A 72,089-nucleotide genomic window follows, 5' to 3' on the forward strand; every position below is an offset into this window, starting at 1 on the left:
TTTCTGTATAAATATAATAATCTAATCTAATCTAATGTACATAAATGGGGACTCTAATCAAGAAGCTCAACAATGTAAGTGTCTTGAAAGAGATTGAAAAAATAAGTGAGGTAGAGACAAATGTTTTATATGTTACTGGGTGTGAATATTTAAATACTAGATATGGAGAAAAAATGTGTATGGAGCTTAACGATGATTTTAAAGTTACTTTACCAAATAGATATTCCAAATTAATTGTTGTTTGGAATTTTGAATTAATTGGAAAAGGACAAATGAAACTAAATTATAAAGGAATGAAGAAACCTAAAAATAAAAATAGTGAATTCGAATAATTTACCTTCGTTAACCAATTCATTTTATTTATCTTCTTATGATCACCTTTTATATGAAATAAAGAGCCCAGAAATTGGTTGGTGAACGAAAAAGTTAGGTAAATAGCTAAAATCGGTGGAGTTAGTCAGAAAATTAGGTAGTCAGGTAAAGCTCAGGAATCGGTGGGAAGAGGTAAATAGACGGAATCTAAAAAATCTGTGTCCATCTCATACTTCACCTCTCTCTGCCCACCTCCTGCCACCCATCAATTTTCCAACCATCACACCACCTCTCAGTCCGTCCCCTCACCCTCTTTCTCTCCATCTCGACCCCGTATCTCTGTCTATCTCTTCTTCCTCTGACACTCTGTCTGTTCATCTCTTCCTCACCCTTGATCAGTCTACCACCTCCTCGCTCCTCGCTCCTCGCTCCTCTCTCCTTTCTCTCTATCCCCTCTTCCCCTTCACTCAATCTCCTTCTCCAACTTTGTCCATCTCCTCATCCCATCTCCATCTACTCATCTCCATCTTCTCTCTGCCTTTGTCCATAACATCCTCACCCTCTGTTCATATACTATTCCTCTGTCTCGCCACTCAGCAAAGCCTGTCCACATATATACCCCCTGAAACGCATTCCAATATTATCTGCACAACATTCAAACCATACAGTGCAGTGTAGATATCAGGTGCAACATCGGTTTTCACCCCTATCCCCACTCATAAGGAACAGCTTTCAAGAGAACGAGTTAATTCAGAATATAATTCTCAACTGTGTTTAAAATATTAAGTCTCTAGCCGATCCGGAAGTTGGCTTAAAGTCAATAGCAAAACTTTTACCAAACTGACAGACGGATTAGAAAGTCAACTAATAAGAACGTCTTAAAATAAAAGAAGTGACATCGGAACTTCAAACAGGAAGCATAATCAGGAAAAACAAAGGGTTGTCTCTAAGGAAATAAAAGGACATGGAAAACGGAAACAGAAGCAGAAATACAATCAAAGAACTCCAGAAAAATGGCGATGAAATAAAGTCACAGTCTGGGAAAGTGATAACATAATTCTGTTCATCATAATAGATATTTTTGGAAAGCATGCAACTCTGTAACTCATGATTTGAATAATAAAAAATTGGAAATAGTATATTTGTTTGCCTTCTTACGAATAATATGCCTCCCCCACTCACAGAATTTCAGACACTTGCACTATTTGATTTTGTAATCAAAACGTATTACAAAAATATTAGGAGAATATTGTTTCACAAAGAGTCTGTTCACAATCAGAGTGTAACACTTTCCGTGGATTACATTACTTACATAACGTTGTTGGCCATAAAATTTATATTACAACCACTGACTGTTAAATCATGAGTTATGATTATATTATACTTTGTTGTAGATGTAGAGCAGAGTCTATGAGAAAATGAACATATTTATGTAAATTACTAAAATTCTCATACACAGGAGAAATATTTGAAAAAATTAACTGATACACTATCTAGTTTATCATTTGTCCCCTTACTTTCTGTGTTGTACAAAATCTTCAGCACCAGTATATCCATTGTATGTGATTTTAGTAAATGATGGGTAAGAATTATTAAAAAAACACAATTCTTCCTTACAAAATATGAAAAGAAATACATCACCAGGATGAACGTCAAGGCGCCCAAATCAATATCCCAACCTAAAGCATACATGGAAGGCTGTTTATTGAGATATACAAAGTACGTCACAAAACCAATTACTTCCTAATAGAGTATTTCACACACGAAACAACATATACTGTGTCATGAGTACCACCCTAGCCACTAAAATAAAAGAAATAAACAGTATAGATGTTGACCAACCGGCCGTTGTGACCGAGTGGTTCTAGGCGCTTCAGTATGGAACCGCGCGACCGCTACAGTCGCAGGTTCGAATCCTGCCTCGGGCATGGATGTGTGTGACGTCTTTGGTTAGTTAGGTTTAAGTAGTTCTAAGTTCTAGGGGACTGATGACCTCTGATGTTAAGTCCCGTAGTGCTCAGAACCATTTGAACCATTTTTGATGTTGACCATTTTATACTGCTAGACCACACAAACATCAGTGTCTGTGTTGAAGAAGCCATTGCATTAATGAAGAATAGTTCACTAAAGCACAGGAGGTGTTCATAAGTCTAAACTCTAGACTTTATATAGTTTCCACAACTAAACCTCCTCAATATTCCTTTGCATTCAATCGCAATGTTTCTCACCAACGAGGTGGGCCAGCCTAGATGCATTCATATCTGGGACAATAGCGGACATTTTCGTGAACCACCTGGACCAGAAAATATTTAGCAGTCACGAACCTTGTTTGAAAAAGATATTGCACTAAAAAAGAAGTGTAGATGACTCTTAAATTTTAGTCGAAAGTGACACCAATGATTCCAGTAAAATCATAAATTTTTTTACTGAGGTGAACAGGAAAATAAATTTCACAGCTGAATACCAAAAAATAATAGCATCGATTTTCTAGATTTGAGCATAGAAAAGCACAGTCACAGGCACAATTTCAAGACATACAGAAAAAAGACAACTCTAGCAACACAGTTCCTGCCACATCATGTCACCAAGATGTACAAAAGGAAGTCACATACAAAACGGTGGTACACATAGCAAAAATAATTCTTTTGAAGAAAATGGACACACAGAAAGAATAGCATACTTTCATGGGCTACATAAAGTGAAAGTAGCTTTCTCCACAAACAATGAACTACGACAGGGAGTAGTGCACACTTTAAAATATAAAAAGATAAATTCCGAGATTCAGGAATACACAAAAGCACATGTACAGCTTGCTCAAGCTACCACGTTGGACAGACTGGTAGGAATATTCAAATAAGAGACACTGAACATATCAACTGTTAGTCACATAAACAATTCACAAAAACAGCAATAGTAACACGGCTACCGTGGAAATCATACAGCCAACAAATTGCATGTCATAAGTTTATTCAGACCTTTACCTAGGTTTCGGAAGATAATAGATATGTCTTTCTCAGAAGAAGCAATAACACGTAAAAACAGGAAATATGACAAACAGCACATGGGAGTAATATGTGCACCAAATAGAAACATCAAAAATTACATACAGAGGAAACTTAAAATAAATTTACGTGTTACATGTTTAGCGATAGGATAAACGAATTCTTAAGGCTTAGTTAATTGTAAATGTTTCATATAAATGCTATAGGATAGCCATAAGACTCAGTCTACAATAAAAATGATCCATATAAAATCTAAGACAGACGTGCTTCACACACGCAGACCACTAACAGGACAGCGAGGACAAGCCAGCTGGAACTTACGCCCGGGTGGAGCTCAGATAAGAAGCGGTGACAACCACAAATAACACCTGACAATTTGATGAAATTACATTAAAATAACATAAAATAAATAGTAAGTAACAAAAATTGTAAAAAACATATGGACCTATGCAGAAACTACAGTGCACATTAAAGAAGGATGAGGACAGATAGGAAAATAACATTTCGAAACAGCGCGGAACACCAGATATTGCTGCTATGTCAATTTCAGAACAGGCCGTAAGCCATCGAAAAAGTTTCTCCTTTTAAGCTGTAATTGGTCATTAAGAATAATACCCCTATAATTGAAATTGTGCTTAAGAATTTGAGATTCCTACAGCAAGTCCAATCTAAAATCGTTCTCTTCCCTTCGCATGTCTTCGAATGAAATAGCGGAGTGTGCGAGTTGTATGAGATGCTCGCCACAAGTAGAGCTGAATTCCCGTGATTTTACTTTGGCACAAAAAAGGATAAAATTTATTCAGAATCTTTTGTAAGTAAAACATTTCCGATAGAAAGTACCCCGGTTGATTGAGCTCTACCCCAAGCATACAGAGCTCTCTCCAAGCACAAAAAGTGGCCATTATTCATTCCCGTATCTATCGTGCTTCGGTTACTCCGTTATGCCAGGAGAGTTTTAGGGAAGAGATAAATTTAGTTAAAGCTATAGCCAGTAATAACGGCTACAAACCGTTAATAGTAGTCCAAATATTGGATAGGAAAACTGCAAATGTATTCCATTCCAGGAAATTAGAAACTGGAAAAAGAAGGTAAAGAGAAAGGGAATTTCTTTTCCATGTCATTTCTAGGAAACATTTCATATAAGATAACCCGCCTTGTTACTAAGAAATATGGCTGAAAAGTTTTGTTTTCAGCTAACTACCACCTTGGAAAAAAACTTAATGCGTAGTGATGAAACATCTTCTCATTCTGGCTTCTATAAAATAAGGTGCAAAGATTGGCCTGTTCTTATATAGGGCAGACAGGGAGACCAGTCAAAGATTCAAAGAATATTTATTGGTTAAAGGAGGCAGTAATGTCCAAGCCTCTACCTACGCCGAGCATTTCATGCAATGTGCACACTACCCTATTATACTGTAAGCCATGATCATTTTGCTTAGAAAGGAGAAGGATTTTAAAGTGGGCTTGCTGGAGAAATTTCGTATTTTTAAACGCAGTTTCAATAACTGGAGCTGTATCCTTAATAATCAGTTACCGCTTAAAAACAGAAACTTTGTCAATGGCTTTCGGCATGTTGTTAAATCGACATAATAGCTATATCGGAATGTTATTTTCCTCGAAGACGCAGTCTGTCATTATCCTACTTTAATGCAATTGTAATTTTGTTCACCATTTGCATAGGTTTGTATGCTTTTCTATTATTTCTCTTATGAGACTATTTGTGTAATGTTATTTTAATGCAATTACATTAACACGTCAGGTGTCTTTTGTGGTTTCTTATGTGAACGCCACCTGGGTGTAAATTTCCTGTCGGCCTGTCCGTTTTGTTCTGTTATGTTGGCTGTTTGTGTGTATGATGTACGTCTGCCTTAGATTTTATAATGATCATTTTTACTGTTGAATAAGCCCTATGTGAACTATAAAAAATTAATTTCGATAATTTTTCTGTAAACTTCGTATCTCTTTCCACACAATATGTAATAATTAAGTTTATTATATATTTCAAGCATATGTAATTTTTAGCTATTCGTTTTGCTGCACATATGACTTCCGTGTACTGGGTATAACGTATCCTCTTTTTAGGTGGTTATTACTTCTTCTGAGAAACACTGGTTTATGCCTGTCGAAATCTCTGTAAAGGTTTGAATAAATGTCGGATGACCAACTGGCTGTGTGTATAACTGCCACTGTATCCGTACTCATACAGTTTTTGGCTGCTTCCATGTTCAATATTTTGGTAGCAACGAACATAAAAACTGTTGGACACCAAATCAAAAAAGTAGAATAAGATCTTAAGATACCCCACCACTTCCCTAAATCTCATAAAATAGTTTTAATGAAGGAGCTGAAAATTTTTGTGCACCACAAATGGTTCAAATGGCTCTGAGCACCATGGGACTTAACATCTGAGGTCATCAGTCCCCTAGAACTTAGAACTACTTAAACCTCACTAACCTAAGGACATCACACACATCCATGCCGGAGGCAAGATTCCAACCTGCGACCGTATCGGTCGCGCGGTTCCAGACTGAAGCGCATAGAACCACTCTGTCATAGCGGCCGGCTTGTGCACCACAAAAAGCAGTGGGAAAAATTTCTCAGTGACAACCAGATAACAAATCTTGTTATTGTTTTTCCAAATATTGCTCCTATAAATGATAACTGTAGTAATTTCCGTAAATATCTTCATTTCTTCACAGACTGTACTCAACATTTACCACAAAACAGAATATAGACGAAAACAAATGCTATTTACAACAAACATAGCAAGATTTATTTTGCGTGATTTTCCATTTGCAGTATAACGTCAAAAAGGCAAGAAAAGAGCACGAGAGGCAGAACATTACACATACAAACATTAAGACAAATATGTACGTAAATCAATGCACTTGAAAATGAGAACAAATTCTCGAAAACCTTATGCTACCCATGAAAACGCATGTAGCTGCTGCAGTCATTTATTGTTCAGATCAGAGAGATATGGACCTTCAAGAAAACCGGGGAAGCAGGAACAATGCACTTCACTTTGTGTGGTGCTCAAAAATGTCAGATGTGTCAGATGCTCCAGTAAATTCTGGAGGCTCCTTCAGGGAAAAACTGCAATGTACAGATAGCTCTCCTAATCAAAATCATTTAGTGTGGTAGCAGCTTACAGTATAAACGTCAATACATTCTGCTACATGGTAGGTATATTCGACATCACGCTCTGGACAGTTGCTGCACAACTACGCTACGCCCTTGTCATGCTCAATATATTTTCCTGTTCAGACGGAGAAATTCCACCTGCCGTGATGTCAGAGATATCTATTTTAAAAGTTGCTCCTGAAGAGAAATCTCGAAAAATGTTGAAGCTCAATTAAGGCTCCTGAATACCCCGAAAAACACAGTTGCCACGCAGTAATAAACGCCTACAGCAAACGAGAAACTGTGTAAGATATTCAAAGAATTCCAACTACGCGAACAAATATATATTTCCTACTCGCTCCGAATCGTCCAGGGACTACATTTATTACTGCATAGCTACTGCATTGTTCGTGGTATTCGGGAGCTTTAATTGAGCTTCGAGATTTTTCAATTTTTTTTTTTTTAGAGTCCCTTGCTCAAGAGGCAGAGTGCTGGGTGCCGCAGTGACAGCATCTCAACCACGCCGTTCCCATTTGGCTCTCAGTCATGCCCGTAGTAGCTTTTTTTAATCATTCCGCTGTTCTTTACTGAGTAATACCCACCACAACGTGTCACGCTTCACTAAAAACAAAGGCATATAAATTTTCTAACAACACGACTAGGTCGCCTGCGGGATCTGAACTGGTTCACTGAAAATTCTCTACGGTTGCAGCATTTACGGTACATAGCTCCTAAACATACGGGGTGATCCTGTGACAATGATACACACTTTCAGGGATTATGGAAAAGGGTAAATGTATCAATTTGACGTAAGGCACCCTGGTCCGCTAACGACAGAGTCGGAAATTATAGGCCGAGAGCGTTCTGACACTTGACAATGGAATACATGTACTGGTACTGCTTTGCCAAGATTGTAGTATGGACCATAACAAGAAAAAAAATGTCGGTAAAAATGATTCTAATATGCATACTATAAGAGCTATGAGGACTTGTCCCTCTTGGACACTATGAAGCACATCTGTTCTACTGGAAGCTCTTTCTTTCCATACCTTTGTAAGTGGTAATATGCACCAAAATAAGAAAAAAATATACAGTAAATATGGGCTCTGAGTTACATTCTTTAAGAGCTGTGGGCACTTCCAGAAAGAGATTTTCACTCTACAACGGAGTGTGCGCCGATATGAAACTTTATGGCAGATTAAAACCGTGTGCCAGACCGAGACTCGAGCTCGGGACCTGTGCCTTTCACGGGTGAGTGCTCTACCGACTCAGCTACCCAAGCACGACTCACGACCTGTCCTCGCAGCTTCAGTTCTGCCAGTGCCTCGTCTCCTACCTTCCAAGCTTCACAGAAACTCTTCTGCGAGCCTTGTACAACTTTCTTCCAGTAGTGCTAGTTCTGTGAGATTCGCAGAAGAGCTTCTCTGAAGTCTGGAAGGTAGGAGACGAGGTACTGCAGAACTGAAGCTGTGCGGACGGGTCGTCAGTCGTGCTCGGGTAGCTGAATCGGTAGAGCACTTCCAGCGTAAGGCAAAGGTTCCGCTTTCGAGCCTCCATAAACCACATAGTTTCAATTTTCCAGAAAATTTCATTTCTGTGGGCACTTTTTCGGTAGAAGAGTTGTGTTTCGCAGTACCGAAGCTGAACAAGTAATCATAGCTCCTAAGGTATGCAGTCTATAGACCACGTTCACTAGAAATTTGTTTCTTGTTTTGATCCATACTACCACCGCTGAAAGTTACCTACCCTACAATTTTGACAACCACAACACCGATACATATATTCCACTGTCGGAGGTATCAGAACGGTTTTCGTTTATAGCTTTTGACCCGATCCTTTCAGGATCAGGGTTCCTTACCTCAGGTTGACGCATTTACCCTTCTCAGTCACCCCTGAACGTTTTTATGTTCATTGCGGAATCTTCTTGTGTAACATCATGATTTCAAAAGTGCTCAGTACATTCGAGGTCCTAAAGCTACTATTTGAAACCAAGAGTAGTGGATTTTCACAGATTTTTAACGTCTGAATTAATATAAGTTACTGCAGAATAAGTTAATAATAAATATTTATAAATGTTTATGAGAAAGATACGGAAAACAGTACGCTGTTTAGAAGCACATCAAAAGCAAATTGAAGCAATTTTACATTTAGATCAAGTCAAACAGAAAATAGCCAGTGAGAGTCAAGTAGTGCATAAAATATAACAGCCGGTCGAAAACGTATAGAGCAAACAGTAAGTATCAAACAGCGCCTCTAAGCAGGCTCTGTAAGCGAGAATATTGTGGTGATAGCTAAAAATGATGCCCAATTGGAATTCATACACAGTTGTAAATTTAACAAGGTCTATGCAAAGGAAAAGTTGCACGCTGTGGCTATTATTAGGTTGCATTAGTAATGGGATAATACAACGAAAATCGTTTACGTTGTCAACCAAATGGACGATAATTCATGTAACAGGGGGTAAACGTTTGCAAAAATGACGCCTGTCGTATTCTGGGTTTGAAAACATGTTTTTGAATGAACATTGGTGTAAAAAGCAAACAGGATGATGTACTTAGTTCAGTATGTTATATCTCCTGTCATCGGCGATGTAGGGAAAATATCTCCAAAGAAATAAAAACCTAGACGTGCCATATGACGAGCGAAAGATAATGTGCTGAAACGTGCAAAGACTTCTGCTCGAGGCTCGCAGCCATATGATAGCCATCATAATAGAGACATTAAAACACTAAGGTACAATATTTGCCCAGAAGCGCAAGGCTAAGTTTTTGAAAGCTGGTAGCGGCATGAATGAGGAAGGAATCGTGAATGACGTGCATACTTCTTGAAGTACAGCGGAGATGAGTACAAAACGAATAGGGTGCTGTCTAAGCGAAGAAGAGCGCCAAACATGGAAGAGTGGCGCGCGAATCAACTAGCCCACAGAATGCAGGAAACAGCAAAATCCGGTAGTTTCTGGAATGCTCCGGGGCCAGAAGTTGCCAGTAGGCTGAAAATTTACTTCATAAGAACAGAACCTTTTAATGAAAAGGAAGGAAATGTAATAAAGGGTAGGGTTGTAGATACTCCAACTGTTAAGAGTAGGCTATATGGGAGAACTAAAATATTCCTTAATTGATTCTAGCAGGCAATAGAAATTACTAAAGACAGGAATATAAATATCAAGTTTACCAGTTAGAAACTTCAAAATAAAAGGTGCTGCTGGTAAGTACAGGAAACTTATAACTTACAGGAGAATTATACCATGTGGGAGCAGTCGTTTTACCAAATTTACAAGAAATAGTTATTATTGGGTCAAATTAGTTGAAGGAGCATGAGGCACAAACAGGAGGTCGAAGCAACGAAGTGAGATTATGTAAAAAAGAAGGATGTCATAGAACAGAAAAGAAAGTTTTATGGGAAGACAACACTGTGTATGACATCGCACACAACGGTAAGGAGAGGTGGGCTGCAGGGTGATGCAGCAACTGTCGTCGTAGGAAAGTTGGACAGGTTCAGAAATGATTAGCAAACAGGTTAACACAACGAACAGAAGATTTGCTTAACTTGTATTTCTCCGAGCGTATGAAGACTTACTGCAAATAAGGCAGCAAGAAACAGATTCCAGCTATCAGAATGTCAAAATGGAAGAGGCTCGCGGTTCTAAACACAAACGATGGTGTCGTGGCGGCGAGGCTCCAAGTGCAAGTGGGTTGAGAGGCTGCCGCCGGCCGTCCTGTATCGTGGTTGCAGAGGGCGCTCGCAGTATGCCGTTGTCGGAGACGTAGCGCAGCGGGTGAGTACCATTGGGTCCGCCAGATACCGCCCGACTGCTGTCGGCGTCAGATGGGAACTTGCTATCCGTTACTGACTTGATGCGCCAGTGGTGCGTTCCGATTCCGATACCTGATACCACAGACAACGTACGATGGGCTTTCCCTGTCTACTAAATAGCTGTAAGTACAGGAGAGAAAGGGTAGGTACATAAACGTGTCAAACATTAAGTGAGGCAATAGGATTCTTAACTATGAAGAACGATAAACTGAACTGTCCGAATGAAATCTGTAATAAATTAGATCATATCACGGGCTTGGAACGAAACGCAGCAACCAAACTATTATAGAATACAAACTACCAAGAGTCCTGTACCGTCGCGAGTTAGTGCACCGTAACATTCGTTGCTATACAGCCTGCAGTATTGGAGCCAAAGGCTGTGAAGGAAACCGACAGATGTATCCTATCAATGAGTCATGTCCACTTGCTGCTGTGAACGCGCCAGCGTGTCACTTCGAGCGACTCTATATTCATGCCACCTATGAACCTATTTTATTATTTACCTGTTATTCACCTATCATTATTTAACTACTGTAAATATTATCCAATTGTTTTCAAACTTGGCACACTACTTTTTGTTATGCAGAGGAGGTCTCCACAAAATTTCACAGACATACGAATTACAGTTTCGGAGATTTAAAAAAAAATTACTTAAAGTCAAAAACCAACACTTAGGGAACAAAACTCAGTTAGGAAATATAATAGTTTACCTTCTGGCATTATCTAAAAACATAAACAGAACTCTCAGTGTGCAGAATTAATCAATTGAGATTTTATATTAAAACTTTAATTATTTTTCGTTTTCGTAATATAAAAAAATGGATATAAAATGTAGACTGGCAATGGCAACGAAAGCGTTTCTGAAGAAAAGAAATTTGTTAACATCGAGTATAGATTTTGGTGTCAGGAAGTCATTTCTGAAAGAATTTTATGGAGTGCAGCCATGTATGGAAGTGAAACGTGGACGATAAATAGAAGGGACCGGTTGGTAGGACATGTTCTGAGGCATCAACGGATCACAAATTTAGCATTGGAGGGCAACGTGGAGGGAAAAATCGTAGAGGGAGACCAAGAGATGAATACACTAAGCAGATTCAGAAGGATATAAGTTGCAGTAGGTACTGGGAGGTGAAGAACCTTACACAGGACAGAATAGCATGGAGAGCTGCATCAAACCAGTGTCAGGACTGAAAACCACTAGAACAACAATATCAAAATCAGACAAAATTATTATCGGTGTCTAATACTGTTGTGGGAGTATACGTGAGTGAATGAGAGTGTGTACTTGGGACATTTGTCAAATTTTAATGTTGCTTTATATACCATCTTAAGTAACCTGCAAGAGTTGTGCAAGCCTGTCGTGGGAAAGTGTTCCTAGCGAATTTAATCACTTTGCTGATGACGTATGTCTAGGTGTGATTGCTATTGTAACAGAGCAGCGATAAAGTCAGCTGGAGTAAAATCTGTATCTAAGGATTATTTTCAGAATTATTGCCTTTTCGTTTTCGTTTAATATTTGCATGTCAAATTGACGTAAATGCGTCTGTGTGTAAGGATTGGTGCAGGCCAGTTTTGGCGCAAGTATGATCATGAGCGAGTATTCTGACTGTCAGCGAGTTTGGCCAGACAATCAGAATTGAGACGGTTCCCACTTGTTAGCTGATAGTTATACTGGGAGTGAGGCTGCAAGAAAGGAGTCACTCGCTAACATTGAAAGCGGACTGTCATATTACTAGTGTCCTTCTTTCATAATGTGGAAAATGAAGGAATATTGAGTTCCTCGCGTTTGATACGTGGCGTGACTATCACTGATGTAGCTACGGACAGTTGTGTGAAGTGTGGAAGTTCTAGAACTGTTTAGTTGACAGATTTTGGCGTGTGAAATTTGGCCTTCATATTATCTTTGGTAATATTGCAGTATTCCACCACTGAGCTTTTTTTGGCGAGCAGTTTCTTTTTTGAGAAATCCACAAGAAGGACCGAATGTAATAACTCATGTTATTAGTGGAATTAATGACTGTGAGGACGTTGTTTAATTTGGGTCGGATTTGTACAGATTTCTGGCTGCTGTGCGTGTGAAATGAGTGTAGGAATTTTGAGTGTGAAGAAAATAGCCAATAATTTAAATGTGGACTGAATAGTATCGTTTGTTTGGATAGATGGACAAATAAACCTTTTTGTGTGAAAATTTCGGACATTATTTTCCACAAGCCGATCCATTTTCTTACCGCCCGATAAATATTATAATGACAGTTTTTCCACAGGAACTTATTTCATTAGTAGAGCTGCGTGGTCTCAGTAATTGTAGGTATCGGATGGTGTTTTGTATCAACACTGCTTTTACATCATCTTGTAAGTATCTACTTTGCCGAGTGGAGCGTCATCGAGCAGACGCTGTTCTGAGGTAGGTGAATTCTAATTTGCAGCCTGCACACGGCAATACTACTCAAAAGCCCAGCCACGCCGCAGTCCGAAAAGGTGCGCCGTAAACAATATAATATATGTATTTCATAACCCCTTATCCTATAACACAAAACAGATACAACACCTACTGGAATTATCGAAAGAGCACATAGACAGTATAACTGTCCGTTACTCGTGCTTGAGAAAAATTGGGAAACAGGGAGGAAAGTTTTAAATGCTAGTGAAGACTATAAAAAATTTTGATCCAGAAAGGCACCATCCAGAAAAGGCAGATGAAATGCTACAAAAGTTTTGACAATAATGAATAAGTGTTCTTAGGATAGAAATAAACAGCGTAATGAGTATGTTTATTTATGTGGATAGGTGGATTGATTGTTGTTGGGCGTAAACAGCATCAGCAAGATCGTGGTACGGGCGTATGAGCAATTACTCCAGTTAAAACGGAAAGCAAAGACAGTAAAACTACAGCAACTGTAATGAAAACTTCCACGTACAATCCCTAGTATATCTATTCGTACCGTTGCCATACGATAATAGTATAAGTAAAACAGAATATGATATTCAGATGGCTGGTTGACAGCTGAACTAATAGAGTGAGCCAGCCACACTAAAAGATTAAAACACATTTTACTGCCATAGATGAATAACGTCTTAGTAGTGTGACACATTTATACTTCACGTTAAATGCTGTTTGTTCATAGAGGTATTTTGACAAGGACCAATGGAAAGTAACTGTGCAGTCAGAACGCAGTGAAGTTTACGTTACGACGCATCAGCGCAGCGTTAGCGATATGTTCTTTTGTAGCTTATTACATGTTACCAGCGGTATTGAACATGGTGGCCGGGACTGATAGAAGGTGCGGTATGTTTCTTTTCACGTTTCGAGACAACAAGGGACGCGAGCGACCGTTCGACTAGGGATGAGGCAGGGTTGCACAGAACAAAGGAGGCAGCTGGCGGAGACAGATAATTTACGCAGTGGATGAAGGTTGACGGTAGAGAGGGGAGCTGCTGCAGGCGGCCTGGCGTTTGAGCGAACGCCCGTCGGTGACCTTCACCACCGATCAGCTCATCGGAGCAGGTGGCCAGTAGAGGTGCATAGACTTAGCCTAACGAGTAATGTGACGCCGTACCAAGATGTTGAGCTCAGACTTTTAAATGTTGTGTGAGAATGGCTTCCCTGAATAATACAGGACTACTTAAAAAACCCCGAAGCGGCGTAGACGATGCTGAGAGAAGTAATTTAATATAATACACATTCTACATCTACATCTACATCCATACTCCGCAAGCCACCTGCCGGTGTGTGGCGGAGGGTACCTTGAGTACCTCTGTCGGTTCTCCCTTCTATTCCAGTCTCGTATTGTTCGTGGAAAGAAGGATTGTCGGTATGAGTCGGTGTGGGCTCTAATCTCTCTGATTTTATCCTCATGGTCTCTTCGCGAGATATCGCGATTACTAAATGATCCTGTAACGAAGCGCGCTGCTCTCCGTTCGATCTTCTCTATTTCTTCTATCAACCCTATCTGGTACGGATCCCACACTGCTGAGCAGTATTCAAGCAGTGGGCGAACAAGCGTACTGTAACCTACTTCCTTTCTTTTCGGATTGCATTTCCTTAGGATTCTTCCAATGAATCTCAGTCTGGCATCTGCTTTACCGACGATTAATTTTATACGGTCATTCGTTTTTAAATTACTCCTAATGCGTACTCCCAGATAACTTATGGAATTAACTGCTTCCAGTTGCTGACCTGCTATATTGTAGCTAAATGATAAGGGACCTTTCTTTCTATGTATTCGCTGCACATTACACTTGTCTACATTGAGATTCAATTGCCATTCCCTGCACCATGCGTGAATTCGCTGCAGATCCTCCTGCATTTCAGTACAATTTTCCATTTTTACTACCTCTCAATATACCACAGCATCATCCGCAAAAAGCCTCGGTGAACTTCCGTAGTCATCCACAAGGTCATTTATGTATATTGTGAATAGCAACGGTGGTACGACATTCCCCTCTGGCACACCTGAAATCACTCTTACTTCGGAAGACTTCTCTCCATTGAGAATGACATGCTGCGTTCTGTTATCTAGGGACTCTTCAATCCAATCACACAATTGGTCTGATAGTCCATATGCTCTTACTTTGTTCATTAAACGACTGTAGGGAACTGTATCTAACGCCTTGCGGAAGTCAAGAAACAGGGTATCTACCTGGGAACCCGTGTCTATGGCCCTCTGAGTCTCGTGGACGAATAGCGCGAGCTGGGTTTCACACGATCGCCTTTTTCGAAACCTATGCGGAATCCTACAGAGTAGATTTCTAGTCTCCAGAAAAGTCATTATACTCGAACATAATACGTGTTCCAAAATTCTACAACTGATTGACGTTAGAGATATAGGTCTATAGTTCTGCACATCTGTTCGACGTCCATTCTTGAAAACTGGGATGACTTGTGCCCTTTTCCAATCCTTTGAACGCTACGCTCTTCTAGAGACCTATATATATACGATTTTACACCGAGTACCCGAAGGAACTTGCCCCCCCCCCCCCCCTTCTCGCAGCGGTGTACCGTAGGTCTCTAGAAGAGCGTAGCGTTCAAAGGATTGGAAAAGGGCACAAGTCATCCCAGTTTTCAAGAATGGACGTCGAACAGATGTACAAGTTTCGAACACCTCTTGTAGATGTGATCTGTTGCAAACGAAACAGCTACAGACTTATTCTGAAATGGTTCAAATGGCTCTGAGCACTATGGGGCTAAACATCTGAGGTCATCAGTCGCCTAGACTTAGAACTACCTAAACCTAACTAACCTGAGGGCATCACACACATCCATGCCCGAGGCAGGATTCGAACCTGCGACCGTAGCAGCAGCGCGGTTCCGGACTGAAGCGCTTAGAACCCCTCGGCCACAGCGGCCGGCTACCATTATTCTCCTCCGTTGTTTTTTTATTTCTTGCCTTTTGGGCCTTCTTTTACTTTGCCTTGCAGACATTGCTTACCAAAGAAAACGTAGGTCATTTACTGGTAACGACTCATTTGACGCTAGGTTTTTGTTGTGTTGTACTTAACAATAAATCAGCGAAGACAGAGAAACCTGTAAATAAAATAATAAATCTTACCGCAACATAAACACTTTGAGCCCCAAACTCTGAAGTCACGCACCTGCGTCTGGAGCCTCACTGCTGTAAATACTTAACTCGTTTTGGGATTAAAATGTGTGATTGGCCGATAGGATCAAGTGCGGCGAGGAGCGTCATTTAATGGTCGTCAAATATTAGACGTTTCTTGTTACTTCTGAGGTGTTTCCCGACTTGTGTCCATTACTTGTCTCAGCGTCATCAACATCGTATCAGAGGTTTTCAAGCGTTAATCAGTCTCATCCTGTATACAAGGTGGTCCATTGATCGTGACTGGGCCAAATATCTCACCAAATAAGCATCAAACGAAAAAACAACAAAGAACGAAACTCGTCTAGCTTGAAGGGGGAAACCACATGGCGCTATGGTTGGCTCGCTAGATGGCGCTGCCAGAGGTCAAACGGATATCAACTGCGTTTTTTTTTTTTTTAAATAGGAACCCCCATTTTTTATTATACATTCGTGTAGTACGTAAAGAAATATGAATGTTTTAGTTGGACCACTTTTTTCGCTTTGTGGTAGATGGTGCTGTAATAGTCACAAACGTGTAAGTACGTGGTATCACGTAACATTCCGCCAGTGCGGACGCTATTTGCTTCGTGATACATTACCTGTTTTAAAATGGACCGTTTATCAATTGCGGAAAAGATCGATATCATGTTGATGTATGGCTATTGTGATCAAAATGCCCAGCGGGCGTGTGCTATGTGTGCTGCTTGGTATCCTGAACGACATCATCCAAGTGTCCGGACCGTCTGCCGGATAGTTACGTTATTTAGGGAAACAGGAAGTGTTCAGCCACATGTGAAACGGCAACCACGACCTGCAACAAATGATGATGCCCAATTAGGTGTTTTAGCTGCTGTCGCGGCTAATCCGTACATCAGTAGCAGACAAATTGCACGAGAATCGGGAATCTCAAAAACGTCGGTGTTGAGAATGCTACATCAACATCGATAGCACCCGTACCATATTTCTATGCACCAGGAATTACATGACGACGACTTTGCGCGTCGTGTACAGTTCTGCTACTGGGCACAAGAGAAATTACGGGATGATGACAGATTTCTTGCACGCGTACTATTTAGCGACGAAGCGTTATTCACCAACAGCGATAATGTAAACCGGCATAATATGCACTATTGGGCAACGAAAAATCCACGATGGCTGCGACAAGTGGAACATCAGCGACCTTGGCGGGTTAATGTATGGTGCGGCATTATGGGAGGAAGGATAATTGGCTCCCATTTTATCGATGACAATCTAAATGGTGCATTGTATGCTGATTTCCTACGTAATGTTCTACCGATGTTACTACAAGATGTTTCACTGCATGGCAGAATGGCGATGTACTTCCAACATGCTGGATGTCCGGCACATAGCTCGCGTGAGGTTGAAGTAGTACTGAATAGCATATTTCATGACAGGTGGATTGGTCGTCGAAGCACCATACCATGGCCCGCACGTTAACCGGATCTGCCTTCCCGGATTCCTTTCTGTGGGGAAAGTTGAAGGATATGTGCTATCGTCATCCGCCGACAACGCCTGACAGCATGCGTCAGCGCATTGTCAATGCATGTGCGAACATTAAGGAAGGCGAACTACTCGCTGTTGAGAGGAATGTCGTTACACCTATTGCCAAATACATTGAGGTTGACGGACATCATTTTGAGCATTTATTGCACTAATGTGGTATTTATAGGTAATCACGCTGTAACAGCATGCGTTCTCAGAAATGATAAGTTCACAAAGGTACATGTATCACGTTGGAACAACCGAAATAAAATGTTCAAACGTACCTACGTTCTGTATTATAATTTAAAAAACCTACCTGTTACCAACTATTCGTCGAAAATTGTGAGCCATATGTTTGTGACTATTACAGCGCCATCAATCACAAAGCGAAAAAAGTGGTCCAACTAAAACATTAATATATCTTTACGTACTGCGGGAATATTTAAAGAATAATGGGGGTTCCTATTTAAAATAAAAAACGCAGTTGATATCCGTTTGACCTATGGCAACGCCATCTAGCGGGCCAACCATAGCGCCATCTGGTTTCCCCCTTCAAGCTAGACAAGTTTCGTTCTTTCTAGTTTTTTCGTTTCACGGTTATTTCGTGAGATATTTGGCCCGGTCACGATCAATGCACCACCCTGTACAGGGCATGTTATAAAATGGCATGAAGTGATGTGTTTCTCTTATAGCAGACTGAACTGTTTTAAATTTAATTGTTTCTTAAACATAAATTTCGTCATATTGACAAATTTCACATTAATTAGGAATACTCATTTGTTTTAAAACAACAGTGTACTTATTTTGTGAAATTTGTTGTATTTTTCCTGATTTTAAATTAGTTGCGTTATTTGGTTCAAAATGGTTCAAATGGCTCTGAGCACTATGGGACTTAACGTCTATGGTCATCAGTCCCCTAGAACTTAGAACTACTTAAACCTAACTAACCTAAGGACAGCACACAACACCCAGTCATCACGAGGCAGAGAAAATCCCTGACCCCGCCGGGAATCGAACCCGGGAACCCGGTCGTGGGAAGCGAGAACGCTACCGCACAACCACGAGCTGCGGATTCTGTTTCTTCTTATACCATATTATCAAACAATTGTTCTCCAGCATAGAAGCCTCCCATGTACTCTGCACACGTTTCCGCTCCCTCTTTTCCATTTAACAATGGAATTTCCAGAGCACTCTAAATGTTTTCGTCGTTTCTTTAAAATTCACCGAAGGTTGTTTTGACTTTTCAGTATGCTAATTCAGTCCTTCCGATACACATTTCTTTCTTGATTTCTACACATTTTAATGTAGCTGTTTCGCCATAGCTTCCCTTCTCTTCCTATGTATATTCCGCCATAGGATCAAAATCTAAGACTTTTTTAGGTGTACTAATTTTTTTCTGGCAGTATATTAGTGGAAACCCCACCACAATCCCTGTAGACGTTTCTGCGGTTAGCCTTAATACATAGACAGAAAAAAGGCGGTGAGATACTTTAATTCGAAGCATGTATAGAAGGAGAATTTACGTCTGTTAATAATAATTTGACTCAGTGTCCTGCTGCAAAGCTTTCAGTTGGACGTCTCTTCGGTGACTTGCGTCTTTTTAGCCAATTATGCAACCAGAAAAGGCTGCCTACAGTTTAACATTGAATCTGAAACAAATTTCGTTGCTGGCGAATCTCCACATCATTGAGAAGTGACCGCAAAATTTAAAGCAGGGATGGCTCGACCGGTATTCGGTACCGGGACTTTGCAATTATCAAACACTTGATTTACCGATAGACAACGAAGTCCAACTTTGCTTCTGCCCTGAATAAATAATACAGTTAAATAAACGGAGTCCGAACCACGTTGCGATTCATCATAATTCAGATAATTTCCACGAAATATTTATAAATATTCATGAACCTTACCCGTGACTCATTCTATATATCAGTCAAAACCGGATCAAAATCCTTGTATCAGTTCCTGATGTTATCCTGAATATACAGACGGAAGAGAGGGAATTTCAATTTATATTTATAGAGATGTCAAAATTTTCTGATCTGTATTTGATTTACGAGGGCACCGTTGCTTTCTTTACGGTCATTCATGGAAAATACTGTTTTTCTATTCTTTTGGCTTATAGACTACTCTTGACTGAATTGTTTTTTTTTTCATTGGTTACCACGTGTGTTATTTTTATTTTCCAAAGCTTTTCGTTTTTCTCTCATGTTGTAAAACAATTAGTGGGGAGATGTAAGGGTACAGATATCGATATCAGTTAGCACATATCGAATTTTGGCCTTTATTCATCTGCCGGTCGAGAGCCCGTAGGTGGCGAGGCTACTGCATCATCGGAGAAAGGTGTCATTTGAGAATTAGTTAGTATGATCTGAGGGCACCTACCACGCAGGACGTGTCCGAGCGATGTATGCAGTTGCTCACAAAACTGGTTGTCAATCAATGATTTGTGTTCGTTTTCGTAAGAAATAAGAGAAACGCTTAACACTTTACGGCCATCGTACTGTAACTGAAAGTAATGGCTAACACGAATGTAGTTGGGAAATTGCGCGACCATTACTTTGCTGTAAATGTTTCGCAGACATCGGAGGACCTTTGTTTGTGATTTCAAGAAAATCAGTTTTAAGAAATTATTGAAATGGTTATGAGCAGAAGTGAGAACAGAATTTTTAAAAAGTACTTGTCATATACGCATATGGTTAAGAACACTCTTACTGTGGTACATGCATCGTTGGCGAGAGGTTAGCTAGCATTACTATAGAAAAGGCGCATAGTCCAATGCCACTCACAAGCGAAATGCCCCATCCCACCTCCCTCAGATTTAGTGGTAAGGTTGCCCAGTGGTTAGCGTGTCAAAAACTGAGCACAACTCAAGCATTAAAACAGGAATAAGTTGTCCTGAATCGTGCAAAAAAAAGCAAAATAGAAGCAGTGAACGGTCCAGGAAAAAGAAGTGCAACAAAGAACAACTACAAACGGCAAAGGCGTCGTAGATAAGTGCACGTGGTATTAGACTACGAAGAGGGCATGAAGTGTGCAAAACTCGCTGGTGCAATTTATTATTATTATTTTTCCACATTACGAAACGATTGTTCTCTTTCTGTAGTTTTGGCAGTTGTCATATTACACATTGGCTATAGGATGTGAGTTATGTGGTAAGAATACGTTACCGTCGCAAGTAAATGTGATGAATAATGAGAGCAAGCGAAATACGACATAGATGTCTCACAGAAATGAAAACAACAAATAAACGGGTGTGAACTACGTTACAACAAAGAAAGTCAAGAGTCAAGACTTCCAAAACGAAACGAAACTTTAAAAACGGTACAAACTCATGTGCTGGCAGAAACTGTGTGATTGTGAAACTGTTGCGTTCATTTGTTGCAGCTTACGTGACAAACTATTATTTTTTCATCATTTCCTTGGGATTGATCACATTCACATTCATACGAACACCTACCGGGCAAGGAGGCATATCTCATTACATGTGTCGAGAACAGATTCCTATCATATGACACTCGTACTGTCACTAACGCCATGTATGACACACCAGCTGTGTTTCCGCGTGAAAGATTCTATTGGCCTGTCATCGTGTCATCAAATGTCTGCGGTTCCCTTCGAAAGCCACTTCCTTTCGTCTGTTAATGGGGGGAGTGGTGCAGAATCAACTGTCATTGTAGGTCCCTACCTTACATCTCGCTGTTGCCAATGGACGTTACACCGCGACGCAGACACAAATTTTAATAAAGTGAACAGCCGAAAGAAAAAGAATGGACGCTAGGGAAGATTGAACACGACTCGCTCGTGTGGGAATCTAACTCCATAACCACTTAACAACGTCGATATTTCTGTTCTCTGCTGCTCTGTTTTGCAGTTCTTGTTGTTGCACCGTTCACTGTGTCTGTTTCGCTTTTTTCTTCACAGTCCGGTACAGCTTCTTCCGTTTTCATGCTTTATTTGTGTTCAGTTTTCGGCAGGCTGTCCACTGGGCCTCTTACCACTTAACGGCAAATCTGATGGGGCTGCGTTGAGGAGTTTTCTTTGTCGGAAACTTCAATAGATAAAATAGGTCAATGTTCAGCAAAAGTGGTTAATCCAAAAAAGTAGTAGGGAGCCTTACAGATGTGTCAATTATTTGATTGTGTCAACATTGTAATGACGCTGGAGGCGCCTTTCGAATATTTTCTGCAATTGTGTGATTTGCGAAATGACAGTCATTGTTCACATTCACTGATCTACTGTAGTTGTTAGAATAAAATTAATTTATGCTGTCTGTACATTAGTAAATATTAAAACATGAAATGTTTAGATTTCATTACCAGTAATATTTTTCCTGACAATTCCACTTGTCGGCTCCCTTGCTGCTGTTTTTTCTGTACAGCTAATTAACTTCATAAATTAATGACATTACGTTACTTTTGGGAGCTACGTTTCTTTTAATGAAGATGAAGATTTTAATATTAAATTACACAAACAGCAGAACATTATAAATAACACGAAGAGATGCAAGAACGAAATTACATAAGATGATGACTTTACTGTTCTGTGGCATGATAGTGAATCCTGGGTTATGAAGAACAGATTTTAACCGTGTTCAGGTGGCTGAAATGAATTTTTTACGAGTAGTCGAAGGTTGCAGCAACCTGCCAGAGTAGCCGAGAGCGCTAACTCGCTGCTTCCTGGACTCGGGTAGGCGCGCCGACCCCGGATCGAATCCGCCCAGGGGATTAACGACGACAGCTGGTGTGCCGGCCAGACTGGATGTGGGTTTTAGGCGGTTTTCCACATCCTACCAGGCGAATGCCGGGCTGGTCCCCACGTCCCGCCTCAGTTACACGACTTGCAGACATTTGAAACACATTCACACTATTTCACGATTTACACTGGATGCAGACTGCTGGGGTATACCAATTCCGTCCTGGGGCATATGGCGTGGCGGCAGGAAGGGCATCTGGCCAACCCTTTAATCAACAATGCCAACTCCGTACTTAAACCTGCCGACCCTGCGCACAATGCGGGATAATGGCGATAGCAAAAGAAAGAAAGAAAGAAGTCGAAGGTTGTAGCGAGCTGGACAGAATCCCTAATGTAAACACAAGACAAGAACTGAATAATTTTTTGAACTAAATCGTAAAACGGAACATAAACGAAATGATAGGAACATCTGGAACGAATGGAAAAATTAAGAACTCCAGAGATGGACTTTCAATACAAATCTGAAAGAAAGGCTGATGTAGCGTGGAACTCAGTCGAGAACTGGTTCATAGGTCTACTCTGTGAAAGGCAAAAGAAGAAGAAGGAGAAAAAGTAAGTACTTCTAGAACAGATTTAACAGAAATTTCGCTTCTAACGGGATCAGCTACCGAAAGGAATTTATTTGACTATCTTTGAATGCTCAGCAGAAATCACTGTCTTCAGACAATTAACTGGTAATTGTGGTTATTAGTATCGCTTTTTGGTTGTGATTTTATTGGTGTAGCACCGCAAAGTTGCATTTCCTTATTATGGTAATTTTGACAGTTTACTGTATTCGACTTCTCTATTCTGCTCTGACCTTATCATCAGTTTTTTCAGCACCATTTATCTACAACAAATTACTGGGGACTTTGCGTGTACAGTTAAATTGTTCCATGTTCCATAAATCATTTCCATGATGTCTATGATTTATATGCAAATGATTTAAAGTTATTCGTAATATAAACGTACACTCTTTGTCGCTCAAGATATTTTCAGATGAAACCGAAATTTAACAGCAAAGTAAACACATTTTCGTCTGTACTGCACATGCACATATTTTTTCGTTATATTTTTATATATAGACCGAGAGGAAATGTGCATAACAATTGAATTCACACTAATAAAAAATTTGGTTCTCTACTTGTCAGGTGGATTTAGATATTAGTCTAACGATAAAACATTTTTACTAGTGCGAATTTGAACTCCTTTCTGAGAGGTCGAAACGTCAGCCTTCCTCTCAATGACTCGCCTCTGGAGGTACAGAAGTTCTAAACACAGTTTATGTCTCAATGTTCTGATTTCGAGTTCCCAGTGAAGTCGTTTCAGCACTTTCAGAAGCGTGCCATCATTTCCAACTATCGGGACTGCGTTCGGATTGCAAGTCCGAGCCCCGGAAGAAGTTTCGAAGAACTTCACAGCCTCCCTGCTCGCATTTGGCGTAGTATCCTAGCCAGGGAAAGTGGCGGAGAGGCAATGTTTTCCCATCCTCTGTCAGGTTTCCTTCTCTGAGAGGTGATATACCTTTTTTTCTTCCTTAAATGTGTGCATGTCCGAAGGAATATTGCATCGAACTATACAGTCACTGTCAAATACAGACAATGCACTAACGTATTTCGTATCAAAGCCAGGCGACCTCTGCATGTATATCCGAATGAACATTGCCTCGAATTGTGCAGACACCTCGAACTATTCGGACACTGTTAAATACAAACACTACACTAATGTATTAAATTTGTTAGTCAGATATAAGATGTAGGACTTATAGCTAGGTAGGCAAAGTACCTCAATAGTGTAACGTCATTGAGAAAGCTGTAGGCAAGCGGTAGAAGTACGCTGTGGATGACAGTGCGTTGGTGGAGCTGTCATTTCTACTCAGGTGAAGCACGTAAAAAGGTTTCTGATGTGATTGTGACCACACGACGGGAATTAACAGACTTCGAAAGCGGAATGGTAGTTGGAGCCAGATGTCTGAGATATTCAGTTCCGGAAATCGTCGAGAAATTCAGTTTTCCGAGATCGACAGTGTTAAGAGTGTGCCGAGACTATCAAATTTCAGGCATTACCTCTCACCACTGACAACACAGTGGCCCACGGCTTTCACTTAACATCCGGGAGCAGCGGTGCTTGCGTAGAGTTGTCAGAGATAACTGATAAGTAGCTCTACGTGAAATAACAGCAGAAATGTGGGTCGTACGATGAACGTATCCATTAGGACAGTGCTGCGAAATATGCCGTTAATGGGCCATGGCAGCAGACGACCGACGCGAGTGACATTGCTAACTGCGCATCGGCTGCAGCGCCTCTGCTGGGCTCGTGACCATATCGGTTGGACCATAGACGAATGGAAAACCGTGGCCTGGCCAAATAAGTCCCGATTTCCGTTAGTGAGAGCTAAAGGTAGGCTGCGAGTGCTGTGCAGACCCCACAAAGCTATGGGGCAACGACGTTGACACGGCACTGTGCAAACTGATGGTGGCGCCATAATGGTGTTGTGTTTACGTTGAATGAACTGAGTTCTCTGGTCCAACTGAACAGATCACTGACTGGAAATGGCTATTTTCGTAAACTTGGAAACCCTTTGGTGATATTCGTGGACTTCATGTTCCCAAGCAATGATGGAATTTTTATGGATGACAATGCCACCAGGCCAACACTCTTCGCAATTGGCTTGAAGAACATTGTGAACAATTTGAGCGAATTCTTTGGCTGCCCATCGAACGTTTATGGGACATAATCGAGTGGTCCGTTCGTGCACAAAATCCTGCATTGGTAAATTTTTTGCAGTTATGGACGGCTTTAGAGGGAGAATGACTCGTTATTTGTCCAAGGGACTTCGAACGACTTGATGAGTCCGTGTCAAGGCAAGATCCTACACATCTGTCGCCTTAGTGTAAGCAGTAGTAATAACAGTGGTAGGTCCATACCCATACTCAGCAATCCACTGTGAAGTGCTTGACACACGGTACTTCCAATTTTACCAGTTATTATCGCTTTTTCCATTTCTTTTCACGTATGGAGGACGGGAATAATGTGGATATGAATCTGTGTGCTGTGTAATTAATCCATTTCCTTAGCATCCATACAGAAGAGATACGTATGAAGCTGTAACTTTTTTTACAGTCGTCATTTGAAACAGTTTCTTCTCTCGGGACAGTTTGGGTCTCTCTTCATGTATAATCCAGCATAGTTTCTTCAGTGGCTCTGTGACACTCTCCAGCTGTCAAACAAACCTCTGCCCCCAATCTTTACTTATGGACAAAAGGTCTGGTCAAAGGCATAATTCTCTGCCTATCATTTCGTCCTCTAATTTCCAGTGCTGAAGACATCGTCAGAGGCTTCAAGGAACTCAAAAAGCAGTCACAGACTCGAAAACGCCGAATAAGCCAAACTTTTTATATGTATCCCCTCAACGATCGGGTCGTGACGTCATCACACCGCTACCTAAGATCTCGGAGTCACTCCGACTTGTATGCTATGGAGTTTGTAGTGAGGAAGAGTTGGCATTATTTATTTAATTTGGCACTAGGTCTCACAACTTGTCCGATATCAATGCTTTCCTGTGGCAAGCGACGGGCGTAGTTCCTCTGCAGTGTTCAGACACTCGCACAGCTTTCTAGTAGGTTTAAATTCTGTCTTAATGCAGTGCTTTCTGAGTATTTTTCTAATGGGATCTGTGGCAGTTTTTACAAATGGAAGGAAAACGTTTCCTTTCGTTGGTTATTTTTCATCAGAAGTTCTATACCTGTAACGATGTAGCGCCCTACTTATCTAGTAAGAGTTGACTTTTCTTCTGACATCCGTTGTTAAATAATCGAGCTCATCCTCCAAGTACAGCCCTTCAGACGCCGAAAAAGAAACCCTCATGTTGGCTTCAGTATGTGGCTGATCTTTTCGTTTATGGCCTCATGGAGAGAAAGATCGCCCTGAATTTCTAATTTTTTTCTGATAATTCTAATATAAGGTTCACAATGGAAAAGAGAAAGAACTTCAACGTTCAGTTTTGGTTGTATAGGTTCTCAGAACTCCTGTTGGAATTTTTCGGCGTAAATTATACGGAAAGCCCACTTAAATGGATACATTTTTTTTTATCATGCGGCCCGCCACAAATTTATCTTCATCTCAGATTAGCACTTGCAACCGACGTCCTCAATTATTTGCTGGATGTATTCCAATCTCTGTCTTCCTCTATAGTTTTTGCCCTCTGCAGCTACCTCTAGCACCAAGGAAGTCATTCCCTCATGTATTAACAGATGTCCTATCATCTTGTCCCTTCTCCTTATCAGTGTTTCCAACATATTGCTTTCCTCTCCGATTCTGCACAGGACCTCCTTATTCCTTATTCTATCAGTCCACCTAATTTTCAGCAATAATCTGTAGCACCACATCTCAAATGCTTCGATTCTCTTCCATTCTGGTTTTCTCACAGTCCATGTTTCACTACCATAAAATTCCTTACTCCAGGCGTACGTTTTCAGTAATTTCTTCATCAAATTAAGGCCTATGTTTGATACTAGTAGGCATCTCTTGGCCAGGAATGCCTGTTTCGTCATGGCTAGTCTACTTTTGATGCCCTCCATACTCTGTCCGTCATTGGTTATTTTAGTGCATAGGTAGCTGAATTCCTTAACTTCATCTACCTCGTGACCATCAACCCTGATGTTAGGTTCCTCGCTGTTCTCATTTCTGCTACTTCTCATTACTTTCGTCTTTCTTCGGTTTACCCTCAATACATATTTTATACTCATTTGATTGTTCGTTCCGTTCAGCAGATCATGTAATTCTTCTTCATTTCATTCAGGGTAGCAATGTCATCAGCGAATCGTACCACTGATACCGTTTCACCTTGAATTTCTTATTCCACGCCTAAGTCTTCCTTTTATATCCATCATTGCTTCTTCGATGTACAGACTGAACAGTAAGGGGGAAAGAATAAAACCCTGTTTTACATCTTTTTCAATCTGAGGACTTCGTTTCCGGTCGTTGACTCCTATTATTCCCTCTTGGCTCTTGTACATATTGTATATTACCCGTCTCTCCCTATATCTTACTCCTATTTTTCTCAGAACTTCGAACATCTTGCACCATTTTACATTGTCGATGGCTTTTTCTAGGTCGACCAATCCTATAAACGTGTCTTGATTTTACTTTAGTCTTGCTTCCTTTATCAACCTCAACGCCAGAATTACCTCCCAACGAGCCTTTACCTTTTCTAAAGTCAAACTGATCGTCATCTAGCACCTACTCAATTTTCTTTTCCATTCTTCAGTATGTTATAATTGTCAGCAACTTGGATGCATGAGCTGTTAAGCTGATTGTACGATAGTTCTCGCACTTGTCAGCTCTTGCAGTTTTCGAAATTGTGTGGGTGATGTTTTTCCCAAAGTCAGGCGGTATGTCGCCAGACTAATACATTCTACATACCAACGTGAAGAGTCGTTTTGTTGCCACTTCCCCCCATGATTTTAGAAATTCTGACGGAATGTTAGCCGGCCGCTGTGGCCTAGCGGTTCTAGGTGCTTCAGTCCGGAACCGTGCTGCTGCTACGGTGTTTGGTTCGATTCCTAACTCGGGCATGGATGTGTGTGATGTCCTTAAGTTAGTTAGGTTTAAGTTGTTCTAAGTATAGGGGTCTCATGACCTCATATGTTACGTCCCATTGAGCTTAGAGCCATTTGAACCATTTTTTGAGGCAAAGTTATCAATCCCTTCTGCCTTATTTGATTTTAAGCCCTCCAAAGTTTTTTTCAAATTCTGATTCTAATACTGCATCCCCTATCTCTTCTAAATCAGCTCCTGTTTTTGCTTCTTTCACATCATACAAATATTCCCCCTCATAGAGGCATTCTATGTATTGTTTCCACCTGACCGCTCTTTCTTCTGCAGTTAACAGCGGAATTCCCGCATCACTCTTAATGTTACCACCCTTGATTATAATGTCACCGAAGGTTATTTTGTCTTTCCGGTATCTGAGTCTGCCCTTCCGACAATCATTTCTGTTTCGATTTCTTCACATTTTTCATGGAGCCATTTCGTCTTAGCTTCCCTGTCCTTCCTATGTATTTCATTCCTCAGCGACTTGTATTTCTGCATTACTGAGTTTCCTGGAACATTACTGTATTGCTTCCTTTCATCGATCTATTTCTTATGTTACCCATGGTCTCTTCGCAGTTACCTTCTTTGTACCTAAGTTTTCCTTTGCAACTTCTGTGATGGCCCTTTTTAGAGATGTCCATTCCTCTTCAACTGTACTACCTACTGAGCTATTCCTTATTGCTGTATCTCGAGCCTTAGACCACTTCAGGCGTATCTTGTCATTGCGTAGTATTTCTGTATCCCACTTCATTCTTTATTGATTCTTCCTGACTAATGTCTTAAACTTCAGCGGACTCTTCATCACTATTATATTGTGATCTGTGTCTATATCAGCTCCTTGGTACACCTTACGATCCAGTGTCTGATTTCTGAATCTCTGTCTGACCGTGATGTAATTTAACTGAAATCTTCCTCTTGTAACGTTCCCTGGCAATACTCACACTATTAATAAACTAAAATTTAATTGTACTATATACGCCGCTATGAAGCAATTTGTATATACTGTAATTATTTAACAAAAAGTATTATTTAATTTTGTGTAAAGGACATTCGTTATTATTGTAATATTCTCTGTAGTAATATTCTCGATGTATTTATGATTGTAATATTTCTATACTCATAATGTAATTGCGAAATGTGTCAATATCTGCGATAACAGAAATGTAAATTCAGCCACAGAGGAAAATAATGTTGTAAAATTACAAAGAGATGTTAATGGTCAGCAGTAGTACAAAAAGCACCACGTAGTGTGTATTCTTTGTCGTCTTCCTGGAGAGCTGAAAGTGAGAGGAACCGGTGACGTAGCATTTTATGATTGGGTAGACTTCTTTTGTCTGTATCTAGATTTAGCCGACATTAGAGGAGAAATTACAAACTAATGTAAGTTGAATTATTGTTTTGGTCTAAATACATTATAATTTAACGAAAGTGTGTATTACTAATGTAAATTAGCTTGCCCATGTCATCTATAATATTTCTTTAAAGAATTTTCAGCATTTTTAGCGGTGTTGCTGGGCTGTGTCGCGACCGAACGATTTGCAGCGGCGGCACATTTAAAAAATTGTTCCGCTAAGAAAAATTAACCAAACCCGTAAATCGGGAGCAGATAAAAATTAGCCGTGAATTAAGAAAATGTATTTCTTTTACAGCGATCCTGAGACTGACGGAATTTATTACTAGTTTCACATTTGTGCATTCATAGGCGGACAGTTAACGTTGAAATTTAACAATTTTGGTTCTTTCAAATAACTTAAATGTATAGTGAAGTGTGTTTTATCAATGATAATTAAACGTCGGCTTGGCAATATTTAACCATTTTCTGCTAATAGAGACAGTCTTGTGTTCCATAGCTAACGCCGGGAAGAGTTCAGTAAATATTTAAAAAAAACCACTGCATTTAGAAAATGTGTGCCAAGGCCGAATTATGTAAACGATTTAATTCTCAACTAAATATTCTTAATCAGTTAATATGAATTCACGTAATTTTAAATGTACTTCATTCTGTGTAAATGAATTTTTATTACCACACGTAAATAAGTGGTTCTACAACAAAGTTCGTACGTACAGAAGGAAAGAAAGGCAAATTAACTAAAAACAAATTTAAAAAAAGGTAACTGATTTTTTTTAAATGTAATTTCATTAAACTCTCCAGGGGACACCACCTTCACGAATCACTGTCCATGCGGGTGGAAGGTTTACGTATCCGCGTGAAGCTGAGGGCTGTGCCGGAGGTAGAGGACCTACTGCCGGAAAGGCCTTAGCTGATGAACCAGACTAAGAGTGTCAGACAAGATCCCATCTTCGCTATCCACTCCTAGTCCTAACCCAATTCCCTTTTCCAGCCTAAGGTGTGATGCGATCCATGTCGAGGGGTACGTAGCAGATGGGAAGATGTGTAGCTAATGCAGCTTCAGGGATACCAGGCGACCTTCCTGAGTAAGGAGCATCACACTGCGCGGGGTATTCGTGCTGTGAACCGTTTAGATCCCCAAATCTCGTTGGACTAAGAGGGACATGGCTAAATAAAATAAATTAAAACACACTGAGGGGCAAACATGGGGGTCAGGAGCGATAGAAGGCAATCCCACTACCGAATCCGAGTCTAGGCCTGATCCAGAAGTGGGTACTGTAACCGAGAAGTTGGACCAGATCAAGATTAAAGCCTTGTCTGGGGCCCAGAGGAGGAAACTCCTCAGGGAACAGAGACAAAAGGAAGGGGAAGAATGACATCCCAGACACAAGTGGAGGGAATTAAAAGGGCTTGAGCCTAAGACTCCCAAGAAAAACTGTCTCAGGTAGAAGGCGATACGCAGATCCCCACTGCTTCAAAGACAGGCAGCAAGAGGATAAGGAGGAATCGAAGACTCCTTGGATAAGCGAGCCCAGAAAAAGTCAAGGCAAAAAATAGGGAAACAGACCTATAGTACCGCAGTCTCGGTTTTTAAGATGGCAGTTAATCAGGGAGGCTACCCACTGGTAGACATCACCTTGCAGCAGGAGGAACTTGTACAGATGACCTTCTTTGAAAACATTGTGGGGGGGGGGGGGGGGGGGGGACGCTGGCCCAAGACCCAACTTCAGGAGGGTCTATGTTCTATCTAGATCGTTGTGCCCTCATTTTTGTCTGTGAGGGGTTGCACATGTTGGAATGGCTTAGGTACAAGGTGCCTATGTTATCCCAGTGGGAGGATGCGAAGCTGCTTGTTAAGACAGTAGTGGAGCTTCTTAAGACAGCAAAGGTATCCATATGTGCACTAAATATCCTTAAGGATGTCTCACCTAAGACTCTGTTCGAAAAAATAAGGGTTCAGAATCCAGAAGTCTCAACAGAGGACTGGACAGTAATCAACCAGAAGGTTGTACTGGAAGGACGTACCCTGGTGGTGGAGATCGGAGAGAAGCCCCTGAAGGTGATGCGAGATCTGAAAATGTTTTTATGGTTCTCGCTGGTCACCGTTAGGACCTCAAAGGCAATGATGGCAGCAAGGCAGCAAGACGGAGACTGGAGATGCTGCAGATTAATCTGCAGCACAGTAATGAGGCCTCTGCTGACCTGAGCCGCTGCCTGGGGAGGCAGGAAGTGGACGTGGCCCCTATACAAGAACCCTAATTATATAAAGGGGGCGTATTAGGTCTCCTTGGCACTGGAGGTAAACTGATTTATGCTAGAAATTCTGGAAACTCCAGAACAAGCATCTATCTAAGAAATGGAATTTCTTTCATGCCAATGATGGATTTCTGCTCCAGGGACCTAGTCACTATCAGAATGCAGAAATGTGAGGAAGGTATCATGAGGGAAATTGTTTTGGCCTCAGCATGGCTTCCTTACGAAGACAGCTCTCCTCCTCCTTTCTAGGTGAGGAGACGGATAGAAGCTTGCCATCGGCAAAGTGACCAACTGTTGATTGGGTATGACGCCAGTGCCGACAACTAGAGTGGGGCAGCAAGGAAACGACCAGTAGAAGTGAGTACATTAAATGAAACAACAAGTTTACTGTTACCATTCACTGTTTATTTATATCCACGATGCGTTTAAGAAGTTTCAACCTCCATCATAAGGTGGATTTACATTTGTTAGTATGACGATTTTTGGAGGAATTTGTGGCACTGTCTACAAGTGAGTACCTTCTTGAATTTCTCTTAGCTAACAACTTGGATGTCCTGAATAGGGGCAATGAACTTACATTCAGGAATAACAGAAGGGAAGAAGTAATTGACTTAACCTTCAGTTCGATGATGATGGGCAGATATGTCAAACAACGGCATGTGGCGTTACAGCCATCCTCATCGGACCACAAGTTCTTTAAATTCAAGGTTGAAATGGGAATTAGACAGACCATGACCTATAGGAATCCCAGGAAAACAGACTAAAAGACATATAGGACAGACCTTGACTTAAGCATATCGGAAATTAAAGCCCTGATTAGGAATCCAGTAGAGTTTGAGGAAGTAGATGGGGCTGTTACCTCTGCCACAGTGACCTCATATCAGGAATACTGCATAATAACCCAGAAGTGCACAAATAGGAGTTTGCCTTGGTGGAATAATAACTTGGAAATGCAAAGAAAATAGGTACAAGGTCTGTATAATCTTGCGAGATGTAAAGGACAATGGGCAAAAAAACGTGAGGCCCTTGTCAACTACAACCTTGCAATTAGACGAGCATGGGAGGCATCCTGGACGGCAGTCTGAGAGGAAGTGGAGAGCATGGCTACTCAAGCCAGACTTCACAGAATCACTAGAGTACCAACCAACCCAGTTGGTACGTTGAGGAAGGTGGATGGCGAATATACAAAGACAGCAAATGAGACGCTGGAACTGCTCCTCAAAACTCACTTTCTTTAATATGCTCTGCCGGACAACACAGACCAGAATGTGATCCCAGAGAGACAATGGTTCTCAGGCACTCGAAGAGAGGAGTGGGATTCGGCCAAGGAGTGTGTGTGGACTTCAATGAAATCCGATTGGCGGTGGGAACATTCCAACCATTCAAGTTACCTGGCCCAGATGAAGTCTTTCCAGCTCTCCTTCAACAGGCTGGAGAGAATCTCATAAGAGTCGAACTCAGGTTATTCAGGGTTAGCTTTGCAGTAGGAATCATTCCCAATGCTTGGAGGGCAGTGAAGGTTGTCTTCATTCCAAAGCCAGAAAGAACTGATCATACGAAGGCCAAGGATATGAGACCAAACAGTCTGTCCTCCTTCATTCTAAAAACATTGGAAAAACTGCTTAAGTATACGTTGGAGAGAGGAGGGTAATTAGGACCCTTGTACATTCAAACCAACATGCATATCAACCAGTTAAATCATGTGAGACAGCTCTTCATGAACTCGTTGGGAGGATGGAGAAATCACTTCACTTCATTGAAATAGCCCTTTGCATCTTCCTGGACATCGAGGGTACCTTCAGTAACACGACCTTCGGTTCCATGGTAAAGGCAGCAGAGGTGCTTGACCTACAGACCATTATATGTAGGTGGACCAGGGGCATGCTTAGTGGAAGGAAGGTGACTGACAAGATGGTAATTAACACCACTAGAGGTTGTCCACAAGGAGGAGTTCTGTCCCCTTTATTGTGGAATCTAGTGGTGAACGAACTCATTGAGGAACTAAATTCCAGACAATGCTTTTGTCAAGGATACGCAGATGAACTTGTAATAGTAATACTCGCCAAATTTACTGACACAGTTAGAGATATGGCATAAGGTACATTTGACACTGTGCAAGACTGGTGCATAAACAGGATCTAAAGGTTAATCCTAAGAAGAATGTTGTGGTGCCATTCACGAAGAGGCGTATCCAACACTCAAGTAGGAATCTGAAGCTCTTCAATGAACAGTGACCCCTCCCATTAAGAGCATCTACTCCAAGGTGAAAGGTACTCTGTTGAGTACCAGAGGTATGCACTGGATATAGACCACAGTGGTTAGACCTAGGATTTCCTACAGGGCCGTAGTCTGCTGAAGAAGGTAGAACAGTGGGTTGCAGCTAAGGAGCTTGCTAAGGCGCAGAGACTGGCCTGCTTACCCATAGCAGGTGGAATTAGCAGCACACCAACCGCTGGGATGGAAGCCATGCTGGACATCCCTCCATTACACCTTTGGATCAAGATGGAGGCAGCAGCTGGTGCATACAGCCTTAAATCTGGTAAAAAATGTATCTCATTTGGGATGTCCATAATGACACACTGAAATAGTGAGTGAGGTAAATGTAGGAATGGCTGGGGAAATGCCGGCTGACTATATAATAACTTCAAACTGCTTCAACAAGCCTTACAATATAATAATTGGAAGCAGGGAGCTGCGGAAGAAAACCCTGGAAGAAGACCCTGAATGTAGGATCCGTGGTGAGGCTGGAGAAACTACATCACACGTAATCTCCGAACACATGGCGTTGGAGGGCAAAAGATACAGAATCTTCGGGACAACTAGACCTGAAGAAATTGTGTCTAACAAAAAAACTGGTAAAGGGACTCCTTGCACTATTTAAGAGAGTTGGTTGGCTTTACTAGGTATACAGGGAGAGATACCGCACAATAAATTCGGTTTCGGTGCAGGCGGTGGCGGGTTAGACCAAAGCTGTTTTAGCTTCCCTTTTAAAATCAAATCACATCAAATCAACTGAAATCTTCCCGTACCACTCGGCCTTTGCCAAGTATACGTCCTACCTTTTGTGATTCTTGTACAGAGTATTCGCTATTACTAGCTGAAACTTGTTACAGAACTCAATTAGTCTTGATTCTCTCTTATTCCTTGTCCCAAGCTCATATTCTCCTGTACCCTTTTCTTCTACTCCTTCCTCTACAACTGCATTCCAGTCTCCCATGACCGCTAGATTTTCGTCTCCCATTACATACTGTATCACCCTTTCAGTATCCTCATTTATTTTAACTACCTCTTCAGTACCTTAATATAAATTAAATTACCAGCAGTTTGTTTGCAATGTGCCAAAAATGTCAATTTTACCCGCTCGCAGAAGAAAACAGGCTCGTGCATACACAGTGAACGTTGTGTTTTCAAAACCTACAGCAGGTTCTGACAAAAGTAAAATGGAGGTTGTGCCTCCTTCTCGCCCTAGTGCTGTCAACGTCGTTCTAAGAAACTATTGTCCAATTACACATTGGTGGCCGTCATGTGAACTTAGTCACACACAGGTGCCTCAGTATCTTGCTTCACCGTGCCACGTACGAACAGTTAGGCTCACCACACCTTTCTAAGTCTAGCAAGCACCTCACTGCTTACAAAGGACTGGAAATTCCAGTGTTTGGACAGTGTAATTTTGCCTGACACTTACAAATCTTACACTAGGACATTGAATTTTACTGTGTTGAAACAAAGAGACAGTGAGAACATATTCGGTTTAGATGCCTTTCAGTTGTTTGGACTTAGCATCCAAGACAATGTACATTCAGTACCTGCGATTGAGTGAAAAGACAGTGTGGCTAACTTGCTTAAAGAATTTCCTGAACTTATTTCAGAAGGAATAGGAAAAGCTAATAACGTTGTAGCTCTTGTTACATTGAAAGACAATGCACAGCTTAAGTTTTTCCGAGTCCGCCCCATTCCAATTGCTTTAAGAGACGAAGTATCCAGTAAATTGAAAGAATGTAAAGATAATGGTGTAATTGCTCCCATTCAAGCTAGTCAATGGGCAAGTCTTCCGGTTTGTTGCGTAAGCCTTCTGGTCGCATTCTCATTTGTGTTGACTTCAAGCCTACAGTCCACCCACAGATAGTAGTTGACTCTTATCCGTTACCTCGCCCTAAGGAGCTCATGGACAACCTCCGTGCAGGACGTTACTTTCCTGAAATAGAATTGCGTTAGGACTTTTCAAGTATTTGCGTTTGCCCTTCGGCAGTGCTTTCGCACCCGCTATTTTTCAACGTCTCTTGGAACAGCTGACTGCAAAAGCGCCATTTTGTTCGAACTACCGCGACGATATCGCCATCTCAGGTATTACACCAGAGGAACACACAGCCCATTTGCGTACTTTTTTTCGAGTGTTGTCAAAAGCGGGAATCAAGTGTCATCTCAAAAATTGTGCCTTTTTTCAAACTGAACTGCAGTACTTAGGTCATGTGATAAACAGTCAGGTTGTGCACCCCCTCCAATCTCATTTGCTTGCAATCTGTGACCTGTCTATTCCTCGCAATGTATGTGAACTGCAGTCAGTACTAAGCAAGATGACATACTACATTCGGTTCATGCAGAATGTCGCTCAGATCGCGGCACTATTGTGTTGCTTGAATCCCAAAAATGTGCTTTTTGTGAGGACTAAAGATTGTCAAGACGCAATTCTGGAACTCAAAAATTCTTTGCTCAGTGACTGATGTTTAGGGCATATTGACGCTTCCATGCCAGTAGTTTTGCAAGTCGTCGCTTCTTCCTAGGAAATCGGAAATTTATTTCGCACAGAGTTGGTTCACAAGACAGAGTCATTGCTTTTGCCTCGAAGCTGTTAACTCGAACTCAGTGCAGTTATTCTCAAATAGAAAAAGAGATTCTTGCTATTGTGTATGATGTGACCAAATTCCTTCTTTATTTGTATAGTGACAGATGACATGCCTTGGCATTCCTTGTTTCATACGTCAAAGCCGAATCCTACATGCACTGCTAAAAAATTGCAACGTTGAACTTTGTTGCTTTCGCAGTATCAGTATGAAATTTCGTACAGATCTACGGCAAAGCATGGCAATGCAGACGTCCAATCTCGCCTTTCGATTTGCCCATTCTCTAACTTTGATGCATCTGCCGCATCTTGTTGCCATATCGATGCCCAGGACTCTGAATTGCTGGAATCTTTTCCTTGCTCTACAGAAAAACTGTACAGGCCACTGAAGCAAACCCAGATCTCAAGATTTTGCTGCACTACATTCGCACGTTTTGACCTCATTCACTGAACAGTATCCAGAACTTAGTTCTGCGCCGATATTTTTCACGTCGGAATAACCTTAAAGTTCAACAGGATGTGATTCTAGTTCAAAATGAATGTGGACACTAGTGTGTGCTAACTTCCAAACTGCCGCAAAAGGATATGTTTCAACTGCTTCACCAAGGTCATTGAGAAATTGTTCGCACTAGACAGTCAGCACTGTACTTGACAGGTCATGGACGCCCATATTGAACAGGTGACATCACAGTTCCGCGCAAGCGCGGAAAGCCAATCCGCTCCGCCATAGATATTCTCAGCTTAGTCTAACGGCAAAGAATGATATTTTGGAACACTCGTTGGCACATACTGGTACACTCCTGGAAATTGAAATAAGAACACCGTGAATTCATTGTCCCAGGAAGGGGAAACTTTATTGACACATTCCTGGGGTCAGATACATCACATGATCACACTGACAGAACCACAGGCACATAGACACAGGCAACAGAGCATGCACAATGTCGGCACTAGTACAGTGTATATCCACCTTTCGCAGCAATGCAGGCTGCTATTCTCCCATGGAGACGATCGTAGAGATGCTGGATGTAGTCCTGTGCAACGGCTTGCCATGCCATTTCCACCTGGCGCCGCAGTTGGACCAGCGTTCGTGCTGGACGTGCAGACCGCGTGAGACGACGCTTCATCCAGTCCCAAACATGCTCAATGGGGGACAGATCCGGAGATCTTGCTGGCCAGGGTAGTTGACTTACACCTTCTAGAGCACGTTGGGTGGCACGGGATACATGCGGACGTGCATTGTCCTGTTGGAACAGCAAGTTCCCTTGCCGGTCTAGGAATGGTAGAACGATGGGTTCGATGACGGTTTGGATGTACCGTGCACTATTCAGTGTCCCCTCGACGATCACCAGTGGTGTACGGCCAGTGTAGGAGATCGCTCCCCACACCATGATGCCGGGTGTTGGCCCTCTGTGCCTCGGTCGTATGCAGTCCTAATTGTGGCGCTCACCTGCACGGCGCCAAACACGCATACGACCATCATTGGCACCAAGGCAGAAGCGACTCTCATCGCTGAAGACGACACGTCTCCATTCGTCCCTCCATTCACGCCTGTCGCGACACCACTGGAGGCGGGCTTCACGATGTTGGGGCGTAAGCGGAAGACGGCCTAACGGTGTGCGGGACCGTAGCCCAGCTTCATGGAGACGGTTGCGAATGGTCCTCGCCGATACCCCAGGAGCAACAGTGTCCCTAATTTGCTGGGAAGTGGCGGTGCGGTTCCCTACGGCACTGCGTAGGATCCTACGGTCTTGGCGTGCATCCGTGCGTCGCTGCGGTCCGGTCCCAGGTCGACGGGCACGTGCACCTTCCGCCGACCACTGGCGACAACATCGATGTACTGTGGAGACCTCACGCCCCACGTGTTGAGCAATTCGGCGGTACGTCCACCCGGCCTCCCGCATGCCCACTATACGCCCTCGCTCAAAGTCCGTCAACTGCACATACGGTTCACGTCCACGCTGTCGCGGCATGCTACCAGTGTTAAAGACTGCGATGAAGCTCCGTATGCCACGGCAAACTGGCTGACACTGACGGCGGCGGTGCACAAATGCTGCGCAGCTAGCGCCATTCGACGGCCAACACCGCGGTTCCTGGTGTGTCCGCTGTGCCGTGCGTGTGATCATTGCTTGTACAGCCCTCTCGCAGTGTCCGGAGCAAGTATGGTGGGTCTGACGCACCGGTGTCAATGTGTTCTTTTTTCCATTTCCAGGAGTGTAGATTATTTTGGCAAGTTCCCATTTGCGGTGCCTGTGACTTCTACCACATCACGTAGCACTATTCAAGCGTTGTCCCCCACATTTTGCATAGAAAGTTTGGCAGAATCTCTTTTGCTAGAGAACAGACCAAACTTCACTTAACGTGATTTTGGACAGTTTTGTGTAGGAAATGGCATTCGTCATCTAACAAGTGCTCCGTTTCACCCCCAGTCCAACGGGGAAGCAGAAGGCTTCGCACGCACTTTCAAACAACAGATGGCCAAGCTTCGCACGACCCACAAATGGTAACAGGCACTGTAACCATCTTTCGCCTCCTACCGCTCCCACCTACGAGACGGACCATCACCGCGTGGAACTTCTGCATGGCCGCTGCTATTGGACGCTGATACACTCGCTACACCCCCCTCAGCATCCGGCGCCGCCAATGGCCCGCTTTACGCCGCGTGATCTTGTTCTTTTCAGGGTTTATGGAAACCGTGGGTGCTGGGAAAGAGGCGTCATCCAGGAACGCACTGGTTCTTTGATATACATAATTGGAGGTTCTGATGGAACCAAATTGGTGCGTGTCATTTTCTCCGTGATTCTGCTGCGTTTCGTGCCAAGTTTCACGGCCTCACGGGACCGCGCGGTCTTCGCAGCTGCCTCCTGGTGCCACCAGGGCACCCCAGCGGATGAACGATGCGCGCTCGCACCCTCTGTTCCCGTTCGCCGACCCGATGGACGTGGATCTGTTGTCGCCGTCGCCGTCATCGCCCCAGGACACGCTCTCAGGTCTGGACGTGCGCCCCGGAGGCAGTTTTGAGGAGGACGTTCCCGTTGTCTTGCAAGCCATATGGCGGGGTACGGTCGGGAGTACGCCTTCCTTCACAGTCAAGGTTCCCGGTTCATCTCTACGTCCAGCGTCGTGCCTCTCTCCCTGTTGTCGTTCGCATCTTCCCCACACGACAACGGTGTGACATTTCCGGGGAGGGGCGCAAGGAATGAGCTGGCGTAAGCTGGCGCCAGCACACCGGTCGGCATAGACATAGCGTGAAGATCGATAGTAGGCGCTCGATCAACCGCACCTATCAAGAGAGAAGCCAGACTCAAGCAATACGCCGCCAGTCACTCAGTCACTAGCTCAGCCACTGCCGCACTAACTCGCACTCCGATTTGGCGTCTGTCATTCATTGCAGAGCGAGCTTAGGCTACACAAGTACACTCCTGGAAATGGAAAAAAGAACACATTGACACCGGTGTGTCAGACCCACCATACTTGCTCCGGACACTGCGAGAGGGCTGTACAAGCAATGATCACACGCACGGCACAGCGGACACACCAGGAACCGCGGTGTTGGCCGTCGAATGGCGCTAGCTGCGCAGCATTTGTGCACCGCCGCCGTCAGTGTCAGCCAGTTTGCCGTGGCATACGGAGCTCCATCGCAGTCTTTAACACTGGTAGCATGCCGCGACAGCGTGGACGTGAACCGTATGTGCAGTTGACGGACTTTGAGCGAGGGCGTATAGTGGCCATGCGGGAGGCCGGGTGGACGTACCGCCGAATTGCTCAACACGTGGGGCGTGAGGTCTCCACAGTACATCGATGTTGTCGCCAGTGGTCGGCGGAAGGTGCACGTGTTCGTCGACCTGGGGCCGGACCGCAGCGACGCACGGATGCACGCCAAGACCGTAGGATCCTACGCAGTGCCGTAGGGGACCGCACCGCCACTTCCCAGCAAATTAGGAACACTGTTGCTCCTGGAATATCGGCGAGGATCATTCGCAACCGTCTCCATGAAGCTGGGCTACGGTCCCGCACACCGTTAGGCCGTCTTCCGCTCACGCCCCAACATCGTGCAGCCCGCCTCCAGTGGTGTCGCGACAGGCGTGAATGGAGGGACGAATGGAGACGTGTCGTCTTCAGCGATGAGAGTCGCTTCTGCCTTGGTGCCAATGATGGTCGTATGCGTGTCTGGCGCCGTGCACGTGAGCGCCACAATCAGGACTGCATACGACCGAGGCACACAGAGCCAACACCCGGCATCATGGTGTGGGGAGCGATCTCCTACACTGGCCGTACACCACTGGTGATCGTCGAGGGCACACTGAATAGTGCACGGTACATCCAAACCGTCATCGAACCCATCGTTCTACCATTGCTAGACCAGCAAGGGAACTTGCTGTTCCAACAGGACAATGCACGTCCGCATGTATCCCGTGCCACCCAACGTGCTCTAGAAGGTGTAAGTCAACTACCCTGGCCAGCAAGATCTCCGGATCTGTCCCCCATTGGGCATGTTTGGGACTGGATGAAGCGTCGTCTCACGCGGTCTGCACGTCCAGCACGAACGCTGGTCCAACTGAGGCGCCAGGTGGAAATGGCATGGCAAGCCGTTCCACAGGACTACATGCAGCATCTCTACGATCGTCTCCATGGGAGAATAGCAGCCTGCATTGCTGCGAAAGGTGGATATACACTGTACTATTGCCGACATTGTGCATGCTCTGTTGCCTGTGTCTATGTGCCTATGGTTCTGTCAGTGTGATCATGTGATGTATCTGACCCCAGGAATGTGTCAATAAAGTTTCCCCTTCCTGGGACAATGTATTCACGGTGTTCTTATTTCAATTTCCAGGAGTGTACATAGGGTCCAGATTTGTGACTATTAACGATATTGTCTGCAAGAGGACTATTTCTGAAGAGCTTTTACCACAACACATATTTTGTATTAAAGGTAAGTATCCAGGAGATGTAAATAAAGAACCGTATTAATCAGCGTGAGCATTTGTGTCGTTGAAAAATACCGACCACCCATATTCAGCTCCTCTCCCTGCATCCATGGTGCAAGACTCAAGAGTGTAAATGGTCCAATGTTTGGCTGCATGGGAACACGAGGGCAGGCATATTCGTAGTCAAGGTTCCGCTCGACTATGTGTGATTGCCGCAATGAAAGAGGTCTTCATATTGAGCTCCAAGCACATCGTATCCCCTCCACATCTGCGCGTGCTATCGGCGAACAAGTAATGGATCCTAGAACACTGTACCACACTGCACCATCGGTTCAGAGACTAGCAGCACCAGAACTAGTAAATTACCATCTGATAAGCAGGCTGCCTTTAACAACACAGCACCAACTTCTGCTTTTCGAGTAGTGCGAGGTCGGGAAGCATGGGTAACTGACGAAAAGCGGTAAACTGTGTACAGCGGTGATTTGTGGTTCTCCACTAATCTGGATGACCATTACTGACGAGCACAGGGCCAACTGTGGAAAGGTCCCTTCCTTTCAATAATTTGGAGTCGCGCAACGGTGTTACCCTCGCCATCACTATGTGGGGAGCCATCTGACACGGCTGCTGGTAGTGACTGAAGGAACTGTGATGGCACAGCCGTACGTCACGGACATTTTACGTCCTCATGTCTTATATCTCATGCGACAGTATCGTGGTACTATTTTTCGACAGGACAATGCACGTCAACAAATGGAACGTGTCTCTGCCAACCGTGTGCGTTATGAGTAATGGAATTGGAACATTACACTCATATTTCCAAAGTATTCAGTATTCAGGCGAATGGTTTCAACGCCACGTTTGTGTCATCTTCAGGTCGTAGTATGAACCAAATAAGTACTTCCAGTCATAAGCTTGTATCTAATAGGACCCATAAAGTAACTACGTCCGTGGACTGCTATCGATCAGGAGTGTATATTCCGAACGTGCAGTCACCAAAGTTACTTTCATGTGTGGTGAGTCTGGAGCTTGCACCAAGGATCCAGTTATAGGTTTATATCTACCCTTGATGGTGAGTTTTGCTCAGATAATCTCGTGTGCAGTTTCAGTTTCTAGCTAAGGGGATCTGAGTTTGTCTATTGCAACAAGTACAGCACATGTATTTTCCATTACCCTATCCTTTCGGTATACAGTTAAATTTTCTCCAAATATCTCACTGCTGTCAGGATTAGATATTAACCAGCTACAGAGGCTGAAGCCTTCCGTCTTAAGTCATCCTCATTCTGCCAACGGCCTTGTCTAAAAGGTCCGAGGATGGACAGAGTTTCAGGGCACTCTAGCCCTTGGGGTGGGAAACTGCCCCTAAAGGCAGCAACGATCAGCAACATGCGGTTGCAGAAGGCAATGGAAACCACTGCATTAAAGACACATAATATGTATCCACAGGACACGTAGCCTGTAACTGTAAAAGTGTCATGATGATCTCTCCGTTAGCAATAGATTACGGACCGGTCCCCCATTTGGATCTCCGGGAGGGAACTGCAAAGAGGGAAGGGCTATATGGAGAAGAATGAATAACCAGGAAAATTATTTTAGAAGTTTGAATGTCGTAGAGAAGCCAAAAATTCTGTAGAGAGAAATAGTAAGTCTCAACCTAGATACAGTGGGGATTAGGGAAGTGAAATGGAAAAAAGGCAAGGATTTCTTGTCAGATGAGTATAGAATAATATTAACAGCAACGGGGGTAGGATGCGTTATGAATAGGAAGGTAGGGCACAGAGTGAGTTACTGTGAGCAGCTCAGTGATAGCGTTGTTCTCATTAGAATCGACAGCAAACCAACTCCGACAGCTATAGTTCAGGTATAAATGTCGAGATCGAAAGCTGGAGACGAAGAGATAGAAGAAGTTTATGAGGATACTGAACGTGTACTTCAATCCGTAAAGGGAAATGAAAATACAATACTAATAGGGGATTAGAATGCGGTTGTAGGGAATCGATTAGAAGAAACGGTTACGGGAGAATGTGGGCTTGGCAGTAGCAATAAGACAAGAGAAAGACTGAGTTCTGCAATAAAGTTTAGCTCGTGAACGCAACTCTGCAAAAACCTTAAGAGGGATGAGTATACTTGGAAAAGATAGGAAATAATGGAAGATTTCTTGTTTGTAAGACGTGCCCGGGGGCAGATATAGACTCAGATCACAAATTAATACTAATGAGGAATAGGCTGCCTTTCAAGAGTCTATTCAGGAAGAATCAATACCCAAAAAAATGGGATGCGGAAGTACTGAGGAATGGAGAGATACGCTTGAAGCTCTCGAAGCGATAAGGAATAGATCAATGGGCAGTTCGGTTGAAGAGGAATAGCCATCTCTGAAAAAGAGTAATCACGGAAGTTGGAAAGAAACACATAGGTGCGATGAAGGTAAGTGCGAAGAAACCAAGGGTAACAGCAGAAATACTTCAGCTGATAGATGAAAGATGGAAGTACCACATTTTTTTAGGGAAATTCAGGGATACAGAGATACAAGTCACCTATGAACGAAATAAATAGGAAATGACAAAAAAACTAAGGCAAAATGGGTGCATGAATAATGTGAAGATATGGAAACAGAAATGATTGCCGGAAGAAGTGACTCAAGGTATAGGAAAGTCGAAGCAACCTTCGGTAAAATGAAAAGCAAGGGTGGTAACATTAACAGTATAGCGGGAATTCCACTGTTAAATATAGAGGAGAGAGCGCTTAGGAGAAGAGAGCATATTGAAGACCTATACGAGGTGCAAGGCTTGTGCGATGTCGTGTTAGAACAAGAAATAGGATTCGATATGGACGGAACAGGGGATCCAGTATTAGATTCGGAATTTAAAAGAGCTTTGGAAGACTTAAGATCGAATTAGGCAGTAGGGACAGATAAAATTCCATCATAATTCGTAAAATCATTGAGGCGATAGGCAACAAAATGACTATTCACTTTCGAGTGTAGAATGTATGAGTCTGACCATATACCGCATCATACACAAAATTCGTAAGTCTGCAGGCGTCGGTAAGTACGAGATTTATGCACAGTAAGCTAAACAGCTCCAAGTTGCTGACAAGAGTAATATACAAAAGATTGGAAAAGAAAATTTAGGTAGTTCTAGATGACGATTAGTTTTGCTTTACGAAAGGTGAACGCACCACAGTTTCAATTCTGACATTGCTGTTGGTAACGGAAGCAAGACCAAAGAAAAATCGAGAGACGTTCATAGGATTTGTTGACTTGGGAAGAGCATTCGACCATTCGACAGTGTCAAATGGTGCAAGATGTTCGACATTCTGAGGAAATTAGGTGTAAACCATAGCGAGAGACGGGTAATATACAAAACGTACATGAGCCAAGAGGGAGTGATAAGATTGGAAGGCCGAGAACGAAGAGCTCGGATTAAAAAGGCTTACGACAAGGATGTTGTCTTTGCCCGTTTTTCTTCAGTCTATACATCGAAGAATCAATGAGATAAGTAAACGAAAGGTTCTTGAGTGGAATTAAAATTCAAGGTGAAAGATGTCATTGATAAGATTAGCCGATGACTATCCTCAGCGAAAGTGAAGAAGAATTACAGGATTCGCTTAGTGGAATGAATAGCCTAATGAGTACAGAAGATGGACAGAGTAAATCGTAGAAAGACGAAATCAACGAGAAGTCGCAGAAACGAGAACAGTGATAAACTTAACATCAGGACTGGCGGTCCCAAAGCAAATGAAGCCAAGGAATTCCGCTACGTAGGCAGCAAAATAACCCATGACGGACGGAGCACGGAGAATATAAAAAGCAGACTAGCACTGACTAAAAGGGCCTTCCTGCCCAACAGCAGTCTCCTGGTATCAAACATAGGCCTCAGTTTGAGGAAGAAATTTCTGAGAACTTACATTTGGAACACAGCGTTGTACTGAAGTGTAACATGGACTGGGGAACGCGGAATAGTGAAGAATCGAAGCATTTACAATGTATTGCTACAGAAGAATGTTGAAAATTAGATGGACTAATAAGGTGAAGAGGTTCTCTGCAGAATCGGAGAGGAAATGAATATGTGGAAAACACTGACAGAAAGGGACAGGTTGACAGGACATCTGTTAAGACATCGGGGAATAACTTCTATGGTACTAGAGGGAGCCGTAGAGGGTAAAAACTGTAGAGGAAGACAGAGATTGGAATACTGGAATACCGGGTGATCAAAAAGTCAGTATAAATTTCAAAACTTAATAAACCACGGAATAATGTAGATAGAGAGATAAAAATGGACACAATATGCTTGGAATGACATGGGGTTTTATAAGAACAAAAAAAGAAATTCACAAAATGTCCGACAGATAGCGCTGAACAGCAAAACGTCAGTGACTGCGCATGACAATCGTGTATAAAAGGAGCCGTAATGAGAGAGAGACTCAGATGCGCCAGCAGTCGCAGCATGTTGACGTTACCTGAAAAGGCGCTTTTAGTGAAGCTGTATTATCAGAATGGGGAGTGTGCTAGTTCAGCGTTACGATCCTATCGCCATAGGAAGGGGATTCGAACGGGTAAAGGTGCATTGACAAATGCAGCTGTGGCGAGAATGATTTCGAAGTTCGAAGCCACGGGTTGCTTAGACGATAGTCACACGTAGCACCGACGTTCCATACACTACTGTTTGGCTGGAACTGAGGCGTACCCGCCGATGCTATCCGTACAAAATCCATCGGCATCATGAACTGTTACCTGGCGATTTAGTGAAGCGGAGTGCATTTGCGGTGCGGGCATTTCAAAAGATAGCGGAAGATGACGATTGGTTGAGTAACGTGTTGTGGACCGACGAAGCTCATTTCACGCTCCGAGGATCTGTCAACGCCCACAACTGCAGACTTTTGGCTACCGAAAATCCTAGAACTGTCGTGGAAACTCCATAGCAAGACGAGAAAGTCACGGTATGGGCTGGATTTACCACATCTACCGTTATCGGGCGTTTTTTCTTCGAGGAAATGCATGACTCTGGTTTTGTAACTGCTACCGTGACGGGTGAGAGGTACGCCGATATGTTACAGAATCGCATCATCCCCAACCTAGCTGATGAACACCTGCTGGAACATACGATGTTTATGCTGGATGGCGCTCCACCCCATATTGCTAGACGCGTGAAGGATCTCTTGCGCGCGTCGTTTGGTGACGATCGTGTGCTCAGCCGCCACTTTCGTCATGCTTGGCCTCCCAGATCCCCAGACCTCACTCCATGCGATTATTGGCTTTGGGGTTACCTGAAGTCGCAAGTGATCGACCGACATCTCTAGGGATACTGAAAGACAACATCCGATGCCAGTGCCTCACCATAACACCGGACATGCTTTACAGTGCTGTTCACAACATTATTCCTCGACTACAGCTATTGTTGAAGAATGATGGTGGACATATTGAGCATTTCCTGTAAAGAACATCATCTTTGCTTTGTCTTACTGTGTTATGCTAATTATTGGTATTCTGATCAGATGAAGCGCCATCTCTCGGACGTTTTTTAAACTTTTGTATTTTTTTGGTTCTAATAAAACCCCATGTCATTCCAAGCATGTGTGTCAATTTGTTCCTCTCTATCTACATTATTCCGTGCGTTATTCAGTTTTTAAATTTATACTGACTTTTTTAACACCCGGTACATCAAGCAAATAATTGAGGATGCAGAATGCAAGTGCTACTCCGAGATGAAGAGATTGGCACAGGAGAGGAATTCGTGGCGGGCCGCATCAAACCAGTCACAAGACTGATGACACCCTGCCGCAGCTCGTGGTCGTGCGGTAGCGTTCTCGCTTCCCACGCCCGGGTTCCCGGGTTCGATTCCCGGCGGGGTCAGGGATTTTCTCTGCCTCGTGATGGCTGGGTGTTGTGTGCTGTCCTTAGGTTAGTTAGGTTTAAGTAGTTCTAGGTTCTAGGAGACTTATGACCACAGCAGTTGAGTCCCATAGTGCTCAGAGCCATTTGAACCATTTTTGAACTGATGACACCCCCCGCCATCCCAAAATAAATAAATAAATAAATAAATAAATGGAATTCCTTAACTTCGCCTGCTTCGTTCTCCCAATACACTCATACCATATTCTGCATTCTGCCCCAGTAAGGGCGAAGGACTACATTCCTGTCTCATACATTTTAATCCGAGCACTTCGTTCTTGCTCTTCCAGTATTGTTGTTCCCTCTAGATTCCTGTATGTATTGTATATTACCATATAGCTTTCTCCTACATTTATCAAAATTTCGAACAACTTGCACAGTTTTAGATTTTATACTGTTGAACGATTTTTCCAGGTCGACAATTTCTACGAATGCGTCTTGATTTTCCTTCAGCCCTCCGTACGTTACCGGTTGTAAAGTCAGAACAGCATCTCCAGTCTCTTTACCTCCTAAAGCGAAACTGGTCGGCGAGCCATTCCCATATCTGTGAACTTATCCCATATGCTCGTACCTTCGTCAAAAGCCTGCGAGGGGGCACTGGGCAAAATGCTTTCTGGAAATTTAGAAATATAGAATCTGCCTGCTTGCTTCCATCCATAGTTCACAGTATGTCACGTGAGAAAAGGCAAGCTGAGTTTCGCACAACTGAGTTTCGCACGAGTGATGCCTTCTAATACCATGCTGATTTGTGGACATAAGCTTCTCAGTCTCAACAAAGTTTATTATATTCGAACCGAGGCTATGTTCAAAGATTCTGCAGCAATCAGAAGTTAGCGATATTGGCCTGTAATTTCTCTGCAACTACTTTTCTTGCACTTATGTTTTTCCTCCCAACTTCTGTGATTACCCTCTTCCAGTGAATGCATACTGAGCATTTCAATATCGCAGTATCTGTAGTCTCAGAGAACTTTAAGCTTATCTTTCCAACCCTTAGTACTTCGGTATCCCACTTCTTTGCTTCCTGATTATGTCTCCTAAACTTCAGCCTACTCTGCGTCATTACTAAATTGCGATCTGTGTCTACATCTCCCCCTTGGTACGCTTTACAATCCAGTATCTGATTTCGGAAACGCTGTCCTTTCATGATGTAATCTAGACTCTTCCAGTACCTCCTAGCATTATCGAAGTATACCTCCTCCTCTTGTGGTCCTTGAAGTGAGTAGTCACTATTGCTATCTGAAGTTTATTGCAGAAAATTAGTCTTTCCTCTCTCACATTTCTACTACCAAGCACACATACTCCCGTAACACTGTCGCCTACTGCTTCTCCTACAATTGCTTTCCAGCTTTCGATGACTATTGGATTTCTGTCTCCCCGTATGCACTGAATCACCCGTTCAGTATCCTCATACACTTTTTCTATCTCTTCACCTTCTGCTTGCAACGTTGGCACATATACCTGTACTATTATTGTCGGTGTTGCATTGCTGTTGAATCTGATCAAAACAATCAATTTCTAAAACGTTCACAGTAAATCACTGTCTGCCCTACCTTCCAATTCATAATGAATCTTATACTCATTATACCATTTTGTGCCGTTGTTTGAATTGCCCTATACTTGTCTCACTAGAAAACCTTGTCGTCTTTACGTTTCACTTCACTATCTCCACCATATCTAGACTGAAGTCTATCATTTCCATTTTCAGGTTTTCTTGCTTCCCTAGCACGTTAAAACTTCTGACATTCCACACTCCGACTTGTTAAACGTTATCCTTTCGTAGGTTATTCAATATTTTTCTCACGGTCATCTCCACCTTGGCAATCCCCTCCTGGAGATCCGAATGGAGACTAAGTCAGGAATTTTTTGCCAATCGAGAGACTATCATGACACTTGTTGATAACAGGCCACATGTCCAATGGATACACATTATGTATCTTTAATTCAGTGATTTCCATTGCTTTCTGGATCCTCGTGTCATTGAACAATGCTGATTCTTCTGCCTTTAGGGGCAGTTTCCCACCAAAGGACAGGAGAGTGCCCTGAACCTCTGTCCGATCCATCGCCCTCTTTGACATGGCTGTTAGCAGAAGGAGCGTGGCTTACCATGCAGTAAGTCTTCCGTTGCCATTGCTGATATTAAGGCAGTCTTGGAATGTTTATGGGGAAGACAAATTAGGCAACGTAGAAGAGGGAGTGTTCATTTCAGTCGACAAATATACTGCCTCTACGGAGGTTGAAATTAAACGTGATGTTGAACTTATCTGGTTGCACATAATAGTTCTACGTGAAACCAAGTTAATTTGTGGATGTTTTTAGCGACCATCCGACTCCGGTGTGGCAGTTCTAGAGTCATTCCGCTGCAGTCCGGAACCGCGGGACTGCTACGGTCGCAGGTTCGAATCCTGCCTCGGGCTTGGGTGTGTGTGATGTCCTTAGGTTAGTTAGGTTTAAGTAGTTCTAAGTTCTAGGGGACTTATGACCTAAGATGTTGAGTCCCATAGTGCTCAGAGCCATTTGAACCATTTTTAGAGTCATTCAAGGAAAGGCCTTGGTCTGCTGGGCATAAATACCCAATTCATGCAATGCTAGTTGGTGATGACTTTAACCTACAGAGTAAAGACTGGGACGTGTATGGATTCAATGCAGGGGGTACAGACAGACAGTGTTGTGAAGCACTTTTGAAAACGTTTTCCGAAATCTGTTTTGGGCAGCTAGTTTGGCAGCCAACAGGCAATGGAAGTATCTTGGACCTTGTAACTACAAACAGGCCGGACCTTACCGATTGCGTCAGTACAGGGACAGGGATCAGTGATCATGAAGTCATCATAGCGACTATGGTTACGAAAGTTAATAAATCAATGAAGAGAGGCAGGAGAGTGTCTCTGCTTGAAAATGCAGATTAACAGTAGTTGGCTCCTCATTTGGACAAAAATTAAGCACCAAACTTCCCCCGAACAGGCCATGAAGGTCCTACGGAACCGTCCAGCCGGCGTGCCATCCTCAGCCCATAGACGTCACTGGATACGGATATGGAGGGCCATGTGGTCAGCACACCGCTTACCGGCCGCATGACAGTTTATCAGACCGGAGCCGCTACTTCTTGGTTAAGTAGCTCCTCAGTTTTCCTCTCAAGGGCTGAGTGCATCATGCTTGCCAACAGCGCTCGGCAGACCGGATGGTTACCCATCCAAGTGCTAGCCTAGACCGATAGCGCTTAACGTCTGATGGCAACTGGTGTCACTACCGCGGCAAGGCCGTTGACATATCACTTCGACAACGATCGGAAATCATTTAGTTCCAGAATGATGGCCATAGAGGAATTGTGGGCAAAGTTTAAGCAGATTGTAAATCGTGCTCTGGATTAGTACGTTCCTAGTAAGTGGATTAAGGACGTAAAAGACGCAGTCTGTTTTAATAACGGAATTCGGAAGCAGTCTAGGTTCAAAAGAGGATATCCAAATGACGGCAGGCAAATATTAGCAGAAATTTAAGCTTATGTGAAAAGATCTATGCGTGAAGCATGCAACAAAAAATGTGACTTCCATAATCCAACCAATGGACCATGGTGTTATAGAGTGGTTAAAATGACATTACAGGAGGAAATAGTTCAAAAAAATGGTTCAAATGGCTCTGAGCACTATGGGACTTAACATCTGTGGTCATCAGTCCCCTAGAACTTAGAACTACTTAAACCTAACTAACCTAAGGACATCACTCACATCCATGCCCGAGGGAGGATTCGAACCTGCGACCGTAGCAGTCCCGAGGTTCAGGACTGAGCGTCTAGAACCGCTAGACCACCGCGGCCAGCGAAGCATGCAACAGCTACCGCCTTCATACCCGGGCTAAAGATCTGGCGGGGAACCCAAAACCATTCTTGTCCTTGGTAAAATTGCTAAGCTATTCTAAGGCTTCCTTTCACTCACTCATTGACCAGCCTGGTTTGGCAGCAGAAGATAGCAAAAGGAAGACCGAAGTTTTAAATTCCACGTTTAAGAAGTCGTTCACGCAGGAAAATCGTACAACTGTACCGTCGTTTGACCATCGCACAGTCCCATATGGATAACATAGTAACAAGTATCCCTGGCGATGAAAAAGAACTGAAAGAATTGAAAAACAAGTACGTCACCAGGTTCGGATGGAATTGTAATTCGATTTGGCAAAGAGTACTCAACGTCAATGGCCTCTAACTTAGTTTGAATTGATCGAGAATCTCTCAACCAGTAGAAAGTGCCAAGCGACTAGAAAAATTGCAGGTGACCCTTGTATGTAGGAAGAGTAAAAGAACGTACCCGTAAATTAAAGAGCACTATCCTAGCCATCGGTTTTCTGCAGATTTCTAGAGCATATTCTGACTTCGAACGTCATAAATGCTCATTTCCATCAATCAGCACGGCTTTAGAAAGCATAGCTTCTGCGAAATCCAACTACTCTTTTCTCACATGATATACTGCGAACTACGGATGAAGGGCAACAGGTTGATTCTTTTGTTTTTAGATTTCCGGAAAGCAGGGCACACGGTACCCCACTGAAAGCTGTTAACGAAAGTATGTGCATGCGGAATAGGCTCCCAGGTATGTGACTGGTACGAAGACTTCTTAAGTAATCGAACCCAGTATGTTGTCTTCGACGGCGAGTGTTCATCGGAGACAGGGGTAACATCTGGAGTGGCCCACGGAGTGTGACAGGACTGTTGTTATTTTCTGTCTACGTATATGATGTGGCACACAGGGTGAGCAGCAATCTGTTGTTGTTCGCTGATGATGCTGCGGTGTACAGGGAGGTGTCTAAGATTAGTGACTGTATGTTGATACAAGATGGTGTAGACAAAACTTCTATTTGATGTGCTGAATGGCAGTTGGCTCTTAATGTAGAAAAATGTAAGTTAATACGGATGAGTAGGAGAAACAAATCCGTTATGTTAGGATACATCGTTAGTATTGTCCTGCATGATACAGTCACGCCGTTTAAATATCTAGGTCGAACTTTGCGAAACGATATGAAATAGAACAAGCATATGAGGATTGTGGTAGGGAAGGCGAATGGTCGACTTGGGTTCAGTGAGAGAATTTTAGGAATGTGGTTCACCTGTAAAGGAGACTGCATACATGACGCTAGTGCGACCTATTCATGAGTACTGCTAGAGTATTTGGGATCCACACCAGGTCGGATCAAAAAAAAAAAAAGTCGAAGAAATTCAGAGGCGAGCTGCAAGATTTGTTACCGGTAGGTTCGATCAGCTTGCAACTGTTACGAATATGCTTCGGGAACTGAAGTGGGAATCCCTGGAAGGAATAATGCATTCATTTCGAAGAAGACCACTGAGAATGTTTAGAGAACCGGGATTTAAAGATGAAAGTAGAACATACGTTTCGCGTAGGGACCACGAAGATGAAAAAAGAAAATTAGGGCTCATACGAAGGCATACAGATAGCCAATTTTGCCCCGCTCTGTTTGCGAGTGGAATAGGAAGGGAAACGACTATTTGTGGTGCAGGCTACCCTGCACCACGCTCCGCATGGTGGCTTTCGGAGTATGTATGTAGATGCAGATGATGACTGTTATTCAAAGTTCAAGCAGCGGCGAATTTCGAACCCGGGACCCTGGACGGTTTGATTACTAAAGACGCTACTCCTAGGCCTCCTCATCTTTAACCGGTCTCGAAGGTGTTTCTTTGGTCTCCATGGGCATTTACTTTATCCATGTGATAATTATTATGTACCATCGACATACTCTACTTTACAATTGAACCCAAACCTCACATCTTCGAGTTTCTGACCATCCACAAGACTTTGCACCCTCGTAGCTTTTCGATACGAAATCCCCATTAATGCTTCCAAAGTTTCTGTCTGTGAACGATTCGTAATAAAAAATCTATTTCTTGGGTTAAATTTTATAGATCAGTTGGTAAAGAGATGAAAAAGAACCAAGTGACCGCAATACTTAGTTGCGCCATGTAAGTTCATGCTTGCGTAAAAGTAAGCAGAGGTTTTTACCTGAACATTTTAAAGTTAGTGTCTTGAGATATTAGTAAAATGGTATTTTCGTTACTACCTAAAAAACCAAATTCCGTGACTCTGTCCCATAATTGCCATTGAACTGTACGTCATTGAATTATGTCTCACGTTCTTGAGTAAACTTCTTGGATGGAAACTTCTTTTCGAGAACGTTCTTCGATGAGGTGGCAAAAATTGTAGCACAGCGCTGTGCCGGCCGGAGTGGCCGAGCGGTTCTAGGCGCTACAGTCTGGAACCGCGCGACCGCTACGGCCGCAGGTTCGAATTCTGCCTCGGGCATGGATGTGTGTGATGTCCTTAGGTTAGTTAGTTTTAAGTAGTTCTAAGTTCTAGGGGACTGATGACCTGAGCAGTTAAGTCCTATAGTGCTCAGAGCCATTGAACCATTTGAACAGCGCTGTGTAGAAATAAAGTATCGTTTAGAAAATAATTCTGACGAACCTTTCCAGTAATTTTCGACCAACTACAAGCTAGAGTAATTCATCTGCCTAGCTCTATATCTGTAATTTATTGTCTTAGCTTTCTCGTCTAGTTCTGTAATGTCGTTAATGCAGTTACTGTTTCAGCACTTCGCTAAAAAAATGATTTATTTTTGTATGCAGAGTAGGTCGTAAAAGTGGAACTTACGTTGGTGATGGTCAGTTTACCAGTTTTAAAATGTAGCTAACGCTGTATGATTTACATTTTTGTTGTTGAACACTGAAAAATCCGCAGCACATCCACGTAACACACTTGTGGTGCTTATTTTCGTAACGGTAAAAATTTCTTATAATATGATATAGAGGTCTCGCCTGCACTCATTATTCTTTTGCAACATCCATTTTCTTCGCTACTCCTGTTTCATGGAAAAGTCTTTTATATATGTTTTTCAAATGTGAAATGAGGTCGTGCTAACGGATCTGAGTCCAACAATTTTACCGAACCATCAGGTGCAGCGGTTGTGGCAAGACAGGGGACGCATAATGACTATGGCAACAAGCTCTAAACCCGCAGCCTTCTGATATAGCTCTGGTTTACCTCCCTCCGCTCGGAGAACTTGTAAACGGCGCGTTAGGCAAGTTATGGGCTCTCCCTTCATCAATCCTTATCTTCCTCAGCCAGTGTTCGGTCCCTAACAACTTAGAAGTTGAAGAGAAACTATCATCTCTACCCTCTAAATAAGTGATGCCACAGACATCTAATGCCCTCTATAGGCGAGAGAATGCCATTAAGGAAAACTGATTAAGAGGAAGGGCCCAGAATTTGAGGGCTGAGTACGGCGTTATCTTTCTGCGGGAGGAGAAGTTCCCAAACTCGATAAAAGAAAGCGGGAGGGACGAATTAAATTTGCTGTACCCGGCCGACCACTGGAAAGAACAATGAGAAACCGGCTTCTGGGAATTCATACAGAAAATTCGCCGTGAGGGTAGCTATCGAAATACACGGAATCATATGGAAAAAATGAAACAATTCTTATGACGTCTCTCACAACCCTTAGCGGTATGACAATCATTATAATATCTCTTTACGATCCGCTGACTATCGAATTTATGAATGTTTTCTCATCCCTAATCCCTCCGAATCATCTCCATCTAATGTCATCCACATAACGAACTCGAGAAAAAAGACTATGTAATGTCGTTAATGTAGTTACTGTTTCAGAACTTCACTAAAAAATGATTTATTTTTGTATGCAGAGTAGGTCGTAAAAGTGGAACTTACATTGGTGATGGTCAGTTTACCAGTTTTAAAATGTAGCTAACTTTTCCGTACATTACCAGTCAAGAGGCTGTGAACTATGGTCATAGGGGCTATGAAAAACATTACATCATAAAATAAAAATTCTCTGGAATTGGAAAGCTCTACACTTTTTTAAACGTGAACATGATAACGATGACGTAACCAGTTCTCAGCTTACAAGAACTGCACTTAATTCTGTCACTGAATGCTAGACGGCTCGGAATTAGTCTAGTTAGTCTTACTACTGGTGACTGTGCAATCCTCTCTTGTGCAGACGTTTACAGAAAATGTTTTAAGCCTTAGCACAGAACAAAGCTTGCCAACAAAGGTAAGGTCTTGTGAGAAATTGTTCTGCGCTAAATCAGTTCCAGTCTCACACATCTTTGCGGGTTCAAGAAGATAGCGACACACGCTATGTGTCTGTTTGATTTTCTGAAATTATGTTTACCTGTCTTCATACCTCATCGTAGGTTACAGTCACGAGCTGGCGATGAGAATTTCATTTGCCCACAGAATCAAAATAATGATCTACAAATATACTATGCAAGCTACTTTACTATATAACAGTCAGAATGAGTAATTGCCCTTCACAGAAAGAAAAAAACTTCTGAAGATAATTAGAAAGATTTTTAAATTTAGCAGTTGTTAACTGACTTAATGAATGTACTGAAACACGTTGTGGAAAACACCATATGCGCTACCCATAAAACTCCTTTGTTGCGTTAGAGCATAAATATTTTCGGGCTTTTTGGCCATCATAAAGTGCTTGAATAGGGAAGGATGTACACGAATACGACAGTTATTTCATGTATTGTATCATAAAAGTAGCATACATATCAAATTTAGTATCACAGGAAAGGATAGGTGGGTTAAAAATCACACAGTGCTTTCCATGTATCTAAAATCTTTGTATATATTATGTATAGTTCCATAGTTCTGAGATAACTGACAATGTCAGCTGCTAGCAGACGAGATGAAGCGAAAAGACATAAATGTAAGACCCATTTGTTAGTGTCTCAGAGATTAATTAAAAGTCTAAATTATAGAAAAAACTTACTTTTGTGCGGAACAGCAGTACTAACATGACCGATGGGCTATTTAAAAGCTAATGAGATACAGAGTCCGAATATAAACCTATAATAACAGAAAATTGTTTTTTAGGCTATATGAAGAATTTCCTGTATTGTTTAGAGTAAGTTTCTGTATACTAGAATAACCTGAAATATTTTAGTAATACAAAATAAAATAAGAATAGAACAATGCCACACACGGGCATTCTACGTGCGTCATGAGTTAAGAGATACAGAACACAATAAATACATATACAGATGTATACGTATTTCCCGAAAGCAATGAAAATATGGCTTTCATCGTAGATCACAGAGATGCGTGAAGTTACTAAGACCATTAAAAGTACAGTGGCGAGTGTTCTACCATGAAATACTTTTTCAGACTTTCGACTCCAGCCAGCCGTGAAATAGATGTTTAACGTATTTTCTTATTCCATTTTTTAAATGATGGCAATCACTTTTCATGTGCTGTAGTATTTTCAGAAATTACAAAAGTTATTCCAGAAATTAAGGTTTTTTTTTTTCAAATATGGAAACGTGTTGCAACCCAATGCATGCTCATGAACGTAGGAGCAAATACTGTATTGAAATTTAAGAGTTGCGATCTAACAAATCTCGTCAAAACTGTATTAAATCGTCTTTAACATTATTACTCTTCTACACACCAACAATGAGTAAAAGGAATCAACTTAAGCAGACGTGGTGTCCAAAAACAGTTATGCGTTAAATAAATCATAAAATAGAAGCTACTGGAAATCAATCTCCTTTTTCAAGACAGATACAGTTCTTAAGAAATTAATGAAACTCAGTTCATTTGCATGTATCACATGTTCCGTGGAAAAAGGCCTCCTTATGTTACAAGGCACAAGATGGTGCGCGACAATACAGCTATCGGTATCGGTTCTGAACCATCACCAACGGCAGCTGTACAGCGTACAAAAGTGGACAATGCGACAATGCCAAAAGAAATAAGAAAAGTAGGAAAAACCATAAAATCGATCGAAATACTCACGAAAATCATCACAGGTGCATGACACGTCACACATGCTTTGACGCAAGTTACCACAGAAAACCATAACAGCCAAAAAAAAAATTGTGACAAGATTAAAATATAATGGCACATTGACGAAAGCAACCTGACTTCTCTGTGCCTTGTATTTTACATGCTTAACTTTTTTGACTGGATTGTAAAATATTGTATGTTCTAACATTCATCAGTCCTGTTTATACATTACTTCACATTTTATTTTATTCATGCTTTTATGTAATATCAATCAAGTTTAGGAGCGTTAATACTTCAGTTTTGTAATATGGTTGTCACAGAAGTATTTAATGGCAACTTCTTTGGATTCGGTCAAGACTTTGTAGTTCTCTGACTTGTATTACTCTACATCACATGTTGTTCTTTCGTCAATGTGCCGTAATATTTTACTCTTGTCACAATTTTTTATTTTGGTTTTCTGTTGTGGTTTATGTCAAAGCATGTATGATATGTGATACATCTTTGATCATTTTCGTAATTATTTCTATCGATTTAATGGTTTTTCCTGTTTTTCTTACTTCGTTTGGCATTGTCACATTGTCCACTTTTGTACGCTGTACAGCTGCCGCTGAAGATGGTTCAGAACCGAAACTGATAGCAATATAAAATAACTTTGTTACAGACAGCACAGTGTTAGCATTGTGTAAAATTTGTACATGCTATTGACCAGCGCCTAAGTAAGATGCTCACATATATATATCATAAGGTGATGACCATAAGACCCAGCGTTTATGTATGGATGCACAACAGGGCCAATCTATTATGGGAATCAGGAACTACCACTAAAGGGTTCATGGGTGAATGTAGTCTGCCATAAACAGCGTAGCAGCTCGGCCCTGTTTACGTCCCGGTTGCGAGGCACTAGAAAAAACAGCGGTGTTTACACTAGCGATACTCGTGTGTGTTACTTGTTGAAACGACAGCACTGGCACATACGTTTTGGAAAGCTACGGTAGAGATTACGACCTCTAATGAGTATGCATGGCCGAAAGCATTAGAAATTCAACCTTTTTTGAGGGATGAGGTGCATACTGCTATTTTGTCTAAAACTGATATGGTGAGACCGTGACTGTGTACAATTAATGTAGGTTGATTGTTACAAAGAAGAAGACAGCAACCAGCCACTGTTAATATGTTAATACTGCTGTTTATTTACGTAAATAGCGCCATAACTGGTTTCGAACTGACACATTCATCATCACACGACTGTTCACAAGATTTGCAAGATACACTTTACATAATCGTCAGTTTTCGATTTTTATTCTTCCACTGTGGCCAAATATTCTTGGTGTGTTGGTGCCCTACGGTAGAAAACAGTGTTAGAAGCGCCCTATGTGAACATAAATAACCTCCAAACCATGAAATACAGAGAAAACAAATAAGTTTGGTTAAGCGGTTATGATACTTACATCGAAAATTCAGCGCGATTTTGTTGCGAGGTTGCAGGAATGTATTTTTCAAATATTCTAAAATATCTCGCCTTCACTTGCACACTTAGCCTCATTTTTTGTGGATTATAGCTATGCTCGTCAAAAATTACCTTCCATGCGAAAACCAACGGTTCAGGTGATCTACCGCTACTTGATGAGTCAAGACGGCCGCCACGTCATGGAAACCAAACATCCAACGAGAGACTGGCAGCACATCTGGCGCACAGTGCATACGCAACTGCTGTCAACGGCAGTGCGATCTGCCTGGTATTTCCTCATCAGCCGGTAAAATTGACACGCGGAACCGGTTGTACACCATTCAAATTGCTTGGTTCTACCCTTTGCGTAACCTGTGGTTTGTTGAACACGAAATAACATGGTTTAATGTGCGGCGCGATTGGGGACGTTTGGATGGTGACGCCTTCCTTTGGCGCACCACTGACACAGAAATCACGTCAGATGCACTTTTTTTACCGGACACGACGATCTTTACTGAACATAAGACCCACGCCGTCCTGTGGATCGTTGCACATGCGACGCAATACATGTTGGCTGTGGTGGATTATTCGAAATAGCTTTATGAACAACATGAGGTCGTGTTCTGTCATACAAAATACAGAACTTACTTTGGCAACTATCTAGCAAGAGTATTTCACAACCCACCTGACAGCTGGGGTGTCCCAGAAATGAGACCACTCGTGAGACCAAACGTTTCAAGACGATAATGTAAACGGTTTATGCACCCTGAAATATTGCACGTTGAGAAGACGACTGGTCCCATGCTGTATGTGACTAGATAATGTTTGCAAGTCCTACGAACTCTGCTACACACATACTGTTCTGATAAATGGTAGACACCTAAAATAGGGTGCCCCCTGATTGGTGAGGATAATCAAGCTTATCCACCTAGACGCAAGATTTAATGATTCATCACAGGGAGCTGCTGGGAATGTGATGCAGATGACTGTTTTCTTTTGACTCCCGCCAGTAACAAGAATTGTCACTTGTCTGTCATTTTTGTCAAGTCCTTATCAAAAAATGGTTACGGCGACCAGTCACCTTAATCGGAAAATTCGGGTTCGAGTCTCGGTATCACAAAAAATTTTCATGGTACAATAGATATTCATTTCAGTACCGAAATGATGCTAACATAACTGAAAACCTGTGAATAACTGATTACCTACTTTCTGGCCAGCATGGAAGCACGCTGCAGAGCCTGCTTGGCCGTCCGTTGCGATCACACGAGCTATTCAAAACGGACCTCTGTAAGTCCGGCTGTTGAATATAAAATATCACATCAAAACACCTTTTTATTTGAGCAACCAGTTTCAGTGCTACATAACCCCATCTTAAGGCACCCTGATCGACATGTAAGAAGAATACCAACCCTGGTCCACGTAAAACAAGCGTCTGCATTAGAAGACTGGTATCTGCAGATTTCTTCTCAACACATCAATCCCTTCGATCATCACTTGTCTGGAAATTCAGAAGGCTGAAGGTGTTTTGATTCGATATATTATATTGTCTTATGTTTGTCTCGGTGTGTATTTGATTCAGTTACTTTCTGTACCATACTGTAACAGTTCTTTCCACGTATGGTCCAAGTTTCATCTAGCTATGTTACTTGGCAGTAAAGCATCACGTGGAAGCCGCTATTCTCCTTAATTTTTTCCGCACTAGATTGTTTCCGAACGCAGGGCAAAACAAAGCATCTTGTCTAACAACAACAAAAGCTGTAGAAATGGCGGAAACTGCTTTTGGCGGTGTGTAGTATGCATTCCTTCATGTAACTCTAAAATCAGACACTAGACTTAATTTTTATTTTTTCATTTTTCTATTTATTTTTTTTTTTTTTTTGATCAGTCTTCTGACTGCGTTGATGCTGCCAGCCATGATTTCTTCTCATGTGCCAAATTCTTCATTCGGAGTAGTACTTGCAACTTACGTCCTCAACTACACACATCAAAAAAGGTTTTCATGACCCCGGTTCCCAGAACTCCTTAAGATAGACGTTGACTGTTGATATTGTATCACAAACACAGTCCCTTTGATTCTTTAGAGATGTCGCTAAACTTGCCCAGAGATGTAAACAACCATGCATGAGCAGAGCCTATTAGAAGGACGGTGTCCGATAGACTATATTGTATCACAAACACACTCCCTTTGACTGTTCAGAGATTTCGCTAAACCTGCCCAGAGATGTAAACAACCATGCATGAGCAGAGCCTATTAGAAGGACGGTGTCCGATAGACTATCAGTTACAGTCACTCCGCCAGGAAGGCGTGTTGTCTGTAGTTCAACCATGCACAGACGGTCAATATCGCGCTTCGATCGCTTCCTCATTGTTACTTTGTGCCAGGAAGGGCTCTCAACAAGGGAAGTATCCAGGTGTCTCGGAGTGAACCACAGTGACGTAGTGCGGACATGGAGGAGATACAGAGAGACAGGAAACGTCGATGACATGCCTCGCTCAGGCCGCTCAAGGGCTACTACTGCAGTGGATGACCACTACCTACGGATTATGGCTCGGAGGAACACTGACAGCAACGCCACCATGTTGAATAATGCTTTTCGTGCAGCCACGGGACGTCGTGTAACGACTCAAACTGTGCGGAATAGGCTGCATGATGCGCAAGTTCACTCCAGGCGTCTATGGCGAAGTCCATCTTTGCAACCACAACACCACGCAGCGCATTACAGATGGGCTCTACAACATGCCGAATGAACCGCTCAGGATTGGCATAAGTTCTCTTTACCGATGAATGTCGCACATGCCTTCAACCGGACAATCGTCGGAGAATTGCTTGGAGGCAACCAGGTCAGTATGAACGCCTTAGACACACTGTCCAGCGAGTGCAGCAAGGTTTGGGTGGCATTATGTTTTGGGGTGGCATTATGTGGGGTCGACGTACGCCGCTGGTGGTCACGGAAGACGCCGTAACGGCTGTACGATTCGTGAATGCGTCCTCCGACCGATAGTGCAACCATATCGGCGGCATATTGGTGAGGTCTTCGTCTCCATGGACGACAATTCGTGCCCCCATAGTGTACGTCTTGTGAATCTCTTCCTTCAGTATAACGACATCGCTCTACAAGAGTGGCCGGCATGTTCTCCAGACATGAACCCTATTGAACATTCCTGGGATAGATTTAAAACGGCTGTTTATGGACGACGTTACCAACCAACCAATCTGAGGGATCTACGCCGAATCGCCGTTGACGAGTTGGACAATCTGGACCAACAGTGCCTTGATGAATTTGTGGATAGTATGCCACGACGAATACAGGCATGCATCAACGCAAGAGGGCGTGCTGCAGGGTATTAGAGGTACCGGTGTGTACAGCAGTATGGACCACCAGCTTTGAATGTCTCTGTGTATGTTGGTACAACATGCAAAGTGTGGTTTCAAGAGCAATAAAAAGGGCTGAAATGATGTTTATGTTGATCTCTATTCCAATTTTCTGTACAGGTTCTGGAACTTTCGGAACCGAGGTGATGCAAAACTTTTTTTGATATGTGTATTTGCTGGATGTATTCCAATCTCTGTCTTGTTCTACAGTTTTCGCCATTTATAGCTCCCGCTAGTACCATGGAAGTCATTCCCTGATGCCTTAACAGAACCTATTACCGTGTCCCTTCCCCTTGCCAGTGTTTTCCGTATATTCCTTTCCTATCCGATTCTGCGCAGAAACTCCTTATCAGTCCACCAAATTTTCAACATTTGTCTGTAGTGACACATCTCTTCTGTTCTGGTTTTCCCACAGTCCATGTTTCTTAACCGTACAATGCTATGCTCCAAACGGACGTTCTTAGAAATTTTTTCCTCAAATTAAGGCCTATGTTTGATACCAGTAGATTTCACTTGGCCAGGAATGCCATTTTGCCAGTGATAGACTTTTTATGTCCTCCTTGCTCCGTCCGTCACTGGTTGTTTTGGTACCTAGTTAGCAGCGTTCCTTAACTTTATCTACTTCGTGACCATCAATCCTTATGTTAAGCTTCTCGTTGTTCTCATTTCTGCTACTTCTTATTACTTATCATTACTTTGTCTTTCTGCGATTTACTGTCAGCCCATATTCTGTTCTCATTAGCCTATTAATTCCATTCAGCATATCATGTAAGTCTTCTTCATTTTCACCCAGGTCATCAGCGAATCGTATCCTTTCACCTCGAACTTTTATTTCACTTCTGAACCTTTGTTTTGTTTCCATCATTGATTATTTGATGTACAGATTGAACAGTAGGGGCGAAGGATTTCATCCGTGTCTTACACCTTATTAATCCGAGCACTGCGTTCTTCGCCGTCCACTCTTATTACTCCCTCTTGGCTGTACTTCATGTTGTATACCATTCGTCCCTCACTATAACTCACGCCTATTTTTCTCACAATTTAGAACACCTTGCGCCATGTTACATTGTAGTGCGCATTTTCCAGGTCGACAAATCCTATGAAAGTGTCTTGATTTTTTTTGGTCTTGCTTCCATTATCAACAGCATGGTCACAATTGCCTCTATGGTGCCTTTACGTTTCCTAAAGAAAAACTGATCGTCACCTAACACATCCTCAATTTTCTTTTCCATTCTGCTGTATATTATTTTTGTCAGCAACTTGCCAGCTCTTGCAGTCTTCGGAAAGTCAGATGGTATGTCGCCAGACTCATACATTCTACTAACCAACGAGAACAGTGGTTTTGTTGCAACTTCTCCCAATGACTTTAGGAATCTGTTAGAATGTTATCTATCCCTTCTGCCTTATTTGTTCTTAAGTCCTCCAAAGCTCTCGTAAATTCTGAATCTAATGCTGGATCCATTATCTCCTCTAAATTTAGTCTTCTTCCTTCTTGTATCACATCACACAAATGTTCCCCCTCACAGAGGCCCTCAGTATACTCTTTCCACCTATCTGCTCTCTCCTCCTCATTTAACAGTGGAATTCCCGCTGCACTCTTAATTGTACCACCCTTGTGTTTCGTGCACCGAAGGTTGTTTTGACTTTCCTATATACTGAGTCAGACATTTCGACGATCATTTATTTTTAGATATCTTCAGGTTTTTCCCGCAGCCATTTCATCTTTGCTTCCCTGCACCTCCTATTTATTTCATTGTTTAGCGACTTGCACTTTTGTATTCGTGAATTTTCCTGAACATTTTTGTACTTCCTTCTTTCGTCGATCAATTGAAGTATTTCTTCTGTTACCCACGGTTTCTTCGCAGTTACCTTCTTTGCACCTTTATCTTTCCTTCCTACCTCTGTAATTGCCCTTTTTAGAGATGTCCATTCCCCTTCAAGAGTACTGCCTACTGAGCTATTCCTTGATGCTGTATCAAAACCTTTAGAGAACTTTAATCGTATCTCATCATTTCTTAGTACCTTCGCACCACACTTCTTTGCATACTGAGTCTTCCTGATTAATCTCTTAAACTTCAGCCTACTCTTCATCACTACTGCATTGTGATTTGAGTCTACATCTGCTCCTGGATAGGCCTTACAACCATAATCTGATTTCGGAATGTCTGTCTGACCATGATGTAATCTAACGGAAATCTTCCCGTACCACACGGGCTTTTCCAAGTACACTTCCTCATTTTGTGATTCTTTAACAGAGTATTAGCTGTTACAAGCTGAAATTTATTAGAGAACTCAGTCTTGCTCCCCTCTCATTCCTTGTTCGAAGCCCACATTCTCCTGTAACCTTTTTCTTCTATTCCTTCCACTACAACTGCATTCCAGTCCCCCATGACTATTACATTTTCATCCCCCTTTTACGTACTGTATTACCCTTTCAATATCATCATATTCATTATATATTCATCTTCAGCTTGCAATGTCGGCATGTATATCGGTACTATCGTTGCGGATGTTGGTTTGCTGTCGATTCCGATCAGAACAACCCTATCACTGAACTATCCACAGCTACTCACTCCATGGCCTGCCATTCTATTCATAACGAATCGTACTCCCGTTTACCATTTTCTGTTGCTGTTGATATTACCCTATACTCGTCTAACCAGAAATCCTTGTCATCTTTCCATTTCACCTCACTGACCTCTACTATATCCAGAAGGAGCCTTTGCATTTGCCTTTTCAGATTTTCTACCTTCTCTACCATATTCAAACTGCTGAAATTCCACGCCCCAATTTGTAGAACGCTATCCTTCCGTTGGTTACTGAGTCTTTTTCTCATGGTCACCTCACCCCCTGGAGAACCGAATGGGGGACTATTCCGGAATCTTTTGCCAATGGAGAGATAATATGACACTTTTTTAAGTTACAGGCTATATGCCATGTGAATACAAATTATGTGTCTTTAAAGCAGGGGTTTCCATTGCCTTCTGCATCTTCATGTCGTTTATCATTGCTGACTCTTCCGCCTTCAGCGGAAGTTTACCACACCAAGGACAAGAGAGTGCCCTGAACCTCTGTCCACTCGTCCGCCCTCTTTGACAAGGCCGTTGGCAGAATCAGGGTGACTTCGTATGCTGGAACTCTTCGACCGCCACTGCTGATTATTTATCAAAACTGAAGCTGTGGTGGGTTTCGAACGTGGGACCAAGGGCGTTTTGATTAGTAATCAGTCACGCTATCCCTAGACAACGGGCGATTATCAAGAACAAGTAAGGTGCTAAATACCGAAAAAAAAACAATGTTGTGTTTCCACGAACACTGCCATCAAGGTAGAACACTCTCCGCTATAGAATTCAAAAGGCAGTGGAGTAGTGATATTGATGGCAGATCGCAAATATGATCGAACTTCAGGTATGTGTGACTAAAGGAGAGTTCCGGTTGGATGAGGGGTGGGGAAGACGACGACGACACAGTCGTTTACGCGCCTTTCATGTCTTACAGTCACATTCGATTATAAGGCATTCTCATGTTTCAGTTATTATAAGGGTCACATAAGAAGTTAATTTGATTTAGTGTCTATCGTTGCGAAATAATAAACGAATCATTTTTTTCTGATAGCTATCAGTTTTAAATTAATGCTTCCCACATGTTCCCAGTGTTGATTATGACGGTAACCTGACGACATTTTGACAATTCGAAATTCGTGAATGCGCAGCTCTTCTTCTGTGTTCCACTCAGACTTGTGATGAGCCAAGAATGACTCGAAGCCAGTCGCATCTACGACCGGAGAAAAGCTCGCAGTGCGGAAACTGGGTCATAGGACATTTGGCGGTCGCGTGGTTTTAAGTCTGGAAACGATCTCGCAGTGCTCGTACCAGAGACCTCAAGTGAAGTTGGCTTGGATGCAAGACACTCAGGAACGGATGAGGTGGCACACCGTTTCCTCCTGGGAACTGCAGGTCAAGTACGGATCGCCGGATCGCCCGCCGCAAAGTGCAAGCTCGGGTGGACGCGACAACCGCTCTCAGCCTGATGTGCGCCATTGTCTTCCGCAGACGTGGGCGATGTGGGCCTGCTTCCGCTGCGGAGGCATCTGCGTATGCTCGGGACACGTAGAAACGTAGAGTGGTTCGAGCCAAATATTTTCCAACGGTGAAACTCAAAGGCTTAAATAATTTAGAATGGAAGGCAAAATTTCCTTTAGAAAGGATGCCGTGAGGACAATCTTTGCAAGTCGTACTTATTTTAATCAGACAACGCTTTTCGAAGAATCGGTTCCGTCCTGGGAAGCAAAATCCAGTTTAATTTAATACACATGCATTGTCGCCTGTCGTGTCATTCACGAACAGAGCGAGGGAAAAACGACTGTGTAAATGCCTCTGCACGAGTCCGAATTCCTCTTATATTGCCCTCGTAGTCCTTACCCGAAATGTATGTGGGCGGCAGTAGAATCTTTCTGCAGTCAGCCTCAAAAGCTAGTTCTGAAAATATTCTCAGTAGTTTTCCACGGAAAGGACGGTTTCTTCCCTCCAGAGAGTCATCTCCGTAACACTCGCGAGATGATCTAATCAACCTGTAAAAAATCTGAACTGCTTCGATATCTCCCTTTAATCCAACCTCATGGGGATCCCAAATACTCTAACGGTACTCGAGAATGGGCCTGACTAGCTAGCGTTATTATGAGATTTCCTCTACAGATGACCCACACTTTCCTAAAATTCATCCAATAAGCTGAAATCGGCCATTTGCCTTCACTACTACCGTCCTTACGCGCTGGTTCCATACCACATTGCTTTGCAACGTTACGTCTAGATATTTAAACAATGTGACTGTGTCGAGCAGCACACTACTAATGCGGTATTGAAAAATTATGCGTTTGTTTTTCCTACGTATGTGCATTAGCTTACACTTACCTACATTTAGAGCTAGCTGCCATTCATCACACCAACTAGAAATTTTGTCTAAGTCGTTTTGCATCCGGCAAAATTCACTCAACGACGCCATCTACTCATACACCACAGCATCATCGGCAAACAGTTGCGGACTGCTGCTTACCGTGGCCACCAGATCATCTATGTATGCAGAAAACAACAGCGATCCTCTCACACTTCCCTGCGGCTCTCCTGACGATAACGTTGTCTCTTGTGGAAATTTGCCGTCGAGGAAAACATACTGGGTTCTGTTATTTAAGAAGCCTTCGAGCCTTCCACACATCTGGGAACCTACTCCGTTCTCCAATAGCTTCGTCATCAATCTGCCTTGCATCAAAATTACACAATATAAGTAGAACTAGTGTTGTAAGCTTGTATGATATTGAAACTTCCTGGCAGATTAAAACTGTGTGCCCGACCGAGACTCGAACTCGGGACCTTTGCCTTTCGCGGGCAAGTGCTCTACCATCTGAGCTACCGAAGCACGACTCACGCCCGGTACTCACAGCTTTACTTCTGCCAGTATCTCGCCTCCTACCTTCCAAACTTCACAGAAGCTCTCCTGCGAACCTTGCAGAACTAGCACTCCTGAAAGAAAGGATATAGCGGAGACATGGCTTAGCCACAGCCTGGGGGATGTTTCCAGAATGAGATTTTCACTCTGCAGCGGAGTGTGCGCTGATATGAAACTTCCTGGCAGATTAAAACTGTGTGCCCGACCGAGACTCGAACTCGGGACCCTTGCCTTTCGCGGGCAAGTGCTCTACCATCTGAGCTACCGAAGCACGACTCACGCCCGCTACTCACAGCTTTACTTCTGCCAGTATCTCGCCTCCTACCTTCCAAACTTTACAGAAGCTCTCCTGCGAACCTCGCAGAACTAGCACTCCTGAAAGAAATGATATAGCGGAGACATGGCTTAGCCACAGCCTGGGGGATGTTTCCAGAATGAGATTTTCACTCTGCAGCGGAGAGTATGATATTCCCTAAAATCATATGAATTTCACACGAGGAGGGGTATGAATTTCGCTTTTCTCCGCCCTCTTCTTTCTAACTGTCTTGAGCCCTAAATCAGAAATTTTCTTTGATGTTTTCCATCCCTCTCCGTCCAATACAGATAGTTTCCTTGTTTTATCTCCTTCTTACATTCACATTCTTCAGAATCAGATGAAATGTATTCGCAATTGTGAATATGAACAACCATCAGCTGTATAATGGAATGACGTCAATGAAAATTTGTGCCGGAACGGGACGCGAACCCTTCTCTTTACTATTAAGTTATCCGAACACGACTCACGGCCAAATCCAAACTTCCATATACCGTCAACCCTGCGTCCACAACCCGCACTCGTACATCCCTTATGTACAGCTTGACAATTACTGAATTATATAAAAAAACGTAGATTAGTTACAAAACTACGGCGTACACACACTTTATTCAGCACGTAAGCGCCACAACAGATATTCGGATTTAGGTTATGACGTGTTCGATAAGCCTGCCACCGTGGCGACGATGTGGCGCAGACGAATAGCGAAATTGTGCACGACCCGCTGAGGTGTTGGAACATCGATGCTGTCGATCACATCCTGAATGGCTGTTTCCAGCTCAGAAGTGGTTTTGGGGCTATTTCTGTACAATTTGTCTTTGACATAGCCCCTAAACAAGGAATCGCACGTGTTCAGATCCCGAGAATATGGCGACCAATCGAGTCCTATGCCAGTGGCCTCTGGGTATCCCAGAGCCAGAATGCGGTCCCCAAACTACTCTTCCAGGACATCAGACACTCTCCTGCTTCGAAGGGATCGAGCTCCGTCTTGCAAGAACCACATCTTGTCGAAATCAGGGTATCTTTTGATAATGGGGATGAAATTATCTTCCAAAACCTTCGCATACCTTCCGCAGTCACCGTGCCATCGAGGAATATCGCATAGATTATTCCGTGACTGGACATTCTCGACATTGCATACCACATAGTCACCTTTTCAGGGTGAAGGGATTTTTCAATCGCGAAATGCGGATTCTCGGTCCCCCAAAATGCGCCAATTTCGCTTACTGACGGTCCCATCCAAATGAAAGTGGGCTCGTCGCTAAAATGAACCATACTAATTCCCATCATGCCCCGCGGTCAACCGTGCAGTTCGAATTTCCTAACGTAAACAGTTCAGAAGTTATGACGCTTTTTTTCATATAGTTCAATAATTGTCAACCTGTATATTCGGGAACGGAGGAGACTTTTTAACTGAAATTCGGTTGCCCGGATTCGGCCGATAAATACAACATCACAATGTTCAGAAGTACTATGCGTAGTTTCTTTCTGAAATGCATCTGTGCATCAAAAAATACAGTGAACAAACACATTCTGACTAGTTTGTCAGCATCCAGAGTCGCTAGAGTGAGGTTGTCTTTATAATGAGTCGGCCGTTCTGGCCGAGCGGTTCTAAGCGCTTCAGTCCTGAACTGCGCTGCTGCTGCAGCGCAGGTTCGAATCCTGCCTCGGGCATGGGTGTGTATGCTGTCCTTAGGTTAGTTAAGTTTAAGTAGTTCTAAGTCTAGGGGACTGATACCTCAGATGGTAGGTCCCATAGTGCTCAGAGCCATTTGAAACCTTTCTTGTTTTGTTTGTCATGTACATCGCGCACCATGGATTTCCAACAACCCTTAAACATACCACCCGTGAACATGAAGCTAAGTTTCAACTTGCAAAAAAGTGCGAAAGATATTCATGAAAAGTTGAAGTTAGTGTATGACGATAATGATGTATTTCTGAAGAAGTGTGAGTGATTTAAAAGTGGAAATGAGTCGGTAGAAGACAAGCAACGTTTGCGACCTCCATCGACCTTCAAACCGAATAAAACGTGCAAAAATTAGCAAAAATTGTTTAAACAGTCGAATAACCATTCGAGAATTTACCGAAGTACTTAGCATCTCGCACGGTTCCTTGAAATTCATTTTAACCGATAGTTTGAAAAGGAGATAAGTGAGTCCAGAATTCGTTCCCAGTCTTTTGAGTGTTGAAGAGGAGGAAAATTTTGTGTCAGTTTGCTGAGAGTTGAACTTCATTCGGAACCGGACTTCGCGTCCAAACTTGTTACTGGACATGAAACTTAGGTCTATGAGAATGACCCTGATACGAAAATTCAGAGTTCCCAAACCAGTGAATATCCTCACTTTAAAAAGGCAGGTCAGACAAAATCGAATATCAAACCGATGTTCATAGTTTTTTTCCATATTGCGGTCATAGTGGGAGTAGGAGTTCATTCCAAGGGGAACAACTATAAACGCCAAATTATGTAAAGGCGTACTGTAACATTTGTGGAACAACGAACGAAGAAAGAGACCAGAAAACGTTTCAAGGGCTTCCTTTTTCATCACGTCAAAGCGGGGAACCGCATGTCGCATTTAATTCGTGAGTTTTTGGCTGGAAAAAGTGCTCCTGTATGCCCTCATCCTCATTACTCACGAGATTTAGCACATTGCGACGTCTGGCTCTTCCCAAAAATTAAAACTGTACTTAAAATAGAAACGTTTGGACAACATTCCTAACATTGAGGGGAGAGGGAGGGGGGTCACGATAAATAAGCTCAAACGCCCTCCCCGAAGAAGCCTTCCTGAAACGCTTCCGGTCATGGAGTCAGTGGTGGGATGGGTGCGTCCCTGGTCAAGGACAGAACTTAGGAGATTAAATCAGATTTCATGGAAGTTTGTTACCTTCTCTCTAATAAAATTATTCGACGTGTCCTTTTTTTTTTTTTTTTTTTTTTTTTTTGTAAGCTCTCGTCGCCACTGCTGTGGAGGTGAGTTGCCACTGTTGTTACGGTAGGCCGAGTTTGTGAGTTCGTGAAACGGCTTCTGGTGCAGTACACCCTGAGACAATTTCTCCCTGCCATTATTACACAACTATGCCCAAGGGTCAGGTAAGAGGATAAGAGAACGAAGGTTCTACAACACTCCGACAAATTAGTAACAAAGCCACACAGATGAATTAAAAATGTTTACTTATCTTTGTGACTTGTCGAATAATGAAGTCTGCAATATTGCATGTAATATAACAAAAAAGGCCCTCAATGGCTAAGTACAAATAAACGTAGGTAAAGCTTCATAGTATATATCAAATACAATTTACAACAACTGTGTGTTCACTTCTAAGAGTTCACTAAACGACGTTCCCTGTCTATGCTAGCCCTGGACGCTGATCTATAACCAAGTGGGCGAGAGCTGTTCTTCTGTCTTTCGAGTAGGCTTCTGTCCGTTGTCGTCCGGTCATTGGCGGATTGTACTCGGCAGGCAATTGGCCAAGGCGAAGTCGATATTTTCATCCTCAGGGCCGCCCGTGGCGCTCATGGAAGTCACGCAATTGGCGAGACTCTATGGCACTTGCAACAGTTCGCATCTTTGAGCCTGTGGTGCTTTAGCCCTGGCTGTGTCTTGTTCAGACGACACAGAACTTTGATCATACCTCGTATATACAGGATTTTTTTGAAATCCCCGTTACAGTCTTCTAGGATCTGTAGAGAAAAGTCAGTACATTATGTTTTGAATAGGAACCCATGTTTGGAAACGTCATGCAACGACGCTTAAGAGCGTCAAAGTTATAGGTGCCGGCGCCTGTAAATATGTGTATACTGGATGAATCACCTAAAACTTTCACCGCAAATATTGCGAAAAAGTGCTGTCGACGAATGGATTAGCAGTCGGAGGCTCATATTTTTTGGCAGTAAACTGATTGTAATTATACTTAGGAACTGTATTTTTTTGAGCAAACATACATTTTAAATTGAACAACTCCTATTGACAGTAATAAACTAAAAGTAGGGTAAATACGAATGTCAGTTGTGTGTGTTGCAAGATTCTAGTGCGAGTCGTTTGCGAGACATCGTATTTTGATGATGTGTTTGCGTATAGTGTTCTTGTGTGTTCCCTGAGTGCACTGCGAAGTGCTAATCAATTAGTGTGAGACAGTCCAAGCCATTCTTGTTGACTGGATGAAGGAATTTACCCGTGCAGAGAAGGCCGATTTGCTCATAGTGTACAGATAGGGTAGGAATAATGCAGCTCGTTCTAGTACGGTGCGTGCGGCAAGATATCCCAATATGACGTCAACTATCTCGGCAATTACGCTCCTGGAAATGGAAAAAAGAACACATTGACACCGGTGTGTCAGACCCACCATACTTGCTCCGGACACTGCGAGAGGGCTGTACAAGCAATGATCACACGCACGGCACAGCGGACACACCAGGAACCGCGGTGTTGGCCGTCGAATCGCGCTAGCTGCGCAGCATTTGTGCACCGCCGCCGTCAGTGTCAGCCAGTTTGCCGTGGCATACGGAGCTCCATCGCAGTCTTTAACACTGGTAGCATGCCGCGACAGCGTGGACGTGAACCGTATGTGCAGTTGACGGACTTTGAGCGAGGGCGTATAGTGGGCATGCGGGAGGCCGGGTGGACGTACCGCCGAATTGCTCAACACGTGAGGCGTGAGGTCTCCACAGTACATCGATGTTGTCGCCAGTGGTCGGCGGAAGGTGCACGTGCCCGTCGACCTGGGACCGGACCGCAGCGACGCACGGATGCACGCCAAGACCGTAGGATCCTACGCAGTGCCGTA

This window comes from Schistocerca cancellata, chromosome 7 (assembly GCF_023864275.1).
Source record: "Schistocerca cancellata isolate TAMUIC-IGC-003103 chromosome 7, iqSchCanc2.1, whole genome shotgun sequence".
Taxonomy (NCBI): domain Eukaryota; kingdom Metazoa; phylum Arthropoda; class Insecta; order Orthoptera; family Acrididae; genus Schistocerca; species Schistocerca cancellata.